Source organism: Diospyros lotus, chromosome 1 (genome assembly GCF_014633365.1).
Source record: "Diospyros lotus cultivar Yz01 chromosome 1, ASM1463336v1, whole genome shotgun sequence".
NCBI lineage: Eukaryota > Viridiplantae > Streptophyta > Magnoliopsida > Ericales > Ebenaceae > Diospyros > Diospyros lotus.
In genome coordinates, this window is record NC_068338.1 from 33,366,239 (window position 1) to 33,430,743 (window position 64,505).

General features: G+C 33.8%; 2 protein-coding genes across 2 annotated transcripts; both read left to right on the forward strand.

Annotated features, from left to right (window-relative positions):
- The first annotated feature begins 29,036 nt into the window (after positions 1-29,036).
- On the forward strand, positions 29,037-31,438 carry LOC127798394 (phenylalanine N-monooxygenase CYP79D16-like). Its single transcript, XM_052331930.1, has 2 exons — positions 29,037-30,136; positions 30,564-31,438. The coding sequence occupies exons 1-2, from the start codon at positions 29,120-29,122 to the stop codon at positions 31,194-31,196; spliced, it is 1,650 nt and encodes a 549-aa protein (XP_052187890.1). The 5' UTR covers positions 29,037-29,119; the 3' UTR covers positions 31,197-31,438.
- Positions 31,439-49,764: 18,326 nt separating this feature from the next.
- Positions 49,765-51,847, forward strand: LOC127812871 (tryptophan N-monooxygenase CYP79A68-like). Its single transcript, XM_052353400.1, has 2 exons — positions 49,765-50,828; positions 51,179-51,847. The coding sequence occupies exons 1-2, from the start codon at positions 49,842-49,844 to the stop codon at positions 51,809-51,811; spliced, it is 1,620 nt and encodes a 539-aa protein (XP_052209360.1). The 5' UTR covers positions 49,765-49,841; the 3' UTR covers positions 51,812-51,847.
- The last annotated feature ends 12,658 nt before the right edge of the window (positions 51,848-64,505 follow it).

Below are 64,505 nucleotides of genomic sequence, written 5' to 3' on the forward strand. Positions count from 1 at the left end.
TAAATAAATAATAAAAAATTAAATTTAAATTAAATATAAAATCGCTAAATAATTAAAAAATAAATTAAAAATTAAAAAATTTAGCCAGTCATTACAAATGAAAAAAATAAATTAAAAAATAAAATTTATTAATTATGTATTAAACAAAGATTAAATAAATATTAAAATGTATTAAATGCATATTTTATGTATTTTATTTACAAACCAAAAATATGTATATTGATATGATATTGTAAAATTTATAATGACAAATATGTATTAAACTAATTTTTAATAAAGTAAAACTTAAATATTTAAGAGATAAATTAATTACAACATTTAAGTGGTATACTAGTTGAGTTAAAATTTACAATATTTATTCTTTTAAGTATTAATTTATGAATTTAAAAGATTTAAAATTTGAAATAAAATTAAAATGGTTGGCAGCTAAGTATAGTATATAGTTAATATGTGCAATATATATCATAAGGAAGCTTGCAGATTGGATGGTTGTGAACACGCGCACGCGCGTGGGCGACCAGGGATCGAAACTGAGGAAGGGAAGAAAAAAGTGTGGGCGACCTGCGCTAATTATAATTTTGTGGAATGTTTTCCGTCGCTAAAATAATATTTAATTTTTCAAATAAATTTTATTTTTTATTTTTTAATCAGCGACAAAAATTTTCGTCTCTGAAATTTAGCGATGCTATTTTTAGCGACACGAAGCTGCCCATAAATTCCATTTTCTTGTAGTGTATTAACTGAAAAAAATCATCCATACCATACAATACATCTATAGAGTAATACACATTATTCATAAATATTAGGAATACATCATAAAATCTATCATCCATACTAATAACACATCCATAAATGATAAAAATACATCATAAAATGTATCATCCATACTACTAAGGAATCCTTTTAATGATCCAAAGGATCCAGGGGCAACGATGATGAAGACGACGGCGAGGGTGGCAACCTACCTTCAATGGCTAACATGCGATCATGAATAGGTTCCATAACTGCCTTAACAGCTTCTTGAATCTACTTTGCCAATGAGCTCGATGATGGTGGTGGTGGCAATAGAACGTAGTAGAAACTAGGAATGACATATGCTTTTGACCCCATCCCATAGACATGACTCTTTTTCTTGCTGCCTGCAACCTCCAACCATAATGATCTCTCGTTAATAGCTTCCTATCATGATTTCTCGTGTTGCCATGTCTAGAAATCAGCTTGCAAGCATCATAAATACATGAAATAAGTTGTATTATCAAAATGCCAATTAACTATAATAAAATAATATAAAAAGGCACAAGTAATGTATACTTACAAAAGTATCCTCGGATCTCCTATCAACGAATCATGAACTGTCTTTCTTTTTGTGTGTCACGAGGAACAAGTCAACCTATGTGGGTGAACGACCAAATTGCCTCGACTGCAAAAAGAAAAAAATGTGTTCATGCAAAAATTATTGTTTCTTAAAAAGTAATTAAGTAAAATAAAAATAATAAAAATATCAAATATTACCAGTCTTGTCTTATGCTCCGACATGGGAATGGAATCACAAGTATGCATACTGCCCCCGATATTGGAGGCCCAATTTTTCTTTATTTTTTCAGACTTGTCATTGAATTTTACAAAATTCCAATACTCCAATTGTCGAACGCCGAGTAGTCGGACATCTTGCCCAGTCAAAATCACAATATGCTTTCAACTTCAATGCATTTTGGGAAGAGAACATCATGCCTTGTCATCGTATGCCTTTTAGATACTCCAAAATTCGCAGGGCAGTTTCATAATGAGGCTTTCGAGGTGACTACATGAAATGGACAGTTTCATATGTAATGTCTGGTTGTGTAATAGTTGGGTATATCAATCAACCAACCAATCTTCTATACTTGACCGGATCATCCAATGAATCGCCATTATCTGGAAGCAGTTTAAGATTTTGTTTGATAAGAAAGTTTGCAGGACGTTATCTTAGAAATCCAACATCACTTAGAATATCCAATAGGTATTTTCTTTGGAGTTTGCTTTTCCATGAAATAAGGTAATTTTCAAGGAAAACAAAGTAGCCAGTTGTCAAATGCCGAGTAGTCGAACATCTTGCCCAGTCAAAATCACAATATGCTTTCAATTTCAATGCATTTTGGGAAGAGAACATCATGCCTTGTCCCGGTATGCCCTTTAGATACTTCAAGATTCGCAAGGCAGTTTCATAATGAGGCTTTCAAGGTGACTGCATGAAATGGACAGAATATGTAATGTCTGGTTGTGTAATAGTTGAGGTATATCAATCGACCAACTAATCTTCTATACTTGACCGAATCATCCAATGGATCGCCATCATCTGGAAGCAGTTTAAGATTTTGTTCGATAGGAAAGTTTGCAAAACGTTCTCTTAGAAATCCAACATCACTTAGAATATCCAACAAGTATTTTCTTTGGGAGATGAAAATACCTCATTTTGATTCCCAAAAAATATTTTAAATCACCAAGGTCTTTGATATAAAACTTGGTATTTAAAAAACTTTTGAGCTCATTAATTGCTGTCAAATCATTCCCAGTTATTAGTAGGGTTGGCAATGATTCGGTTTGGTTTCAGTTTTTGCTAAAACCATAATCAAACCAAACTTAAAATACTAAAACCAAAACCAAACCATTAACCCATTGATTTTAAAAATTAAAAATCATAACCAAACCATTCGATTTCAGTTCGGTTTCGATTTTAACCATGATTTTTTTAGTTTGATCCATACCAACAAATAAAGACAAACTCTTGTAAATAGCATTCATAAAAACTTGTTGATCTGCATGCACTACATTATGCCTTTCATAGTTGTGGCAACTAACAATAACATTATGCAAACATATATATATATATATAACTATTAGATGAAAATCCTAACATTAACTCCATGCTTTTGGTTTCAAATTGATAGTGCCTCCTAAATTGCAATAATTTAATTTATTTATACATGTAAGTGACAAACACAAACACACCCACAATATATATTAATATTTGATCAAAAAAATCGATGCAAGCGCAGAAGGAGGAAACAAAAAGTTCGACCTTCTAATTCATTGCAGTAAGGGAAAAAAGAACCAAAACATATGAGTAAAGAAAGAAATAGCAAACTGATTAGTGGTTAATTTTGTAAAAATTTTGTTATAATTATACCCTTCTTTCGATCTTAAATATGGTTTAAATTAGATATTAATATATATTTTATGGTTATATGTAAATTTAAATTGAAAGATGAATGAAATAAAGTTCTAAAGTAAATAATAATAATATATAAAATTATATATAATACATATATATCATTATATGCATGCATGTAATATATATATAATATAATCTAATATATATATGTGCCATGTGTAATACATATATATAATATATAATTTATTAATAATATTAAATTATTTTTATTTTTTTTTAGGCATGAAGACTTAAAGTCCATGAAGACTTAAAGTCCATGAAGAATTCAAGTCCATGAAGAAATCAAACCCATGGAGAAATCAAGCCCATGAAGAATTCAAGTCCATGAAGAAATCAAGCACATGAAAAATTAAAGTCCATGAAGAATTTAAGCCCATGAAGAATTAAGGCCCAATTTGAGCAACCCATGGAAGATATTATTTGGAGAAGGCCCAAGGATTATTTTTAATCCTAATGAAGATTAAAAACCAATTTATAGAAATCTATTTTTATTTTTTATGTGAGAACTTTATTAGGTGTGTTTTTTAGCTAAAATCCATTTAACTATTAGGTGGATATTATAGCTAAAATCCATTTAACTTTATGAATGCTTTATTAGGTATGTATTTTAGCTAAAATCCATTTAATATTAGGTGTGTATTATAGCTAAAATCCATTTAACTTTAAGTGTGTGAGTGCCCATTAGATATAATTATGTCTAATTGAATAATTGAAATTGTGTGGTTTGTATTGCATCTTGTGGCCTAAAAATAGCTCACTTGATTGCATTTGTAAGTGTGATTATTATTTTTGAATAAAAGTTTAGTTGTTTCCTTATAATTCTCTCTTTGAGAATTGTTCTTGTTCTTTCTCATTTTCTTTAGTACTTTCTCTTATAATCTTACTTTTTTTCTTTCTTCTTTTAAATTCTTATGTCATTTATTATTACTTTATTATTCACCGCCTAAATGGCCGGTTAATTTGTGCCTTTAAATTTCTGCAATTTTAATTCTTGTCATTTAATTATTCACCGCCTAAATGGTCGGTTAGTTTATGCCTTTAAATTTTTACAATTTTCATTCTTATCATTTAATTGTTCACCGCCTAAATGGATGGTTAGTTTATGCCTTTAAATTCTTGCAATTTTAATTCTTGTATTTTAATTATCTACCGCCTAAATGGCCGGTTAGTTTCTTCTATTTTAATTCCTGTCATTTAAATTCTGTTATTTAAATTATGTCATTTAAACTGTTGTCAATTAATTTAATAGAGATGAGTAGCTAAATCTAATCTTGGGTTAAGGCAAGGACAGTGTCTAACGCCAATGATTCCCAAAGAAAGCTACGCTTTAAATGAGTAACATTGGTTTAAACTTCAATATGAGTGTGTTTTGATTATTGAAAAATCACTAGGTTTGGATTGGAGCGTAAGCCTAACTTAGAGCTTTCATGTCACGCATGAGAGTTACTAGAACTGGAAACGCTATCATACCCAAACCCGGATGATTAATTTAGTTATTTTGTGTATTAATTGTAATTGAATTTATGGTAGTTTCTTAAATTAGAATCCCGCATATCATGTATGGGGATTGCTTAAACTAGAGCTATCATTATCTTTAATTGCATTTAATAACAAATCCTCATATCTGAAATTAAATTAATGTTGCTAATCTTTTATGCTAATATTTGGGAATCAACGGGTTGGCACTGAAATTGTCTTAACTCAAGTACTTTCCAATTTCATATTCTCACGTTTAGTATTTATTTCAACTTCTGTCTTGCTTTATTTTCTAGTATTTGTTATCTAAAAAAATCATAAAAAATCATGTTATCAATCCATCTAAATGCGTGTGCGTGTGTGTGACATTCTTTTTTTTCTTTTGCCATAAATAAATCTCTCAGTGGACGACCTGGACTTATCCAGAAAGTATAAATTTAAATTTGAACTACAACTGCACTCGTACACTGACGAGTATAAACCTCTCGCCTAAATAAATAAATAAAATATAAAATTTTTATTGTGTTTTGTTTTGTGTTTTAATTGCAGGGTGAGAGTGCAGTCAAATTTTGGTGCCGTTGCCGGGGAGATTAAGGCAAAAACAAAAAGAAAAAAAATAAAAATAATAAAAAAAAAAAGAATAAGCATCTCTTGATAAAATCGGTAACTCTATTTCTCTTTTACTTTATTTTTGTTTGTGCATTGTATATGAGACTGAGATCAGGTAGAATTTTGAAACATTATTTTCATATCATTCTGAGTCTTTACCTGCAATTGGATTGTCAACTTTACACTCATGTCTCAAAATTACTACAATCTGTCTGCACAAGATACTTATCATGATGAAAATTATCATTTTGAATCTGATTTGTCTAGACCTCTTAAGGATTATCTATACCCTCTTAGGCAAACTACTTTTGATTTGCAACCAGACACTGCCCATTTGTTACCCACTTACCATGAAATTGAGGTTTGGTGTGCTGTGTGTGAGACTTCAGCTCATTTAACGGATGACTGCCCTATAATACTTGCTTTTAAGGAGGTATTGTATAGTCAATCCAGTTACACACACACACACAATTATGAGGGAATGTATTACCAGAACCATGAGGAAAACTACCATTCGGACTTTGATGCATATCACCTTAATTCACACTTTCATCCAAATTTCTCATGGGAAAATGATTTTGTAGCCCAACCACATGAGCACTTCCTTTCCCAGCCTCAATCATTTCAAATGAATGAAGGGTCTACATTCGATGCATATCAACCCCCTCATGGGAGTTCATTAGAAGATACCTTCAATCTATTTATGCAAGGCCAAATGGAAATTTTTACACAAATGTCCAAATGTCAAGAACATACCATTAGAGTTACAGAGGACATTAGGAACCAATTGACACAGCTAACACAGACTTTGAGCATGTCAGAGCCTGTCCATCCCAACTCACTCCAAATCCCATTAATAAAACCTATCATCAAAAGTGAAAGTCAGGAGCAGGACATAGGAGTGACTGTCTTAAGGAATGGAGAAATAATTGAGAAACTTGATGCCCCTAGGACAGTACACCATTTGGTGCAAGAAGAGAGAGTGGTTGATCACAGTGAGGTAGATGTCAATGAAGCCTTGGAGGAAGAAAAAGACCAAAATGATGTAAGAAAAGAAGAAACCTGGGAGGAAGAAGAGGATAAAATTCGAGAGCCAAAATGTGAAAAAATCATAAGTTTATCCACATTTACCCCTCAATTTCTATCTTTTAGGTTAGTCGATATTATTGAGGATCAAATTAAACCAAACACGTGTGAGATGTTTGTACAAATTAATGTGCCATACGCGGATATAATAAAACCAACACCTCCGGACGATATATTTTCAAAATATATATGTGCATTCATGAGAAAAATCAATTTATATAATTTTGAAAATAACTTTAAAAGTGGTGTAGTGAATGGGAGATATTATACGATTAGGTGGGCAACCACTCATTTGATCCTTAATTGGAAGAAAAGAAAAAAAAAATTCTAAAAAAATAATAAATAAATAAAAATATAATAAAATAATTTTATATATATATATATATACATATAAGTTGTTCCTTTTCTTCATTACTTAACTAGTGTTTCTCTATGTGCAGTCTAAATAAAATTTCTCCATACGAGTTTATGTATTGAAGACCGCCAGGTATGCCTATCTTCTATCCTTTTATTGCCAATTGAGGACAATACGCAATTTAAGTTGGGGGGTAAGGTGTCTACAAAATTTTTCCTAAAAAAAAAAAAATTAAAACAAAATTAATTAAAAAAAAAAATTGAATTGAGAGAGACAGAATTGACGCTGGTGGTAGCCATCTTTTCTTGGGCAGTGCAATCACACTGCCCTATAAAGAAAGAAGGCACACTGCCAAATGTTGAAAAATGAGACGCTAAACGACGTCAAGTCTGACGGTGCAATTATGGCATGCCTCGAGTCGAGTGTAGAATAGTGATGCCTATTGCTCTATAAGAGACTCCATATCTGTATGAGGCAAGTCACCCCTCTTGAGCTCAATCTTCTCTCCTTTGTGTTATTCTCCGATCAGGTACTCTCATCCCTTTTGTAAAGTTTATAGTTCTTTACTTTCTTCTTAGTATAATTTTTTTTTTTTTTAAAAAAAAAAATGGATCTTTATCTCTCAAAAATTCACAAGTACTATCCATCTCTCCCGCAGAATGATTTGAAAAAAATTTATGTTGCTAGGTGTGAAAGACTTAGGTTGTTGATGCTTAATAACATCCCTGAAGATATTCGTTGGCTGATCGAAGCAAAAGTTCGATTAGCTGGTGAAACTTCACCTAGTTTTAAGCATTTTCCAGGCTTAGGGAAGAGTAGTTTTGCGAAGAAAAGAAGAGCGAAAAGAGTGAATGGTTGTTACAAATGTGCTCGATGGACCTGTAACACACGATGCAAATCTGTGGGGTTTACGTCCATAAATCGAGAAGATAAAATTAGTTTCATAAAGGATGGACTGAGTAAGGAGTCTTTGGATGATATCCGATTGACTCTTGAGACGCATCCATGTGGAATAGTGCAAAGAGAACTTCTTGCTTTATGGACCCAGTTCAGAAGTGACCACCAACGCTATAGTCTTGGGAATCTGACTAAAAACGACCCTGTTTGCCAATCTATAAGAAAATTGGATGGGAAGCTTATCCCCGCTTCATAGAAAGTGTTTAAGTCGTTTCTGGACGTAAAACCAGAGGAAGATGTGAGCCACAATCACAACTACTTATACATACGCATGATTTTTGTTTGTATTTATTTCTTGTTGAATTGTTGTATAGCTACTTTTGATCGCCAAACTTCTTTTCAGGACATACAAAAGGAACAAACATGGAAGGCCAGTTAGTTCATCGAATCAATACCATATGCGTACTTTGTGGCTCTCAACTTGGGAGCGATATTTGTTACGCACTTACAGCGAACGAACTTGGTAAAAAATTAGGAGAGAAAAAAATTAATTTGGTATATGGAGGGGGAAGTCGTGGATTGAATGGTTATGTTTCACAAGCTGTACATCTTGGAAATTCATCTGTGGTAGGTATAATGCCAATCCCTTTAGCTGAACCACATATTTCCGGGATTACACGCGGTCAACTTATAGAAACGACTTCTATGTCTGAGCGCATGGCTTGTAAGATTTATCAGTCAGATGCCTTCATTGCTTTACCAGGAGGTTTTGGAACACTTGAAGAAATCTTTTGTATAATCTCCTGAGCCAAGAGTAATCTCCATACCAAACTCATTGGACTTTTAAATGTTAACCATTTTTTCGATGGGTTACTCTCTTTTCTTGATCAGGCTGTGGACCAACAGTTCATTTCTCGTTCAGCAAGAAAGATTCTCATTTCTGCATCCACCATTGATAAGCTGCTAGAGAAATTACATGCTTATGTTCCACAGTACGATCCTCATGAGCCTCGGATAGACTGGTCTAAGGCAATTAGTAACAAGCGCCAAAGGGGTCCGATTAATTTAGATTTATCACTGTGAGAAATGCTCTTTATTAAGATGGCTGAGTAAGGAGTACTTTTTGTACTCTTGAGACGCATCTAGTTATTGTACAACTCGCAGAATTTTTCTTGATTGTGTTCTTTAAAAAAAAAAAAAAAAAAAAACAAAACAAAACAAAACAAAACAAAATTGTGGAATGTTGTTAGCAAAGTCTTTGATAAGGTGGCTGAGTAAGGAGTACTTTTTGTACTCTTGAGACGCATTTTGCTTATCTTATGACATGCATGAAATTTTTATTTTGGTGTGAAAATATAAATATATATATATATGGTGTGCTCATTTGTTGTTTAAGTTTTAGCAGTTCACAGCAAATCTATGGACTTGTGGAGTTACAGGTATTCTTAACAACCCTAATTTATTACTGCAATTCAAGTTGGGGGGTGTAAGATTTAGTTATGAATTATTTGGTTCATATTTAACTGTGAGTTTGCTATTGCTAGTTTGTTGTCTTGTGTGAATTGATTATCTTTATCTGCTCTTATTAAAAAAAAAAATTGTGTTTTAAATAATGCTATTCCTAAAGTTTTGAAGTTATGCACTGATAGCCGGTTAAGTTTGCAATACGAAACATGGATGCATTGATTTCTTATTTGAAAACGTATGTGCATTAGAATAAGTAATTTGCATTCATCGGGGATTCAAAATTTAGAAATTGGTTATCGGTCATAAAGTCAAAGGTAACAGTAATTAGCTGATTAGTACATTGTATGATCCCTCAACAGAAGTGGAGACTATTACCCAAGCAAGTGTTTGAGCCTAATAACCGTTAATTCTGAGTGAAATAACACTTACTCTAAATATGCTCTCTTGTTTATCTTATCTTTTCAATGGCTTCAAAATATCAATTCGCTTTGAATGTCTAGTATGATAGCGGATGAATTTGACTGGTTTCAAACTATGAATTAGATGACTGAGAAGCATGATAGGGGGATCAATTTCTTTCATTTTGAGCCTATTTTTTTTTTCTCTTTAAATCAACCTCTTGTTAGCCCATTTGAGCCATTTGTAGTACAATTTCTTTCGTTACCCTCGTTTGGTGTGATTTTGGGAATTAGTCTGTTTATCTATTTTCATATTTAAAGAGAAAAAAAACGAAAAAAAAAAGAAGAAAAAAAAGTGAAAAAAAGGGGGAAAATTCTCTTAGCTATTCAGCATAACTGTTTCAAAAGAAATGGTAAAAAAAAAAAAAAAAATCCCGACACACCCTTTGCACACTCTACCTTTTCTTTGACAACCCGTATTAACCTTATAGCCCCATTACAACCCATTCTGGTCCCTTTTTGATGCTATAAATCATGTGATCTCAGAATTCGAGTTTGGAGTAGGGAATCATGTTTAAATTCAGAAGTTACTCATCTAGAGCATTATTCCAATCATGAAGCTATGTCAATTTCCTTGTTCTTTCATGAAAATACGTTCCTTGTATTTGGGATGGCACCGAGTTTTGAACTTGTTCTGCATTTACTCTTATAACGGTGCACCCCCTTGTGTGAACACCTGCGGAATCCTTTTTATTGGAGAGAAAATCCATAGTAAGATTTGAAGTCAAAACTTCGAGGGAGTAAGTCTATGTGTTGGTTATCCTAATTTCTATTCCTGAGATTGTATGACCTTTAACCAAAAATCTGATTTAGAATGCTAAATTATTTATTTAATTTTATGCATTTCGGTTTCGAATTTGAAATTTTTACATTCATACAGTTATTGTGAATAAAGTTTGGCAGGTGTATAATCTGCTTGCTAAGGGACTAGCAATGTTTAAGTTGGGGGGTATGATTAGTGGTTAATTTTGTAAAAATTTTGTTATAATTATACCATTCTTTCGATCTTAAATATGGTTTAAATTAGATATTAATATATATTTTATGGTTATATGTAAATTTAAATTGAAAGATGAATGAAATGAAGTTCTAAAGTAAATAATAATAATATATAAAATTATATATAATACATATATATCATTATATGCATGCATGTAATATATGTATAATATAATCTAATATATATATGTGCCATGTGTAATACATATATATAATATATAATTTATTAATAATATTAAATTATTTTTATTTTTTTTTAGGCATGAAGACTTAAAGTCCATGAAGACTTAAAGTCCATGAAGAATTCAAGTCCATGAAGAAATCAAACCCATGGAGAAATCAAGCCCATGAAGAATTCAAGTCCATGAAGAAATCAAGCACATGAAAAATTAAAGTCCATGAATAATTTAACCCCATGAAGAATTAAGGCCCAATTTGAGCAACCCATGGAAGATATTATTTGGAGAAGGCCCAAGGATTATTTTTAATCCTAATGAAGATTAAAAACCAATTTATAGAAATCTATTTTTATTTTTTATGTGAGAGCTTTATTAGGTGTGTTTTTTAGCTAAAATCCATTTAACTATTAGGTGGATATTATAGCTAAAATCCATTTAACTTTATGAATGCTTTATTAGGTATGTATTTTAGCTAAAATCCATTTAATATTAGGTGTGTATTATAGCTAAAATCCATTTAACTTTAAGTGTGTGAGTGCCCATTAGATATAATTATGTCTAATTGAATAATTGAAATTGTGTGGTTTGTATTGCATCTTGTGGCCTAAAAATAGCTCCCTTGATTGCATTTGTAAGTGTGATTATTATTTTTGAATAAAAGTTTAGTTGTTTCCTTATAATTCTCTCTTTGAGAATTGTTCTTGTTCTTTCTCATTTTCTTTAGTACTTTCTCTTATAATCTTACTTTTTTTCTTTCTTCTTTTAAATTCTTATGTCATTTATTATTACTTTATTATTCACCGCCTAAATGGCCGGTTAATTTGTGCCTTTAAATTTCTGCAATTTTAATTCTTGTCATTTAATTATTCACCGCCTAAATGGTCGGTTAGTTTATGCCTTTAAATTTTTGCAATTTTCATTCTTATCATTTAATTGTTCACCGCCTAAATGGACGGTTAGTTTATGCCTTTAAATTCTTGCAATTTTAATTCTTGTATTTTAATTATCTACCGCCTAAATGGCCGGTTAGTTTCTTCTATTTTAATTCCTGTCATTTAAATTCTGTTATTTAAATTATGTCATTTAAATTGTTGTCAATTAATTTAATAGAGATGAGTAGCTAAATCTAATCTTGGGTTAAGGCAAGGACAGTGTCTAACGCCAATGATTCCCAAAGAAAGCTACGCTTTAAATGAGTAACATTGGTTTAAACTTCAATATGAGTGTGTTTTGATTATTGAAAAATCACTAGGTTTGGATTGGAGCGTAAGCCTAACTTAGAGCTTTCATGTCACGCATGAGAGTTACTAGAACTGGAAACGCTATCATACCCAAACCCGGATGATTAATTTAGTTGTTTTGTGTATTAATTGTAATTGAATTTATGGTAGTTTCTTAAATTAGAATCCCGCATATCATGTATGGGGATTGCTTAAACTAGAGCTATCATTATCTTTAATTGCATTTAATAACAAATCCTCATATCTGAAATTAAATTAATGTTGCTAATCTTTTATGCTAATATTTGGGAATCAACGGGTTGGCACTGAAATTGTCTTAACTCAAGTACTTTCCAATTTCATATTCTCACGTTTAGTATTTATTTCAACTTCTGTCTTGCTTTATTTTCTAGTATTTGTTATCTAAAAAAATCATAAAAAATCATGTTATCAATCCATCTAAATGCGTGTGCGTGTGTGTGACATTCTTTTTTTTCTTTTGCCATAAATAAATCTCTCAGTGGACGACCTGGACTTATCCAGAAAGTATAAATTTAAATTTGAACTACAACTGCACTCGTACACTGACGAGTATAAACCTCTCGCCTAAATAAATAAATAAAATATAAAATTTTTATTGTGTTTTGTTTTGTGTTTTAATTGCAGGGTGAGAGTGCAGTCACAAACACAAACACATTCTTAAACATTACAAATTTACATAAAAATATTGGATGGAAGTTAGATTTAGATTTAGGCATTTGCGCATCAATCAACCCAAAATAATAAATCAACTCAGAAACCCTAATTTTTGAGTTGCCGAGAGAGAAAGGGAAGGAGACCTTGCTATCGGCGTACAGAGATAAATTGCATAAGGCAATTCAAGTGTGATACTCCGAAAACAAAGGTCCACGACTCCTGACTCGTCTAGTCGACATTGCTTCTGTTTCGATAATTGCTCTTAAAACTGTATTTGTATTACAGAGAGGGCGAGGGAGGACGAGCAACAGAACGGATCGAGAGAGAAGTGGAGAGAGAGAAGGGTTTGCTGTTGTTTGCAAGAGGGGGAGGAGCGAGACCAAGAGAGAGGCAGAGAGTAAGGGCGAGTACGAGCGAGAGGGGCCGAGAACAAGGACGAGCAAGAGCAATAGAGGTAGAGAACGAGGGCGAGTGCGAGAAAGAGGGGCCGAGCCCTAGCGAGAGCAAGAGAGAGCCAGCGAGGGCGAGCGAGAGGGAAAGAGAGAGCAAGACTGCAAGAGAGAGGCAGAGAGTGAGAGCGAGGGCGAGCATGAGCGAACGAGCAAAAGAGAGGAGGCAGAGAGTGAGAGGAAGCGAGGGTGAGAAAGAGCGAGAGCGAGGTCGAGAGAGGAAAGTGAAGAGAAGGGTTTGCAAGTGGGCTGGGGTGGGGTTGGTTTGGGGCTGGGTTTCGCAGCCGCCCCTCTAATATATAATATTATATATATATATATATATTCGGTTCGGTTTGTTTTGGTTTGGTTCGGTTACCCACATAACGGTTCGGTTTCGGTTCGGGTTTTGGTTTGGTTTTAGTGAAAACCATAACCAAACCATACCAATTAAAATAGTGTTCGATTTTTTCCCAAACCAAACTATTACCCAGTCAAACGGTTTTTAACCGCGTTGACCGGTTCGATTTCAGTTCGGTTCCCCACGGTTTTGGTTGCAATTGCCATCCCTAGTTATTAGTATGTCATCAACTTAAATGAGAAGCATAGTTAACGATCCTCCTTTACTTTTAGTAAAAAAAATGAGTAATCTGCTTTGGATTGGACATAACTAGTGGATTGGATGGCATAGGAGAATTTACGAGAGGCTTGCTTCAACCCATAAAATGACTTGTTGAGGCAATAAACCAAATTCTTCTCCTGTCATCGAAGACTAGGTGGGGGGAGCATATAGATTTCTTCCATGAGATCACCATGAATGAAGGCATTATGGATATCAAGTTGATGAAGGGACCATGAGTGAGCGACAACAAGAGTAAGCAAACAGCGAAAAATGAAGAGTTTAGCAGTGGGAGAAAAATTGTCATGATAATCAATGCCTTCAAGTTGAGTATAGCTCTTAGCAACTAAACGAGTTTTGTAACACTCGATACTCTCGTGGAATTTCCGTTTAATTCTGTAAATCCACCTACATCTAATAGGTACCTTGCCATGGGAAAAATGAGAAAGTGTCCATGTGTCATTGTCTTCTAGAGTCTGAAGTTCCTCATCCATGGCTTGGCACTATTCATGAAATTTTGAGGCCTCTGCATAACTGTTAGGTTCCAAAGTAGAAGACAAATTTGCAATAAAGGATTGACAAAAATGATAGTGTCCCTAATATGACAAGTAATTGGAAAGAAGATACCGTGTACCAGGACTAGAGACCAAGGAATATGTGGGAGGCGAAGTAATTGTAGGACAAACATAATCGTGGATCTTAGTCGGTGGGACTTGAGTGCGACTAGAACGTCGTAGAGGTGCTGGAGAGGCAGCAATTTCATTAGGTGGGGTAGCTTCAGTGCTATCTGTAATGGTTGGTTCCGGCTCAGGGCTATCAGAAATGGCTAGTTCAAGTTCATTTGTCATTTTGTGAGGGTTGGTGTGTATCGAGACTGGTACTGGCTCAATATCAAGGCTTAAGTGAGTTGCTTGAGTGATAAGTGCTGGGTTAATATCTGTGTTGTCTATGTCATCAGGGCTAGGATGTTCCTTTTGGTAAGGGAAAATATTTTCATGAAATGTGACATCCCGACTTGTAAAAATTTGTTTTGAATTAAGGTTGTATAATTTGTATGCTTTTTGCCCAAAACAATACCCTATGAAAACACGTGTTGGCCCCGAACATCAAATTTGTGTTGTGGGTGAAGATTGGTGGCATAGGTTAAGCACCCAAAAGTACGTAAATGTGTATAGGAGGGACTGTGACCAAATAATTTCTCATAAGGCGTGAGGCCTCATAACAGTGGAGTAAGAATGTGGTTAATGAGATAGACAGATGCTAGAATGCACTCATCTTAAAAAATCAATGACATATGCAATTGAAAATGCAGAGTCTGCATAGTTTGAAGAATATGTCTATGTTTACGTTCTACTACCCCATTTTGTTAGGTGGCAAAAACACATGAACGTTGAAAAATAATACCATTGTCACTGAAAAAAGCATGCATAGAAACAAATTCACTCTCATTATCAATTCTAATGTTTTAACTTTATGGTGAAATTGTGTTTCAACATAGGCAATAAAAGACTTAAGTAATGTTTGTGTGTTAGATTTATTGCGCCTCAAATAGATCCAAGTGCAGTACATAAAATTATCAACAATAGTGAGGAAATAACAAGCCCCAGAATGGGATCGTACTTTATGGGGTACCCAAATATCAGTGTATAAGGTCAAAAACATGCTTAGTATTAATGTGACTTAATCCAAAAGACAATCGAGTTTGTTTTGTTAAAGGACAAATGTCACAAGGTTTATTTGAAAAATAAGAAAGTTTTGAAAAATTCTTAGTTAACAACCATAGGCGTGAAGGTGAAGGATGATCAAGTCGATGGTGTCATATGACAGAGAATGCCTTTTGCTTCGAGTCCACCAAATAATAGACTCCATTGTGTTGCCGCCCCTACCCAATCATCGTCCTCATCTCCGGGTCTTGTAAAATACAAAGTTCAGGATAAAATGTTAGTGAACGTCCCAATGATCGAGTAATTCGACTAACATAAATCAAATTGATAAAAAAAAAAAAAAAAAGATATCCTAAGAACATTGTAAAGAAATAATTTGGATCCAAAACGATAAGTCCCAACAGAATTAATAGGGACTCGAGCCCCATTAGGTAACGCCACTGGTGGTAGAGATAGATTAGTAGTAGCATTAGTTAACGGGAAACTAGACACGTGGTTAGTGGAACCATTACCTATAACCCACTGAAGCGAAGGAATTCCATCTGCAATATTAGCCTTAGAATCAAGGCCAAATTTTTGGCTCATCATGGACAAAACCTGCTGAAACTAATCTGCAGTAAGGTTGGGTATGTTAGCGTAATTAGTATTAGGGTAGTTTAGTCTTTTCCTCTTTTATCTATCTATTGTATATATACTTTAATGTCTGTAACATCTCAAAATTTGAAAGAAAAAAAAATAAATTATTTTATTTTGAAGGGATGAACAATTAAATATTTAATTTGAGAATGTTTATGGTATTTTGGGGGGTGTAAAAGGATAGTTGGGAATTGGATAGTTGACTAAAATAAAATAAAATGTTATGTTAATTACAAGAGTGGTGGCAGCTTAGTGGTTGAGTGCCCAAGTGTAGGGAGGAGGTAAAGGGATCAAGGCAGGCTTGATGGGTGCAATGCAATAAATCCCTTTTTCAAGGTAGCCACCAGAATGTTAGCTTAAGATTAATAGTTGCAAATAACATAATGAAGGGTCATGCAGGTCAGCTGGTTACTCGTGCGCACAGGGAAGCTGGGATCAAATCCAAGGGGCAGAATGCGCTGGGATATTTTTCAGCAAAAGGGGTGCCCAAAACGGCGCCATTTTTGGGGAGGCCAGCTGCTGGCCTTGCGTTGCCCAGCCGCGCCACGTGGCACGCGCTGGTGCTTCCCTCGCCACTCATCCGTTTTACCCTTAATTCAGCTTCATTTTCTTGCCAATTTTCAGCCACGTTACAGCCACAAATCAGAGCATTTATTAGCCAATTCAGTGGGTAAAACCGTGGATTTGAGGCAGAAATCAAGGGGCAAACGAGGCTATAAATAGGATAAGTTTAGAGGAGAGCTCGGCAGTAAGTTGTGAAGAGAAGTAGAGGCACTTGGAGGGAGAAATCGGTCGTGAGGTAATTAGTTTAATTGTGTTAAATTTATTTAATTTAATTAGTTAATTAGTTAGTTAAATTAAATTAGTAGTTAAGTTGAAGTTTATTTTAATTAATTAGTTTAGTAAGTTAATTAGTTAAGATAATTAGTTGGATTGGTAAATTAGTTAAACTAATGAATTTAGACGGTCTATAATTGTGGTAAGAGTGTTGCGGGTACGCTACCAGTCTATACAACGAAATAGAGTTGGTCACCGAGCAGTAAACAAATTAAGGTAAGGGTTTAAATATCCTCTGTATGTAAATTTCTTTTGTCATGACTTGCATAAGATGTTGAGGAAGTGCCTAGGTATGGGGCAGTGGGTTTCGAACCATAAGAGTCCTAGGACGGGGTCATAGATGAAACCATTAGGCGCCACCTAGAGCCTGAGATAGGTACAGTGGATAGGCTTGCATGCACGTTACACTTCATTATTATCTATAATATCATGCTCATTAATTTACTGCATTACATATTGCCTTTACTGGGTCCCCGGACTCATCCCCTTCACTCCCACTAACCCAACAGATGGCTCGGGGTCTAAGAAAGGGAAAATGGTAGTGGTGGAAAAGTCGCCGGTTAACAGTAATTGCGGGCAATGAGAATGTAGGTCATGTACGTGTCGTTTATGTAAATTATATATGCTCTGTACTTGACTATGGAATACGACTATGATTTAAATAAAATTTGCTTTGGAACAAGTTAAGGTTCCCGCTATGAGTAGTTCAGAGAATGTTATATGCTTAACTATTAAAGTATTTTATTGAGCATGTTGATAATCAATTTGATTTGTATTTTAAAGGCCTAGTCGGGTAAATTTTCGTTGCCTATGTTCTTGAACCCGAATACTCGACAATTGGAGGCGACGAAGCCTGGACCCTACCTAGGGCGCCCATATTATTTTAATTCTTTATGATGATGGGGCATAGTCGTCCTTCGAGATAGGCCAAGGTTGTAACCACGAGTTACGATGACACCTGGTAGTGGAGCCGGGGTGTCATAATGTCCTATTTCTAAACCCTAACGTTAGTGTGTGGATTGTTGTAATCTTGTCTTCTTCCTCCTTATTCTTCTTCTTTGTTTTGCTCTTCTACATTGAATGTGGTTTGGCTTAGATTCTTCACATGGTATCCGAGCATTAGATCTGCAATTGTTCTTCATCTTCTACAATTGTTCTTCATCCTTAGCTATTTTTCAAGTTGCCCAACCCCCACGACCACCAATCGACGCCACTGCCATCATCATCAGACCACCACTGCCGGACGCGACCATCACCGTCATCGTCGTTGTCCGATTGTCGTCGCCGCCCCTGTTCGATCGCCATCGCCGAAGTCGTCTATTGTCACCTTCTCGTTGTCATCGCTTCTACTTGACAGCCATAGCCAACGCATCGTCGCCGCCTCTGTTCAAACGCTGCCATCGCCTCTTCGCCAGTTGCGTATCTTCCCCAGCGTCGTCTGCCGCTGTTAAATCGGCCTCCCAGCCGTTCGTTGCAGCTTCTTCCTCGCTTCCCCTGTCCGCCATTAACGAGCCCTCCCCAAGCTGCTGCCCAGATCTGACAGATCCGATCATCCAACAGATTTGGTATTTTGCTTGATCCTTGAGATTTTGTTATCTGATTTTTATATTGGCAGTATTTGGGATTATTTGAAATTTTGGTGTATTGTGTGGATTATTGGTTGGCAATAGTTGTTTCTCATTGACGCTAGAATGGCAACTGACATAGATGATTCCCTTCAATCCATTAGTGTAAAATTAAATGGAAAGAATTTTTCATATTAGAGTACTGTGATGAAAAATTTTCTTAAGGGTAAAAAATTATAGGGCTATGTCAGTGGAACAATTGTGCAACCTACAAGTACTGTCAATAATTATGTGACAGAGTTAGATGTTTGGGAGTCCAATGATGCAAAAATTCTTACTTGGATTCACAATTCTGTTGAGCATTCTATTGGTACACAGTTGGTGAAATATGAAATAGTTAAGGAGATTTGGGATCACTTGCAAAAGTTATTCACTAAGTCTAATTTTGCTAAGAGGTATCAATTGGAGAATGATATACGAACATTACAACAGAAGAATATGAGTATCTTGGAGTTTTATAATGTTATGACTTTGATTTGGGATGAATTGGCACTTACAAAATTGATAGGATTGAAAGAATGTAAAGATTATATTACTTATAGAGAAGAGCAGCGATTAGTTCAATTTTTATGGCACTTCGTAGTGATTTTGAGGGACTTAGAGACTCCATTTTGCATCGCACCCCACTTCCCTCAGTTGATTCAGTGGTTAGTGAACTTGTGGCTGAGGAAACACGTTTGAAATCTCTAGCATGAGAGATATTTCTTCCTTCATCTAGCACCTCAATATTGGCTGTACCTTTTCAATCACCTATGCAGAATCAGAATAAAGGTTATATGCGAGTTGCTAGTGATGAGTGTAGCTTTTGCAAACAAAAGGGACATTGGAAGTTTCAATATTCTAAATTGTTGAAGAAACAACAACATTCACAGAGCCAACAACAATCACAACAACGATTCTATCGTCCCAATGCTAACACAGTAGATGTCGTGCCACCTCCTGACTCTTCTGTACTTGGAGCACCACCCATCTTTGGTCCTTTATTAACTGGTCTAACAGAGCAGTTTCAGAAGTTCTTAGCCACACAACCACATGCTATGTCTGCCAATTTGTTATCCCAATCTCCCTAAGGTATTTCTTCCTCATGGATCTTTAACTCAGGTGCTTCTAAGCACATGTCACCTCATATAACATCTTTTGATTCCTTGTGTCCCTCTAACTCATCTATGTCTGTTATGACTGCCAATGGCACCCCATTACCCTTGGCAGGCGTTGGGTCTGTTAATACATTAACATAATTTATCGCTTTCATATGTCTATTGTATTCTAGCTCTTTCCTTGAATCTTATATATATCGGTCAATTATGTGATTTTGGTTACTTGGTTCAGTATTCTTCTACTGCTTGTTGTGTACAGGATCCTCAATCTCAGAAGGTGGTTGGGATAGGCCGTAGACGAGGAGGGCTATATGTTTTAGACAATTTGAGACCACCACATGTTGCAGCCTTTGGTGTTGACTTGTCATCATTCTCTTTGAATTCCTCTTCTTCTAGTTTTTATTTGTGGCATTCTCGCCTTGGACATGTTTCTGCTAGTCGTTTAAATTTTTTAGCTTCTAAAGGTCATTTGGGAGATTTGAAAACTCATGACATTTCTGGTTGCAAATTAGCTAAATTTTCTGCTTTACCTTTTGCTCGCAGTATCTCTTGTTCAGTTACACCATTTGATCTTATTCATTCTGATGTATGGGGACCTGCTCCAATTGCTACAAAATGAGGGTCTAGATATTATGTCTCTTTTATTGATGATTATAGTCGTTATTGTTGGGTTTATCTTATGAAACGTCGTAGTGATTTTCTTCCTATTTATCGTTCGTTTAGAGCACTTGTTAAAACTCAACATTCTTCTGTAATAAAATGCTTTCGGTGTGACTTGGGTGGAGAGTATACTTCTATTGATTTTTCTACATTGCTTGCTTCAGATGGGACAATTCACTAAACTTCTTGTACTGACACGTCACAACAAAATGGTGTTGCTGAACGAAAACATGGGCACATTGTAGAAACTGCCCGTTCTCTTCTCTTGTCTGCCAACGTTCCTAGTGAATTTTGGGGAGAAGCGGTTCTCACTGTTGTTTCTTTAATTAATAAGATTCCATCTTCTCACACTTCGGGTTTGTCTCCCTTTGAAACATTGTTTGGCCATCCTCATGATTATTCCTTATTGAAAGTTTGTCTCTGTGTGTCTTTTTAGGTTATGGGGAGGGCCAAAAGGGTTATCGTTGTTTTGATTCCCTTAATAAAAAATTATATGTTTCTCGTCATGTTGTGTTTCTTTAGCATATCCCATTCTTCTCAATTTCTGATAATACTCATGACGTGACAAAGTCTGATCTTATTTGTATTGACCCATTTTCTGATGATTTTGATAGCTCTATTTCCCATACCCCATGTATTGTTTGTCCTCCATGCACTTCAGGTACACATACACCGGCTCAGGTTGCTCCCACTGCTTCTATGGCCTCTCAAGCACCGTCTGAGATTGTTAATCCTGCTCTTGCCCCTTCTGCTACTCCTTTACCACCTCCTCCTCGATATCCTCAACGTCTTCGTAAGTCCACTTAGTTACCTGATTTTGCTTATTCTTGTTATTTGGATTCTTTTCGTTGTTTCTTAACTTCTATTCACCAACTTTCTGAACCTTCCTCCTATAAAGAAGCTATATTAGATCCTCTTTGGCAACAGGCTATGACTGATGAACTTTCTACTCTACATAAGACAGACACTTGGGACTTGGTTCCGTTGCCTCCAGGTAAACATACTATTGGTTCTCATTGGGTTTACAAGATCAAAACCAAATTTGATGGTTCGATTGAACGTTACAAGGCTAGATTGGTTGCTAAGGGGTTTACTCAACAGTATGGTCTTGATTATGAGGAGACCTTTGCTCCTGTTGTCAAGATGACCACAGTTCGTACACTTATTGTAGTTGTATTTATTCATCAATGGAGTTTATTTCAATTGGATGTTAAAAATGCATTTTTGAATGGGAATCTTCAAGAAGACGTTTATATGGTTCCTCCACCTGGCGTTTCTCATCATCCTGGATATGTTTGCAAACTAAAGAAAGCTCTTTATGGCCTCAAATAGGCACCTCATGCTTGGTTTGAGAGGTTTTCCACTGTTGTTGTTTCTCTTGGATTTACACCCAATCATCACGATTCTGCTTTATTCTTTCGATGCACTTTGGCCGATCGCATTCTACTTCTATTATATGTTGATGACATAATTATTACTGGTGATGATGGTGACGGGATTGTTGATTTGAAATATAAATTGACTTCTCGCTTTGAAATGAAGGACTCGGGCCCTTTATCTTATTTTTTTGGGGATCGAAGTTGCTTCTTCTCCTAGAGGTTATCTTCTCTCTTAGTCGAAGTATGCTACTGATGTTATTGCGCATGCTCATCTTACTGATACAAAAATTGCTGCCATTCCTCTTAAGGCCAATGCTCGCTACTCACCTTCTGATAGTGAACTCTTGACAGATCCCACTTTGTATCGCACTATTGTTGGATGTCTTGTTTATCTCACCATTACACGTCCTGATATTGCTTATGTTGTTCACATTGTTAGTCAATATGTTTCCACTCCTACTATAGTTCATTGGGCAGTTGTTGTTCGTATTGTGCACTATCTTCGTGATACTTGCTTTTAGAGTCTTTTGTTCCCCTCGACATCCTCTTTCGAGCTCCGTGCATACTCTAATGCTAATTGGGCTAATAACCCCACTTATCGCAAGTCCACTACTGGCTTTTGTATATTTTTGGGTGATTCTCTTATCTCTTGGAAAAGTAAGAAACAGATCGTTGTTTCTCGTTCTTCTACTGAAGCAGAGTATCACGCTATGGCATCCACTACTACTGAGATTGTGTGATTACATTGGTTACTTGCAGATATGGGTATTCCTCTTTCCTCTCCAACCCCTATGTTTGTGATAATAAAAGCGTTATTCAAATCTCTCACAACTCTGTATTTCATGAGCGCACGAAACATATTGAGATTGATTGTCATATTATTCGCAATCATCTTCAGCATGGTGCTATCTCCTTACCCTTTGTATCTTCATCATTGTAGCTTGCTGATTTCTTTACGAAGTCTCATCCAGTTCATCGTTTTCATTTCTTGCTTGACAAACTCTCGCTGCTTCTTGTTGTAGCATCGTGAGTTTGAGGAGGGATGTTAGCGTAATTAGTAGTAGGGTAGTTTAGTCTTTTCCTCTTTTATCTATTTGTTGTATATATACTTTAATGTCCTATTTCTAAACCCTAACGTTAGTGTGTGGATTGTTGTAATCTTGTCTTCTTCCTCCTTATTCTTCTTCTTAGTTTTGCTCTTCTACAGTGAATGTGGTTTGGCTTAGATGAAGATTCTACTATTCTTGAGGAAAAGTTTGCTGGCCCAATTTTTATGTTGTTGATCGAGGATGTTCTGCCTCCCTTCTTTTCATGCCCGCTAAAACCAACAAGGAATTTTCCATGAAGACAGTGTCTCGGCGAATAACGATGACGCTTCTACCATGTAATAATGGTGTGATAATCACCATCATAGTGTGAGCAATGTGATGGTTTCTTTTCAGCCGATCGACCTTTCCCCCGGCTATTGTTGTTCCCACAGGTTGTTCGAACAACCATGGCTGTAGGCTGAATGATGCTAGCCCAAACAGCCATGCCTCTCTGTTTATCTTCTTGTATCAACATGGAATAAACAGATAGAATCGAAGGCAGCGGTTGAATCAATAAAATCTATCCATGACTTGCAAAATAAGAATCATCTAATCCCATTAACATCGATCTGTAGTACTGATTGAGACTGTCGAACCTCGATGATTGTAAAAATATATTTCGGATTTGCAACAAGGGTGCGACCCCAAAGTCGTCTCTCAAAGGAACCTCAATACAAATCTGTCATGACAAGAACTGAACGAGGGGGTTTTTTTTTTATGAAAAAGAAAGTATGAAGATTGAGTAAAAATATAAAAACGAAACTGTCTATGGATCCAAACGCAACCAGTTACAAATCTTTCCCTTAAACCAGGTTTTCATCATCCCTTCTTATAGATTAGATCTAGCCGAGTTTCAACACCCAAAATTTGCATAAATAAATCTCCAACAACCGTCTAGAGATCAAATCAAAGCTAATATAAAAATCAAAGAAAACCTCCTTCAATCAATCTACCAATTTTAATCTTTATTCACACAGATTCCAGAACCTAGTATCCATAACCATCCATACCAAGTTATTTGTTTCTGCTTCTTTCCTTCGTGTGTTGTATCAATCGACTATAACATTAAAACCGCAATATAGAAAAGAGAAATCCATCCCGTATATGTTCATACAACCGTCTTGAACATGCACTAGAATAAGCGGAAAAGAAGTAGAGAAAACTTAAAACAAATATAATTGAAATTCAAACCAGATTTCGTAGAAGCTTTCGGGATTCAAACCATGGAATAAGTTCGGATTTGCAACTGATTACAAGTGTTTAGCCCTCCATGGAGAAGAAAACAAAAACAGAGAAAAAACGGTTACTGTTCATGAGACAAAAAAATATATATATCCCCGCCTAATGGCCTCCTAAGGTGCTTAAATAGAGCTTAAGGAGGAAACCCTAGGTTACCGTAACTTCACAGACGATTTCGAATAGGATAACGTGCGTTCTGGGCTTCGGCCTCTTCATAAAAAATGTAGATCAGGAAGAGTAGATAAATTTGGAATTTTTAATCACTTGATTTGGATATCGGACACCCAAGTTATGGCCTTTTAAAGAATCAGTGTTCAGTGTAGCTTTCCTAATTTAACCCAGCTATCTGGTCCCAACTTTGAAGCGATGTTGGGAGGCCCAAACGAACTCGGATTTGGACAAACCATACCATTCCAGAAAGCCTAAGAAGTTCTCTACAATATCTCTGAAGACATCATTCACGTTTTGAGATTATAACTTGGCCAAAAATTTGAAAGAAGCACAGAAGGTCAAATCTGTCAACACACTTTTGCCTCTTTGTCTCCAATCTCCTTGTTTCCCTTCTTGCCATCAAAATTCCTTATGATCTAGGAAGCCCTAATCTGTCCAAAATAAAATAAAATAGTGTGAAACTCAATTTCTATAAAATAAAATAAAATAAAATCAAGATAAATAAAATGACACAACTAACGTGCAAAAAGACTAAATATGAGGGCTAAATAATATGAAAATATGCACTCTATCAAGTACTTTTGTTCTCTGAGTTTGTTCATGGTTGGACTTCATGGCACTGCAAGAACACGGTGTAATAGTTTGGTAAGAATCCATCTCATCCCACAAACTGTTAAGTTTGGTAAAGTACACATTGATGGGTTGTTGGTTTTGCATAAGGCGTGCAAGATCATGTTAAAAATTAGTTTATCACATTGAATCTTTCTATATAAAAATTAGTTTTTAAAATAAATATTTTATAGTGAAATAAGTAGAACATCAATTGAAATAGTGGATAGAATTGGGTTACTTGCAATAGCAATCTCTCTATAACGTGTGTTTGCACACACACAGACTCATACCATTGAAAGCCTTTAAACCCAGTAACAACCAGGAATTGTGATAAATAGTTCCTTGTACTATAAATGGTTCAATTTAACGGTTTTTTTTTTTTTTTTTTTGGTGAAATCTTAACCATTTTGTGATTCCAAATATGTTGTTAAATCGTGTAAAATTACTCATTTAAACATCTCTCCAGTAATTAATATGCACAAGCTTTAACGTGATAATTTTTTGATATCTCCTCAACTCCCTTTTTCTCTCCAACAATGTCTCCTCAACTCCTTTTTTGTCTCTAGTTGCATCTCCTTTGGTGTCTCTTCTCTCTCTGCGACATCCCCTTAACACACACATTTTCTCTCTCTAGCAACATTTCATTAGCTCCTTCTTTCTATCTAGCAAAGTTACAAAACTCTTATTTAGGCAATTGGAATAGCTAGAGAATAAAATACAAATTTGAAAAGGAAGAGAAAAAAAAAAAAAGGAGAAAACCAAAGTTAGAGCTCTTTGGGCTCAACACACAACTAATTGAGAAGAATCATATTTTTCCTCATCCTCAGAATTAAGCAACAACAAACAAAGAAAGAGACAATTGAAGAGACGTAACAGGATAGAGAAAGGGAGATCAAAAATGCTGTCGAATCTATGGTGATGCAGTCAAAAAAATAAATAAAGCATTGGAAATATAGCCAAATAGAGAGAAAAGAGACTATAGACTTTGAAAAGAGAGAGAAATGAGAGTTGAGAAAATACTAAAAAAATTGTCACGTCAGCATATATACATATCACTCGTTGAATAACTATTTAAATGAGCAATTTTATATGGTTTAAAAATATATTTAAAATTATAAAAAATTTAAAATTTTATGTAAAAGAAAGTAAAAATTCAAAGACAAAAATATAATTTTGAGCAATACAAAATCACCTACGTTCCTATCCTATGAAAAAATTTGAGGAGATCCATGTTTTAAATGTCCTCCACATTTTAACGAAATTCGAAATAGTGGTACCACATATTTTTTGGGGATACACGTTTTAGTGAACAAAAAGGTTCACCCTTTGTCCTAGCATTTTGGTTTTCCCCCACGTCGCCATCACGCTCCTCGTTACGTCACTTTATGACAACGATTTAAATTTATACATTATTATTATTATTATTATTATTATTATTATTTGTACTTATTTTTAATAATAAAATAATTTTATTAATTAAGAATAAATATATCACATTTTAAAATATTTTATTAACTAATATAATTATTGTGGTGTTAAAAATAAAATATAATAATTATATTTATTATATCTAAAAATAATAATCAACATTATTTTATAAATAACTAACATACAATATATAGATAAACATATTTTATTTTTTTAACAATATTCATTTACTACACCTTATTTTTAGTTACAAAATAATCTTATACTAGATAATAAATTCATCGTGATTTATAATATTTTTATCAATCAATAAAAATATTTAAAATAGAAAAAAATTATTTAAAAATAAAATATAAGTGTGCGTACATATTGTTTGCTGTATTGATGTTTAATAGAGAGTAATTTTATCCAATTCAGAAGCATATTTAAAATCATAAAAAAAAATTATAATTTCACAAAAAAAAAAGAAAAAAAAAAGGTCTTGCCGAACCAAAATCGTCAACCTTTCACATGCTATGAAACAATTTAAGGAGCAAACCCGCAACTTTAATGTCCTCCACACGTTATTGAAAATTAATTTATTAAAAAATAAAGAAAATAGAAATAGGTGGGCCCAGTCAAAGTGGTACCTTAGAGTTTTTGGTATTCACGTTTTAGTGAACCAAAAGGCTTGCGGCCACTCCATTGATCGGCTGGGGTTTATCGTGATTTATAATATTTTTTATCAATCAGTACTAAAATGTCTAACGCAGAAAAAATAAAATAAAATGTATGCTTAATTATAAATAATTAATGTTTTTAATTAGTTGTTGTCAACAGCATTAATGAAGGAAGGTTCATTGAACAACGTGAGAAGGTTTGCGTGGTAATGCAATTCTGTTGTTGTCTTTTGCACAGGAAGTAAGTAAAAGCCGAATAAATGAAATCTGTTTTGAATAAATTTTTGATATCATCTGCTCACCCACTCGATCGGCTGAGGTTTATCCATAGGTCGCCGTCCAAAGTGCGAATGGCTTCCCGTCGGTGAAGAAAATTGGCCGCCCAATTTTAGTGGACTCCATTTCACTCATATTTGTTAATTAAAATATAAATTAAAAAAATAAGATATATAAAATATTTTAGATAAAAGTATTTTTATTTTTTTTATTAAATTTATCTGATAATCTTAAAAAAAAAAAGTCACGCAACTTCTTATCTTAAATTGTTCAAATAAATTTATCTTTTCCCTCTAGATAAATTTATATATCTTACACTTTACAGATAAAAAAAAATGGCATATATGTTTCTCAATGCATTCGAAATAATTTAAGAAACAATCTCATAAAAATCTTAAAATACTTCATCACCTTATTTTGATTGTTCCATATTTTTTAAACTGTTCAGATAAATTTATCTTGAATCTTACAGATAAAAAAATGACATATATATCTCTCAATACATTCCAAACAATTTAGATAGCGTTTGTTAAAATGAACAAGATAAAGGAATATCAAAATAAGGTCAGAATAATTTTTGAACCAAGATATGGAATGGTCAAGATAAGGTTGAAAAACATTCCAACATTTTTATCAAATTATTTGTTAAATTCTTTGAAACGTATTAGAGGACATAGACATTATTTTTTTTATATGTATGGACCAAGATATGTTTATCTTGAGGGGTGGAGAGATATGCATATATTGAAAAATCAAGATAAGAGGTAATAAGATGATTTTCCCAAGAATGGTCAGATAAATTTAACAAACATGTTAGAAAGGATAAAAGTTCGGGATACATGTCATATCTTAATTTTTCCACCTCATATCTGATTAACAAACCCCCTTTTATCTTGATTGTTTGGAATACTTTCCCACCTTATCTTGATTGTTTCATATCTTTGTCTGAAAAGTATGTCAACTTTATATTAATGCAACCTTGTCTTATTCATTTTAACAAATATTACTCAAAGGTTTAACTAATAACATAGTATTTGTTAACCAATATATAGGTCGAAAAAAGTGCGATATGAAAAGTATTTCAAATAAAAATGATTTCTGTTGTATTTGTTAAATTTTTATAGCAACACTTGAAAAAAAAATGATGTGACTTTTTATTTGAGATTATTCAAATAAATTTATCTTTTTTTCTTTAAGATAAATTTATCTTGTACCTTATAAGGAAAAATGACTCATATGCTTCAATACATTTCAAAAAATTTAACAAATAGTGTGTTAAAATTTTAAAAATGTTTTTTATCCTTATCTTGATCATTTTATATATTGATTTGAAAAATATTTAAATTTTACCTTGATATAAGATTATTTTACACATTTTAACAAACAGTACTTCAAAGAGTTGAGTGGTGCGATAAGAAAATACAAGACAATGAATGAATGGAGTTAATAATTAATACAGGGGTTTAACTAATTAAAAAGTTGAGGTGGCCGTTGTGTTGGCTTAATTTATTCCTAGCAAAGATGATTAAAGGATTATAAAGGCATGATGATATAGCGACAGAGGTTGTGTTCCTTTGGGAAAAGATCAGGTTTTAGACACACAGGATAAGGATAAAGAAGGAGGTTTCGGCTTTCAAGATTTTGTAAAAGAGCATGTACGTATATATATCTTTGATTAGTTAATTGGCAGAAAATTATAAAGTAGGAAAAGTCTCAGCAACTATATATGGAGTGGCCGGTAAATGTTATCTCACCAAATGTCACCAGCCACTCGATCTACCCCACCAATGTTCAAAACCAACATAACAGATTTTATTGTGTAATGTGTGGTTAAGATGAGATTTCCTGGTAACAGATTTTCTATTTGGCTTCTCTCTCCTTTTTCTTTTTTTTCTTTTTTTTTTTTGCTAATAGGTAGTCGGTCTAAGAAGTCCTTGAACAACTTCTATATAAGGCGAGCTAGCCATACACTAAGATGCTATAGGGCAATATCGCATTTGGGTGATATCTAATTAGTAAAACAACTCGAAGTTGCCATCTTTCTGGAAATGGAAATGGCCGGCGGCGGCCGCGGCATTGGCATTTCAACAACTCTACATCATCTTTTCTTTGCTCAACTCTACTCTACTCGTCAATATCGCATTTCCTCAACTCTACTCGTCATGACCTTTTCTTTGCTCATCATCTTTCACAAGTACAAAAACAAGAGAAAAAATACCCTCTCCCTTCCACCTGGCCCAAAACCATGGCCATTAGTCGGAAGCCTCCCAGAAATGCTCATAAACAAGCCCACATTCCGGTGGATACACAGACTAATGGAGGAAATGAACTCCGAAATCATCTGCATTAGTCTTGGCAATGTTTCTGTCATTCCCGTTACTTCTCCTGAAATTGCTTGCGAGTTCTTGAAGAAATTCGATTCTGTCTTCTCCTCCAGACCGATTTGTTTATCGGCAAAAGTCATAAGCCAAGGATATCTCAGTGCAGTTCTTGCACCAATGGGACATCAGTGGAAGAAGATGAGGAGAGTCCTCGCTTCTGAGGTTCTTTCCCCAGCGAGATTTCGATGGCTTCATAAAATAAGAGTAGAAGAAGCCGATCACCTTGTTCGCTTTGTGTACAATCAAAGCTACAAAAGTTCCATATCGAGTGGTCTTGTGGATATAAGAGCCACTGCAAAGCATTATTGTGCCAATGCGATAAGAAGGATGATATTTGGGAAGAGATTTTTCAGAGAGGGAAGGGAAGACGGCGGTCCAAGCGTTGAGGATGAAGAGCACGTTGATGCTCTATTCACCATCCTTGAGTATCTCTATTCATTCTGCATCTCAGATTATATTCCATGGTTACGAGGCAATCTAGACTTGGACGATCAGGAGAAAATCATCAAAAAAGCTGTCATTACATGTCGAAAATACCAAGACCCAATAATTGAAGAAAGGGTTGGAGAATGGAAAAGGGGTGCGAGAGCAGAGAAAAAGGATTGGCTGGATGTGCTCATTACCCTCGTAAATGAGGATGGTATCCCATTACTCTCAATAGATGAAATCAAAGCCCAAATTACAGTAAGTACATACATACATACATATATATATATATATATACTTCTCTCCATCCTAACTCCAAACAAGAAAAACAAAATAATGATAACCAAAATATAAAATTAAAAAAAAAAATTCAGAAGGAGACGCTAGAAGAGATGGAGCTGAGAAGATATTAAAAAACTGTCACATCAAAAATACATGCATGTTTCTTGTTAGTCATGTGTTTAAATGAGTGATTTTACATGATTTAGAAATCTATTTAAAACTACAAAAAATTTAAGATTCTATAAAAAAAAATGTAAAAGTTTAAGGAAAAAAATATATTTCTGGCCAATATAAAATGCATGTATTAAGAAAAAAATTAGAAATTAAATGAATATTTACATTAAGTAGAATTGATTCTTGATGTCAAATTCCGTCAAACTAACATATGACTTTATGTTTGCAGGAGCTGATGCTGGCAACAGTAGATAACCCATCAAATGCCATAGAATGGGCGCTTGCTGAGATGCTGAATCAACCAGAAATATTAAAAAAAGCCCTTGAGGAACTGGATACTGTGGTCGGCAAAGAAAGACTCGTCCAAGAATCCGATCTCCCACAACTCAACTATGTCAAAGCTTGCATCAAAGAAGCCTTCCGCCTCCACCCGGTTGCACCCTTTAACGTACCCCATGTCTCCGTCGCAGACACAACCGTCGCCGGCTACTTCATCCCCAAGGGTAGTCATGTGTTGCTCAGTCGCCCCGGACTCGGCCGAAACCCTAGGGTTTGGGAGGAGCCACTCAAGTTCCAACCAGAGCGCCACCTAAAGGCCGATGGCTCCGAGGTGGGGCTCAATGACTCGGATCTACGCATGTTGTCGTTCAGCATTGGACGGCGTGGATGTGCCGGCGTCACTCTAGGATCTGCCATAACTACAATGCTAATGGCCAGGCTTCTTCAAGGCTTCACTTGGAAATTGCCGCCCAAGGTTTCAAAGATTGAGCTAAAGGAGTCGGCCAATACTCTCTTTCTTGCTAAGCCTTTGCTTGTTCTTGCAGAGCCGCGATTAGCAGAAAACTTGTACTTTTCACTTTGACTTATAGCTAGCGAGATAGCAAGAGTAAGTGTAGAGTTTGCTTTAATTATGGCCAGTAGATGTCAATTGTTATAGGATTTCCTTTTAGAAAAATGCACATAAATGTATCTAGATGTGCAGATTCTGGAGAATAAATTTGTAATGTGTGCGAACCAAGAGGGCTTTGTGTAGACGTACGTCAGTATATTTTATTATACTGGCTAGAAAAATAAAGGTTCTTAACTTCGAAAGGTAGCGGAAAATAATAATATATATATATATATATATACAGACACACACTTATAAAGAGTTAATTTTATCATAAGCCTCTTGCAATTTGAATAATGAAAAAGTAAAAGAAAGGATATCCTTGGAGAGAACATAACACTTTAATAGTCAAGTTCTGAGTGGCAAAATCTCAGTGGTCCTGTCAACGACAAATGGTCTTTTGCCATTGGTGGCCCCAATACCAAGTCCCATGTCCCATGGACGACAGGTCACCTAATATGCTGAACGACAGGTCACCAAGTCCCATGTCCAAGCCCTGGAGGCACATTTGGAATATCGTTGGGATCAAAACGTAAGTCCTCACCCGGGGCACCGTTGTAGGAGGGTTAAATTATGAAATTCATGGCCAAAGTTTAAATAGAGGCCTTACAACTGGCTATATAATAGTTTATAGTTCAAGATCGTTTTACGAATAATTTGTGCTCGCCCTCAACCACTGAACTATGCTGTGGGGGCCATATTTGGAATATCTTGCAAACATATAGAGCTTGCTTTAGGAATGCTGATGTAATGTGTTAATAATTAGGTATTATTTATTTATTTATTTAAATTTAAAATAATTTTGAAAATTTTATATTTTGAGTTAGACAGATAAAATTTATTTAAATATTTATCAAAATAAATCCGTATTATTTATTTAGATAATGAACATAAATTTAGTCCTGATTATTTATTTAGTTTTTTTTTATTTATAAACCACTTGGCTAATTTTCATTTTTTTTTTTTTAAATCATAGAGCATTTAGCTGATTTCTCAAAAAACTTATAACCCACCAAAAATTTAGGTTATTTCTTTTTACCTTGATCACATGACCCTGAAAATATCCTTATAATTAATGAGATCATTTGAATTCAAATCCAAATCCTTTCTAAAAAGTTGTACCCAACCATCCAAAAATATGCGGGCTGGACATATATATTTCCACTTTTAAGGGCGGCCCAAAGTTAAATTCCTCTTTTTGACCAAGACTATTTTTTGTATGTCATTCCTATTTCAGAAGTGCACCTTCACGTGTTTGGGTTGGGTTGTTAATAGTTATCAGGTCAATCTCGAAAGGGGTACCATGTATGTGAATTGCATGGGTACTAGGTATGTAAATTGCATGATCCGACACTAGCTAGCTCATTGCCAACCCTTTGTCTCAACTCGCATTATGGTCAAATTGAGTACTCTTGATTTAATTCAGTAGATGTTGTTGAGCAAATATAGAGACATTGTAGACACTCAATTGGTTGAAAAATTCATTGTATTAAGTTAATATCTAAATTAATTGCAAATGAGAGTTATTGTTGTCAAGATATAATAATGAATTTAGTTGTCTAGAAATGTCATCGTCAAGTCACTTGAGTCTGCAAAGAAGAAAACGGTCAGAATGCGCAAGAGATTTTTTGCGCAAATATTTCGATACTTAAGTCAGATACTAAAAATGATAAAAGTTGTAGAGCAGGATTTTCACCAGTATTAGAGATGTACATTTTTTGAAATGAGTGACTAATTATTTATAGAGGAATATAGAGTAATACAAAGTATCTCAAAATTAGGATTCTAGTAGATAATGTTTATCTTAATTATTCCTAGTCTAGCTAAAATTAAGATTGTTTTAGATAACATCTATCTTTTATTGATAATATTTATCTTATCCTCTTTGGGGATAAAATTCTTAGTGAATGATTGTCTGTGATTTTCTTGAAAGGATTTTCAACTATCCGATTTATCAAGTTTACATGTTGTGTGGGATCTCCCGCATATTTGGGAGATTACTTTGGCTCTGGTGTAGCCATTGCACACCTCATGGCTGTAACATGTCTCGTGGCCCGTGATTGTCACTCTCCTTGTTATCAGTCGTCTCATATTTCTCGACCCGGGTAAACATGACAGATTAATAATAAACAACTAAAGTGTTGGCAAAAAAAAAACAAATAAAACAAACTCTAAAGCTACGAGCATAAGGGTTTTAGTCTCGTAAACTAACAAAAATGAAGTTTCTTCTACGGCTGTTTGTGGAGTGATTTGGAAGACTCATAGTACGTATCAAAGTTCATCTACCCCTAATCCCTTTGTTGAATCTAGTCTAATTTTAAAATGTGAGCACTCAAAAAAATATTCATTATTTTATTACTACCCATTCCTTTACTATTGTTATTGTTACGAGATTTATTTATTGTAGGCATAAGAGTATGGGCAGACCCTTTTTACCATAATTTTATATCAAATTTGCACCAACTGTCTAGTTAAGTGGTGAATTGGTTAATTTGGTCCGTGCTCTAAGCACAATTTATACATAATTTTATATCAAAATCCTTTACTTTTCTATATCCGTGCTCTAAATAATATTTCATACATAACCAAAAATCATACACACGTAACGTGCAAGCTCTTAGGAGGGCTGGGGGTTGAAATGGTCCTTTTTAGGAGTGGCCCTAGTTTTTAAGGTGTGTGAATATAGGGTTTCAGTTGACTTTTGTGAATGTATAGATAGATAGATAGATAGATAGATCGATAGGGGTAGAAACAATTAGGTATAAACAAAACAGCAAGATGTGACCAAAAAAAAAAAAAGAAATAAAATAAGTAAAAAAAAAAACAAATGTATACTTAGCTAAAAAAATAAAAATAAAAACTAAGAAATAAGATGTAAGTTTTGAAGGTGTGCTATTTACCTCGAGATATATGTATCATATCAAGTAACATTGAGAACTATTAATGACTCGCTCAATTGACAAATGATGATGGCTTTTGGGACCGACCACCACATGTCATCTCTACAGCTAGACCTCGAGAATAGAACCTCAGACTTAATGATGTCGGACATCAGTGATAGAACTTGTAAGATAACGGAGTGGCGGGGCTAGGGTCCCCGGGGTAGCATTCAACGTTCAAATTAGTAGAGTAAATGCATGTCGTAATAAATGTAAGAGCTAGGGAGCATTTTATACCTGATGAGGATCTCGATCAAGATGGAATGGGTCTCGCGATCCAATCCAGATCTTTCGAACTCCACACCGGATTGTTGATTTACCACATGTCAGTCTCTCGGGCAATTCACGTGGCCAGCGAGGCCACTAACACGTAGGGGTATTATTGTAATTTTAGATAATGCCACGTCAACAAATAATATGAAAGTGTTAGAGTGACGTTCTCACACATTACGTGGTAATTGATTTACTAAATATACAATATTAATTATTAAATGCTAGAATTTTTTATACTTATATCTATTTAGTAAATCTATTCGGCCTCAATATACATTTTTTCTAATTAACATACTAACATCTTATACTTTAAAAAAAAAAAAGCGTTATATTTTTATAAAAATAAAAAGGTGTATGTATTTTCTTTTTTTTTCCCTTAAACATTATGTTTTGATTATGTGTTAATATATATATTGTTGGGTTTTGTGTTTCCTAATGAGATCCAAGACAATGACGATGGTTCAGGTTAGCTTCATAGACTTCGGTCTGGAATTGAAGCAATGATTCAACCCACTTATTGGCAGCCCATTTATAGAAGTCTGGCCATAAGCCCTTAACCCTCCATTTGAAGGAGAAATGGGCCTTGACCCATTTGCTCAAGGGAGGGAGGAAGCTCATGAAGCCCAAACTCATTTCCTTTCTTACCCTAAGCCCACAATATAAAAGGGATTTTTTTCCCTTTTGTGCCCTAGGTGTGGTGGCCGATTGTGTGCTCTCTCTTGCTCCCTCTCTCGGCCGAATCTCCTTTCTTTGATGGCGATCCTCTTGGGTTTTCTTTCCTTCTCTGTCAGATGCTTCTTTCCTTTGCTATGTGCCGCATTTTCCTTGTGCGTGGTGGCTGTTCGTCAATGGCGTTTGCAACGCCTATTTAGTCCAAGTTGCTGTCTTCTCTTTAAGGTAAGTTTTTCAGCCATTGTTGAACCCATATCTTTGTGATTTCTCGCTATTCCTTGGGGGATCCTACTGTGTGTGGAAGCTTGTGTGGCTTGGGTGAGGGGTGTCAATCGACCGAGAGATTTCGGGGTTTGAGGGCTTCGATTCTTGGGGATTTTGGGCTCCTTTGTGGCTTGGTGTCCCTATTCGTTGGCGTTACCTAAGTGGTGATTGAACGAACCTAGATCTGAGCCTTGTAGCAGTCTTCGTGACTGCCATTGTTGCTAAATAGAGAGTTTAATTTTCTACTTTGATTTGTTATTACATTCGGTTGTTTTGGTTTGATTTCGATTGAGTTCTAACCCTTTATTTTGTAGAGCTTTTTTCACAACATATATATATATATATATAACTACATGTAATTATATTTATACATTAACTTTTTTTATGCTTCATCAACCCTACCTGACAGTGGGGTGAGGGTTGAGTTTTCTATTTGTATATAAAAGTGTTCTTTAATTAAAATATGAACTTTCAATTTCTCATGACAGTCTAGTTAGTCCTCTGTACCTGTTTGTAAGTTTGGGTATCGTAAGATTTGATTATATGTAAGCACTTGCATTTATTTGTTAAACCAAGGCTCGAGTTTCGACCCACATTATTATTTGTCTTACTCGATTGCCCAAGAAGGTTGGATTGCAGTCGTAAAAAAAAAAATGAGAATTAAGAAGATGTGAAAGAAAAAAAAGGGGAGAGTTGAAGAGATAGTCAGAAAACTAACACGTCAATGTGCATATATAACCCTTGCTGGACTGATGCTTAATAGAGTAATTTTATACGGTTTAGAAACACATTTAAAATTATAAAAAAAATTATAATTTCATAAGATAAAAACATAAAAATTCTAAATAAAAAATAAACGGATTGGCGATGCAAAATCATCAACCTTTCACGTGCTATGAAACAATTTAAGGAGCAGACCCACAACTTTAATGTCCTCCACATAAAAAAAATTAAAAAAAAAAAAAAAAGATGATTATAGAACTTTAATGTCCTCCACACGTTATTGAAAATTAATTTATCAAAAATTAAAGAAAATAGAAATAGGTGGGCCCAGTCAAAGTGGTACCTTAGAATTCTTGTTATTTACGTTTCAGTGAACAAAAAGGTTTGCCACTCAAAAAATGTGGGCACTGTCCTATGCTCCAGTAACGGATCGCTTGCTTCGGTATCCTTTTCTACAAGTACTTTGGTTTTGCTCCACGTCGCCATCACACTCCTCTACGTGTCACTCTATTACACAGCGTCATGACAAAACGATTTAGATTTATACATTATTATTATTATTATTGACGCCCAAGTCAAAAACAGTTAAAATATTGGAGACCAGATTTATAAACACAAAATTACCCCCATCAATCCCTATAAAAATTGTACTTAATGATAATATATATATATATATATATAGTATTAGACACAAAAACACTTTTCTTAATATAATTTTTTATAATGAACCCATCATATGATATTTTATAATATTTCATGCATCAATCAGTAAAATGTTTAAAAAAAACTATTTAAACATCAAAGACTTACCAAAGATTGAAACAAAAAAATTTTTTGTCATTGGTATTAAATTTGAACCCGAATAAAATACAACACCAAAGATTGAATCAAACCTCAAAAGACTGAACTAAAGTGTCACAATGTCAGTGCAGAGAGGCGAGCGACCCAGTCACCCAGCGAAAACAAGAGTTAGAGAGCTAGATCAAGTAGCCATAGATGCAACCTCCCCAACTACCAATCGAGAGGCGAGGATGAGCCGCTAGCAAACAAGTGAGAGGCGAGAGTGAGATAACGAGCGAGAGCAAAAAAGCGAGCAAGCAAGAAGCAAGGACGAGGGTGAGGTAGCTAGCGAAGGCGAGGCAGTGAGCGAGAGCGAGATTGAGGGTGAAAGCGAGTGCGAGAGAGCCAAAGAAGAGAAGAGTTTGCATAAGGCAAAGATTGGGGGTAAGTTTGGAAAAATTTTATTAGCCCCCAAAATTAAAAAAAATTATGAGTCCTAAGCAACCACCTCTCGGGCCTCACTATAGATTAAACTTCAGGCTAAGGTTTATCCAAAGGTCGCCATCCAAATTAAAGGCGAATGGCATGGCTTCCTGTCCATGAAGAGTGAATAAAATTGATGGTCCAATTTATGTTGTTCCTATTTCATGGTTTTAAACATATTAGTAATTAATCATATAAAATTATTTATTTAAAATTTGTATAACAAAGTGATAGGTCATGGTGATTTTTCTCGACATCTTCTTAATTTCGTCTCTCTCTCCAATGACATCTCCTCAACCCTCTCTATGATTGTATATTCTTTGGCGTCTCTTCTCTCTCTTTTACATCCCTTCAACTGTCACTCCCTCTCTCGCGTGCTAGGACACAATTTAAGGAGCTGGCCCACAATTTAAATGTCCTCCACAAGTTTATTGAAAATTAATCTATTAAACAGAAAGGAATTAAATATAGGTGGGCCCAGTCGAAGTGGTACCACATAATTAATCGTGAACCTTTCACGTTTTAGCGAACAAAAAGGTTTGCCAATCCAAAAATAGGGGCCCCGTCCTATGTTCCGAAAACGGATTGCTCTGCTATCCTTTCCTACAAGTGCTTCGGTTTTTGCTCCACGTCACCCTCACGGTCCTCTATATTCCACTCTGCAGATTTCAACAACAATTTTTATTTTATTTTTATTATATTATAAATAATTTATTATCCATTATAATTTTATCTAAAAAATTATATATTCGAATAACACTTCCTATTCTTCTCTCTATTTGACTTTATATTTTATTTATTTATTAATATACTTCAATTTTATTTATTTTATCTTACATATAATTTTCACTACTATAAAAATTTATTATTTATTTTATAATTTAATAATAAATATTATGATATTAAATATTAATAATATTTAATACATGTTTAAATCAATTTACTAATATTTTTAAAAATAATTATTTAACAAAATTATTTGAAATAATTCTATAATAATAAATTTAAAATTTTAATATGTTAAAATTAAAATTTCAACAATGATCATATTCCAACGATTGTATTTCAACGGTCATATTTCAATGATCATGAAAAATAGGCATCAATACTAAACACAATAACAATTGGATTAAAAGCAAATCAAACAAGCAAGGCCAAAAAAAAACAAGGGATAAAAGGAAAAAATACATAAATTTCAAATTAGATATTCATGAAGTTTACTTAATCCTAACTTTATATATTAATAAATAGAAAAGATATATATATTAATCCCAACTCCATTTACAAATATGGGAACTTTGCATTTTGCTTTGTCTCAATAATTTTGAGTTTGAGAGCTTTGTAATATTTAGCTTGAAGGTTATCCATATTGCTAATATGAATTCCAATAATTCTTTTTTAATAAAGTTGTTTGCACTCTTCCCTTTTTTTTTTTTTTTTTCTATTTCTATCATATCTCTTTCCAATCTTAACATCACATTCGTTTATTAAATTAATTACATTTCAGATTGCATTCTCTTTTCAGTCATTTCTGTCAATGTGTTTTCGCCCATGGCTTAGCAATTTGTTTACTATATTTATGAGCACAATCTTCACTCAAATTTATATATAATATAAATATCTAATTAAGCTCTAGAAGTAACTCTGAAATTGTATTGAATTTCAATTTTAAACTTTTTAAAAATAAAAATTAACCACTCTAGCAAAATTTGAACTCATATCCCCTGAATAATAATTAAATTTTTAAATAATTTAACCACTACATAAAGGATTATTTTATTTTAAAAAATTAAAAATAATTATAATGGTTAAATGTTACCTAATGAAGTTTCATTTAATTTTTGTGTTTTTTTTTTTTTGTTTTTGCCCGTACATAGTAGCACAGCTTACCTCTCTACTTGTGGGATATATAGCCACGCCTAAATGTGCAGTGAGACAACAATATTCTTTAACATCATTTTTGTTAACATATTGGTTTAATTTGTAACATTTTTAATGTTATGGTTATGTCATGTGATGGTTAAGCCGGCCCTAATTTAAGAGATTATTTGACAATTTTCAAAAAATTACACCCCATACCCCAAAAACTTAAAATGTAGTAACAGTACTTAATCCTTACCATTAAACAATCTAGAAAAATTACACCCCAAAAAAGGTTGATTAGACATGACAATCGCATACCATTCATGGGAATCGCAAACCCTAATGACTAATGTCACCACCAAATGTTTGATTTTCTTAATTTTTCTATAATTAAATCAAGATGACGTGGTGCAATGCGACAAGAAATGTGTGAGAAAAATTAATGAATAAGATGATTAATTTTTATGATGAGGTGTTACTATAATTTATCAAACTAGAAGGACGGTTCCTTAAATTTAACCCTAACTGAAGGATGGATTGTGCAGTTTATTACCCACATGTTTTTATAAGAATTATTTTGAAGACAAAATATTTAATTTTGCATTTGACTGAAAAATTAAAAGAAAAAGTAAAATATTTATATGCTTATAAAGAGTTTTGTCATAAGGCTCTTGCAATTTGAATGAAAAAGTAAAAGAAAGGGTTCCACACTGACACTAATTAAAATTTCGCCAAACTTATCTATGTTTTGATTATAATGTTGTTGTAGTAGCACTTGAATTATTTAAATTATTATTTATAGAACTTGAACTTTCGTCATATAATTTTATTTATTTATTTATTTGTTGTTTTTCTTCAATTGTTATTGTTTGTGAATTTAAGTTGTTTATATTAATTATATTATTGCTGTTTAATCTGTTTTTAGTTTGTGTTTGTATATTGCATTTGCTGCTACAATTTGGTTTATTTTAGTATGATTACGAATAAAATTTAATGATTATGATTATTCTTCCGTTACAAATATAATTAATTATATGATGATGCGATGCAATACAGGTATGATTATTTTAAAAATTACAACGATTAAATTTACATATCTCCAAGCCTTTTTGGCATACTGGGTTGGCTGACTAAGGCCGTCTCGTCTCCAATCGGTCATCATTTTCCTCGTCAAGCTAAATTATTAACTAGGGGGACAATCACTATCTACTCTAACGCAGCTCCCCATCTTATATATTGCTTGCCATCTAAATAGCGAACGATAAAATCCTCATTTTTTTTTTGCTAGCCCAATGTTTACAGCATCTCCCGCCATCTCTTCTCACAACAATCACCACTAGAAGAGAGACATCGCTGTCGTCACAAGCGAAGCATGAATCTCCGTCGAAAAAGATGAAGTAGCATCATTGTAACGTTTCATTTTCTTAGAACGCGCATTAGCTCGAGATTTCAGGAATATTTCTTTTTTTCAACATCATACACACAATATAAGTCTCTCGATATACATATCCTCGTCATAATCATTTTCCGACAATCCCGATTATACATTCTTAGCATATCAAAATTTAAAAATTAATAGACTAAGACAAGTATTATCAATCATATCAGCGAAAGCAAGATCGAAACCTCAATGATAAATAACCGACAAATTCCTTTTACAGTTAAATAACCAAATCGATGTTTCACATGAAAATATCAAAATATTATATAACCTCTGAATATCGTAACCATAGACAAAGACCTACGAAAACTAAACATAACAGCTACATCTCGACGACATCCTTTCCCTTGGCACCACTACTTTCACTTGGAACGTTTGAATATTCCAGAGACATAGTCCAAATTAAATGTTGAATCATCTAAGTGAGAGTTAAAAAATATTTTCATGAACATGTGCAAAATCATGTATAAAACCGACAAATCATGAAATGTTCCAGCCTAAGAAAATCTCATACATAGCACTTAGCCCTAACTAGAGAAAATGCAATCTCTCTAAAGGCGACACGACTACATCGACACATTGGCAAACACGATCCTGCTTAAGAGGGATAATCTCGACATATAAACCCGGGAATCACCCCATTATCATTGTTAGGCATTACGCTCATACTCAAAAGCATTCCAAAACCTAACGTAACCCTGACCCCAAGAGTATCACATCAACACTATCCCCGGAATCAACTACATATCGGTATTAATGCTATTGCTCAAAGGAACCTGAGATGGTGTCCACTCTCAACCCCGCCACTTAAGCCAACAACCGAAGTGGTGTCCACTCTCAGCCCCGCCACTTGAGTATAGTATGGTGAAGTCTGTCTCAGCCCCGTCCCAAGTGGGTCACATAACATTAATCCTCGCCACGCATCCCGAGTGATGTCACTCAAGGGCCACGTCACAGGTTAACAACCCACGTCCCACATGGGCAACACATAACATGACAATGCCGAAAATCATATCATGCACGTAATATCCCATATCTGTGTGAGGTCACCACGTAATTTGGATGAGTTTAAAATATCAAAAAATGGGTTTGATAGTAAAATAAATCGCCGAATCAGCTGCCGGGAGTACCCTGGAACCTGGGTGTCTAAGGAAAATAATACGACATTGACAAGCGTTCCGAGATAGGATTTATGGTATTAAAAGAAATCAAAATCCAGACGATTTTCGGTACAGCTAAGATTCAGGCTAAGAAACCGAATGATGGTAAGAAATTCTCGAAAAGTCAACGGGACCCCGAGTAGGGTTATATTAAATATAAGAAACAACCCTTAAAAGGCTTCAAGCATAAACATAAGGATTTTCAGTTAACATATGATCCTACGTATAATCAGGCCCAAGTGTAATTTATTAATTTTGGTCGAAGGAGGTCAAAATGATGATTTTTCTGAATTTTTGGGGGTGGAATGAAAAGTTTAGATCTTATGGGGCTTAGTGGAATAGTTGGATAATTCAAGGGCTTCAGGATAAGGGTTAAAATGCAAAAGAAAGTTTCAAATGGGTCAAACTGTAATTTTCGAAAACCTGCATAGGCATGGCCGATTTGGCCGCAAATTTGGCCAGAAAATCCAGAGAAATGGCAACCCAATCTCGTCAAGGCATGGCCAAGGATGGTCCAAGAGGCATGTGGAAAAAGCTATGGCAGGAGATTGATGACTGCACTCCCACCCTGCCATTAAAACACAAAACAAAACACAATAAAAATTTTATATATATTTTTTTGTTTAGGTGAGAGGTTTATACTCGTCAGTGTACGAGTGCAGTTGTAGTCCAAATTTAAATTTATATTTTCTGAATGAGTCCAGGTCGTCCACTGAGAGATTTATTTATGGCAAAATAAAAAGAATGTCACACAAGCACACACGCATTTGGATAAATTGGCAACAAGGTTTTTTATGGTTTTTTAAACAACAGATACTAGGAAATAAATTAAGGCAGTAATTGAAATAAATACTTTAAGTGAGAATATAAAATTGGATAGTACTTGAGTTAAGACAATTTCAGTGCCAACCCGTTGATTCTCAAATTTTAGCATAAAATATTAGCAACATTAATTTAATTTCAGATATGAGGGTTTGTTATTAAATGCAATTAGAGATGATGATAGTTCTAGATTAAGCAATCCCCATACATGATATGCGAGATTCTAATTTAAGCAACCACCATAAATTTAATTGTAATTAATACACAAAACAACTAAATTAATCATCCGGGTTTGGGTATGATAGCGTTTCCAGTTCTAGTAACTCTCATACATGGCATGAAAGCTCTAAGTTAAGCTTACGCTCCAATCCAAACCTAGTGATTTCTCAATAATTAAGATACACTCATACTGAAATTTAAATTAATATTACTTATTTAAAGTGCAGCTTTCTTTGGGAATCATTGGCGTTGGACACTGTCCTTGCCTTAACCCAAGATTAGATTTAGCTACTCATTTCCATTTAAAAGTTAATTGACATGAATTTAAACGACGTAATTTAAATAACAGAATTTAAATGACAAGAAATTTTAAAAGCATAAACTAACCGGCCATTTAAGAGGTGGATAATTAAATAACAAGAATTAAAATTGCAGAAATTTTAAAGGCATAAACTAACCGTCCATTTAGGCGGTGAATAATTAAATGACAAGAATTAAAATTGCAGAAATTTAAAGGGACAAATTAACCGGCCATTTAGGCGGTGAATAATAAAGTAATAATAAATGACATAAGAATTTAAAAGAAGAAATGAAGGAAATAAGATCACAAGAGAGAATACTAAAGAAAAGGGGAAAGAACAAGAACAATTCTCAAAGAGAGAATTATAAGGAAACAACTAAATTTTGATTCAAGAATAATAATCACACTTACAAATGCAATCAAGTGATCTATTTATAGGTCACAAGATGCAATACAAACCACACAATTTCAATTATTCAACTAGACATAATTATATCTAATGGGCACTCACACACTTAAAGTTAAATAGATTTTAGCTATAATACACACCTAATATTAAATAGATTTTAGCTAAAATACATACCTAATAAAGCATTCATAAAGTTAAATGGATTTTAGTTATAATATCCACCTAATAGTTAAATGGATTTTAGCTAAAAAACACACCTAATAAAGCTCTCACATAAAAAATAAAAATAGATTTCTATAAATTGGTTTTTAATCTTCATTAGGATTAAAAATAATCCATGGGCCTTCTCCAAATAATATCTTTCATGGGTTGCTCAAATTGGGCCTTAATTCTTCATGGGCTTGAATGCTTCATGGACTTTAATTTTTCATGGGCTTGAATTCTTCATGGGCTTGATTTCTCCATGGATTTGATTTCTTCATGGACTTGAATTCTTCATGGACTTTAAGTCTTCATGGACTTTAAGTCTTCATGCCTAAAAAAAAATAAAAATAATTTAATATTATTAATAAATTATATATTATATATATGTATTACACATGGCACATATATATATATATTATATTATATTATATATATATATTACATGCATGCATATAATGATGTATATGTATTATATATAATTTTATATATTATTATTATTATTATTAAATTTTACTTTAAAATTTCATTTCATTCATTTTTCAATTTAAACTTGCATATAACCATAAAATATATATTAATATCTAATTTAAACTATTTTTAAGATCAAAAGAAGGGTATAATTATAACAAAATTTTTATAAAATTAACCACTAATCAATTGGCCACGTGGGGGTTGGTTTTAGCTTATAAATAGTAAGGGATTTTGGCTGATTTTAAAGCATCAAATTGCTCGAGCTTGAGGGTGAATCGAAGGAAGCCAATAAGGGGCTTTTGATCCTTGAGTCAAGAGGAGAATTTTTGAAAATTTTCGTAGGTTTTCAAGGTGGTTCGAGGGTGTTTCAAAGACTGGTCAGAAATGTGAAGCGGTCCGCCACGCCGCACTTGTAACTGCCCGATCCGGGGCTTTTCCGGTGTTCTTTCGACATGAGATGTTAGATATGAGACCTAAAAACCAATTCTAGTGACACAAAGTGACTCGATTTTATAGTTCTTTAAATATTATTTAAATGGCAAGTTTATGTTTTATTTAAATTGCAATATGGTTTAAATTATAAAACATACATGCATTAGTATAATAAAGAGTGGATACTATTCTTAAGCGTTAAGAATACGAGTTACGGATAATCCACAGTTCGTTATACTATAAACATGTTCCTGGCCGTAGAATTCCTAATCTGGATAATAGCAACTCGTAAAGGTCAGCACATCGTCTTCTTCCTTATTCAGTATGAGATACTGAAAGATAAGGTTTGTGAGTCTCGTACCATTCTATATGAGATATAGAAAGAAGATGAGTGGGTGTTCGTTACAAGAACGAGTTCACTGAACGAGACTGTTAACATTAAATCACATGGGTTATTTTTCACGGGTCAATGATTTAATGTTAGCTGCGATTTGTGCAACTAGTCCTTAGACTTGAGATGACATGGATATCTGTGTATTGGTGGATTAGGATATCAACGATATTATGTGGTTATTCTAATCAAGGATAATTATACATATCTATGTGCCTGATTCAGTGATACATGAGGTATGTGTGCATCAGATATGGAATCTATCACCTCGAGATTTATGAGGAAGATATCTTATGCGATCCAGTAATCACTTGACGATAAATCTTTGGTCGAGGTAATATGACGATGGAATTTGTTCCATACGGATTGTGTCATAATTAGTCAAAATTGATTTTAGATTTGGTCATATGACGAGATTAAGAGATTCGACCTACTGACCATGATCTCATATCTTATCAAGATATAGGATGATAGAGGGACCGTATTGCATGGTAACGTAGTAAAAGGTTCACAATACCCGTTTCACAATAAATTGGGTAATCATGACATATTGTTAGATGTCACTCGTGATTTATAAGAATTAATTGTTGATTATTCTTGTTACCAATTTATTTGTGTACCCAGAAAATCCCATAAAAAAAATCACTTTCAAAAAGAAAATAGATAAATTAGTAATTTTATAATTACTAATAATAGTGTATTTATTTATAGGATAAATAAGAATAATTAAATAATTATATTGTGAATATAATTGTTTAATCATTAATTGGGTTGGGCCTTTTGCTAGCACATTAGGCTTGGCCCAATAGCACTATTGGATTCAAGCTAACTTAAATTATTTGGGTTTGAACCAATTACATTAAATGGAATGGGCTTGAGAAGCCCAACCCATTTAATATATATATATATAAGCTCTCCATCTCTTCATTTACTTTACTTGATATCTTCTTGAATCACTTGAAGGTTAAGAGAGTTTTGAAGAAGTGTTCTTGAATCCAAAGAGGTAAGTTATAAATTTTTGTAAAAAATTTCTTTGCTTATCGTTCTCTTTGAAATTCTTGGATAGAAGTGATTTCAGGTGGACCGACTCGGCATTCTACACTTGGAGGATTAAACGACAGGAAATCTAACGGTGAAATCGGATTTCATCAAAAGAGGTAACCTTTCGTTTTTGTTTCTAATTAGTTAACCATAATTTCTGAAAAACAAGATATCTGCAAACTAAATTTTTAATTTCCACTACGCATATGATAAGATTTATATAATCCCAACAGGAGGTTGGTGCCATCTTGATCAAACAAAAGAAGACTTTTAAGTGATGTAAGAAAATCTAGCATCAGAGTCTCGTCGACGACTGAAAAATCAAAGAAGACGACTAACGCGTGACTGTCACGCACCAGCCAAGTCCTCCAAACCACACACATGCGCGTAGGGGCACGTGACAAGTCCATTTATTTTAGAATTTTTTTTTATTATTTTCAAAAAATTATTTTATGTATTATTATGTAAAAATATTTGAGAAAATATTCAAATTGAGCATAATTGTTAACCTAAGTTGTTGTTAATTGTTTTTTCTAACATCACTCAACCCTCTAAAATGCTAGGAAGTGATTGAAGATATGAATATGATCATGCATGGGCTCATGAGTGAATATGTTATTGACATTGTTAAATGTGCATGATGTTTATGATGTGTACATTCCTATAAAGGAACATGTATGTTATATTTTATGTGAGCATCCATGAGCATGGCATGGCATTATGATTTGTGCCCTATTATTATTATTTTGATGCGGAGGCTATGTTCCGCAAATGGGGAAAGAAAATGATATCCTAAAGAGCGTCTAACGCGGATGAGGTGGCCATAAACTCGGTAGGCGATGCTCGAGCCAATGAGTGGCAAATTGACTTTGTATATATATGTATACATCCATGCATATGAATAAATAGCTTTGAGAGCTAATGTGAATTAAGGGCTTGAGAGCCGATGTGAAGTATGAAGTTTTAAATATTCATGAGAAATGAATCGATGCATAAAATGCATAATGGTAATGGCATGGGAATTATTTTATTGATGGGAACTAAATGGGAAATGCTACCCATACTTTTAGAGTAGGGTTTATTTCACTTTGAGTTATCCATGCCTTAACCCTATTGCTTCATTTGTTGTAGCATATGGTTGCTTATAGAATGACTTTATTAATGAGAATTGAATAATGGGTTTAAATTGTATTGGAGAGTCGGGTATACTCTAGTTGTATCCATTCCTTCATTCATATTTCCAATATTATATATATATATATATATATGTTTACTTGTTGAGCCTTATGGCTCACTTTGAAATATGGGTTGATAAACCAAAATGAAGTATTTTTTTTTAGATGTTATTATCCAGTTTAGAAGGCATGAACCCAATGGGTATTTAGATGTTGGGTAATGGTCTTTCTTTGGCTCTAAGTTATTCATGCCTTCATGTATCATGTTATGGATACTTCCTTTGCTATATACTTGCTGAGCTTTGTGGCTCACGTTATTTCTTTTGTCATTCCAAGTAATGGAAAATAGTTATTTGTGAGGCGAGTTCTAGTTAAATGTGTACAGAGATGTCCCGGGGTCAAAGATTCATGCGTGTATGTTGAGGGCAAGAATTTGAGGGTTTATTTTATTTCTAAAACCTTGTTGCCCTTTATTTACAAAATGTATGGGCAGTAAGCCCAAGATGTTGATGTAATGAGTGTTATGTAATTTATTTTGACTTCTATTATTGGTGAGTAAATTCGAAAAAGAAATTTCTTGTAAATTTGAATATCTGTGTCCATTTTGAATGGACCTTCTCTCAAACTTCCTGTGCTAGCGGAAAAATTCGGAGCAGGTCCTGACATGTTACTTCAGACATCAATCTCAGACAGGTTCATCGACTTGGGAGTAGATAGTGATGATGTTGTTAGACTTGCATGTTGAGAAATTTTGAATTTTTTATTTGATGAAATTGAGAAAAAATTTAGTGCATGTCGTAACTCATACCAACAATATAGAAATGTGAAAAGTAGAGTATTTTTGTAGGCTCTTGTACATCTCTACTACTTGAGAAATATAATAAGTTAAAAATAATGTTAATAACAATGACTATCAATATGATATTAATAATTACCAACAAAAAGATAACGATAGTAGTTACCTTATCTTATTTTATTGTTCCACTTTGATTTCTGCCATCTATTTGGCTATAGTATCCTTGAAATTTGCTCACATAAAGTTGATTTGTAAGCTAACGATGCATCACCAAATTGGGAGTTCAATCAGATACAAACTCTTTATATTTGTGAAAATAAGCATGAACTATTTTCCAATACCTTCGTTTCGTTTCATCATTACTATGTGTAGCATATGTACTAATACGTACAAGCATCAAATCCTCTTGCTTTCAAAAAAAAATTGTTCATACCTTTCTTTGAGTGTTGACTTTGGATAAATTATGTGTAGCATATGTACTATGTGTTGGCTACGGCGACGACGACGAGCAAGTTGTTCGACGATGGGCACAAATTTGGAGTTTGTGATTTTTGGAAATATTTTATTTATTTGTGTATTGGGTGAGTGATATTATGTATTTGGCTATTAATTTATATATTTGATTATTTTATGTATTTGATTATTAATTTTGTATATTTAATTATTGATTACATATTTAATTATGTGTACTTGACACATCAGCTATCACATCATTCGTCACGTTAGTTAGGGCACATGCTTGCTGGATCGAGAATAAAATTAAAACAAAAGTGAAAGTTCGATGATCAAATTGAAACAAATATAAAAATAGAATAAAATTAAAAATTAATCTTAAATTCAAGATATATTAGTTTATTTGAACAAAAAAAAAAAAGTGTTTAAAAGGGTATGGTTCGCACTCCTCGAGTATAAAGTAAAGTTGTTTTACAAAATAATTAATGGTTCATAAAAACAATGAATATTTATTGTACTTGTTTTTAATGATAGAATAATTTTATTAATTGATGATAGATATATTGTATTTTAAAATATTTTATTAACTAATAATTATATTTATTATATCTAAAAATAATAATTAATATTATTTTATAAATGGCTAAAATAAAATATATAGATAAATATATCTTATTTTTAGACAATATTTATTTATCACACCTTACTTTTAGTTACAAAATGATCTTATAATTGATAATGAATTCATGGTGTTTTATAATATTTTATCAATCAGTAAAATGTTTAACACAGAAAAAAAAACTAATTAAAAATAAAATGTATGCTTATAAATAATGTTTTTAATTACTTATTGCGAAGGGCATTGAAAGGAAGGTTCATTCACCAACGTGAAAAATGGGATATGTATCAAACTTAAAAAAGCAAGTTTGCATGGTAATAAATTTCTGTTGTTGTCTTTAATTTATATCATCTGCTCACCCACTCCATCGATCGGCTGGCGTTTATCCACACGTAGCTATCCAAATCAAGGACGAATGGCTTCCTGTTGGTGCAGAGTGAAGAAAAATGATGGTACAATTTATGTTGTTCCTACTGGATAAGTGGGCTTGATTCGACTGTGATTTCCAGAAGTTAATACGTGCTGTTACTCTAGTAAATCCGGCGCTCCACAACTTGTATATAAAGGAAGCCTGCGCAATTCTGGAAACGCAGGGTGCTAAGTGCAAAGTGCTAAGTGCAAAGGCTACCCGCTGGCAAGAGCAATATATAGCAGATAAATTTTGTTGTCCATCTTTCCCAAATTGAAATGGCCGGCAGCCTCGCAGCAGGCAATGGTAACGGCGTTTCAACTACTCCCTTCTTCATTTGCTCGACTTTTCTCTTCATGGCCTTGGCTTTTCTGATCTTTCACAAACACAAAGCCAAGAGAAACAAGAGATCAAACGAGGCCGCCTCGCTTCCACCGGGGCCAAAACCATGGCCAATCGTTGGATGTCTCCCGGAGATGCTCACAAAAAAGCCCACCTTTCGGTGGGTACACAAATTAATGGAGGAACTGGACTCTGAAATAATCTGTGTCCGCCTAGGAAATGTTCATGTCATTCCCGTCACTTCTCCTGAACTCGCTTGTGAATTCTTGAAAAAGCATGATTCTGTTTTCTCTTCCAGGCCGATTTGCTTATCGGCAGAGTTGACAGGCAAATATCTTACAACGGCTCTTACGCCATTGGGAGATCAATGGAAGAAGATGAGAAGAGTCCTTGCCTCCGAAGTTCTTTCACCGGCGAGATTTCGATGGCTCCATAATATGAGAGTCGAAGAAGCCGATCACCTTGTCCGCTTTGTGTACAATCAAACTCGCAAAAGTTCCATGATCGGTGGTATTGTGGACATCAGAGTCGCAACGCAACATTTCTGTGGAAATGTGATAAGAAAGATGATTTTTGGGAAGAGATTTTTCGGTGAGGGAAAGGAAGATGGCGGGCCCGGAGTGGAGGAAGAAGAGCATATCGATTCTATATTCACCATTCTTGACTATCTCTATTCGTTTTGCATCTCGGATTATATTCCATGGTTGCGAGGCAAACTGGACTTGGACGGCCATGAGAAGATCATGAGAAAGGCCGTTAGCACATGCAGGAAATACCAAGATCCAGTGATTGAAGAGAGGTTCAGAGAATGGCAAAAGGGTACAAAGGAAGAGAAAGAAGACTTGCTTGATGTGCTTCTTACCCTAAAAAATGCACATGGTAGCCCATTACTTTCCCTTGAAGAAATCAAAGCTCAGATTGTGGTAAGCATCTCTCCCCAAATTGAGAAGTTGTACTCGCCAAAGAGAGGAAAGAACACACAGAAAAGGAAGAAATTGACAACAAAAATATAATTCTTAAACAGGATAAGATGAAGGTGTTAAAAAGAACATGGATATTATATATAGTAGAAATGGGTAAAAGTATAAAGTTCCCCTATTTGGTGAAATTAAGGTTATGATTGTTACTTATATAAAAGGAATTAATTCCTTAATATATACTCATATTTATTGCCTAGATGATTAATATTTACAATACATTTGCAATAAACAAGACTATTTATAATAACCTGTGCTGATTCTCGATCTATATATATGTTAATCCATGTTGGCAGGAGCTGATGATAGAAACAGTGGACAACCCATCAAACGCCGTGGAATGGGCACTTGCTGAGATGTTAAACCAACCGGAAACAATCAAACGAGCCATTGAGGAATTGGACAGAGTGGTCGGAAAAAAAAGGCTTGTCCAAGAATCAGATCTCCCGCATCTCAACTATGTCAGAGCTTGCATCAAAGAATCCTTCCGCCTCCACCCCTTGGCACCCTTTAATGTCCCACATGTCTCTGTTGCCGACACAACCGTAGCTGGCTACTTCATCCCAAAGGGGAGCCATGTGCTGCTCAGTCGCCCAGGACTAGGCCGGAACCCTAAGGTCTGGGAGGAGCCGCTCGAGTTTCGGCCGGAGCGCCACATGACAGAAGACGGCTCTGAGGTGGGGCTCAATGACCCGGACTTACGCATTCTGTCATTTAGCATTGGACGGCGTGGATGTGTTGGTGTCACCCTAGGATCCGTCATAACTACAATGTTGATGGCTAGGCTTCTTCAAGGTTTCACTTTCAAATTGCCACCCAACATTTCAAAGATCGACTTGAAAGAGTCCGCTGATAATATGTCCCGGGCTAGTCCTTTGCTCGCTCTTGCAGAGCCCCGGTTGCCTGAGAACTTGTACCTTTCAGTCTGAAAGATACATCCATATATATAGCAGCTAGCAGGATGCAAGTCCATCTTTCATTCTGAAAGATGCATCCATATATATAGCAGCTAGCGAGATGCAAGTCCATGTGGGACCTTTTATTGTCAAAGTTAAATAAATAAATCAAATTAAACATATATAAATAAACGTGGGATCTTTCGTTGAATTCTACGTTACAGATCGTGTAGTTTTGATAAGATAATATTGCTCTCGATCTGTGGTAAGATGGGTATTAATTGTTGCATTACCTTTTGAGTATGGGGGTATAATAAGTTAATGTACGTGTAAAAAATAAAAAGCAAGAATACAGTTTAATTAATTAACACACAAAAATTATGGTGTAGAAATTAAAAAAGTACGTACACTACTCTTCAAATTATAAACCCTCAACAGATCAACTAAGAGCACCATCAATATATGAAAGAAAGCCGGAACAAGCTATATATGATCCCTCTTAGAAATAATTTAAGAACTTTTTTTAATTTTACATTTACACCCATATTATTCTATGACTTTTTCTTTTTAACCATTAATTACAATTAATTAGAGTTTTGCACAAAACGCGCAATCTACATCAAACTTAATTGACATGCAACAACTGAAATTTGAACATTAAAATAAATTTGCAATTACAAAATAGAGCTTAGTTAACTGCAAGAATTATAAAAAAAAAAAAAATGAGGTACAAAAAATTAATACTAAAGAATAATCTTTTAATCCAACCACCTTTTAATTTTTCTTTCAAGATTGTTTGAATTTTATTCGGGTTCAAAGTAAACTATCCATCCAATTCATTAGTATACATTTTAATCAATTTCAAACTCAAATAACTTTTAATCCACTTGTTAATTTTTATCAAACTTGGATCCAATGAATTCATCACACCCTCCTCTACAAAACCCAATATTGGGTTTAATGTAATTCACTTTAATTTCGTCCAATTTTACACTCAAAGTCAGCTCCTTTTAACTTGGTAAAATTGGTATATTTTACAATTTTCATCAAATTAATTTAGGTCTATTCCTTTATAAATTTACGTTTTTGATTTCCCTTCGAAGCCTCATAATTTGGCAAATTACTACCAAATCCCCTTTCAGGTTTAGTTTAATATAATTTGAAATTTATTTTTAAATATCTAAAAAGTTCAAAAAAAATTTAAGTATTACATCAATGACGTGGTCGTTTTGATTACGTAAGGCAGTTAACGTTAAACAAATCGACCTAAATGCGCATTTAATATTTTAATATACAAAATTAAAACATGATTGCATGGCCCACCAGACACCAGAAATATATTATTCAATTGATTAGCAAGTGACTGCAGTGCATTGAAACGTCAACCACCCTTCCCCCCCAACTATCCCATCCTATCCACAGATTAATAGTACGTACTATATAATAGAGGTTCATGTAGAATAAAGGTTCATGAACAAAAAGTTTATATAAAATCGTACGAGTCATACCATATACAGTGGAACCAGGATGGATTCACACTGTGAATGATCGATCATGCGAGATTCATGAATTAATTCCCAAAATTAAAAGATCGATAATAAGATTCATGCATCTACAGTCAGGTCATTGAGAGAGAGTACTATGATTCATGAACATTCTTTAAATTTTGTACCCACCATATTGTTGTGTCCTTCTAGCAAAGCGTTACAAATGACTAACTCCACTCACAAAAAAAAAAGGAAAATAAAAATGTTATTCGCCAAGAACAAAGACATCACTGATCACTTCAAACAGAGATGGAAAATAGATTCGGTTTCGTCTCTAAATATAAAATTTGACCGATTTTAAGATAATTGAATTAAAAATAAAAAAAATCAGACAAAAAAGATCTCGTCTCTAATTATAGACGAAACAAAATTTTTATTTTTATTTATTAGCGACGAATCTTTAGAGTAGACCAAAATCAATTTTCGATTGTGTCTCTAAATTTTTAGAGACAAGATTTCATAAGTTAAGAGGATAATTTTTTTCGTCTTTAAATTTTTTTTTTTTCTTTTGTAGTGAGCAAAAACGATAATTATGATTTATTTCAATCAAGTAATTTAAAATTTTCAAGTGAGAACGGATATTATTGTTTTAAGCGATTATAAGTGTTATATGTAAGTTTAAGGTTTAAGGTTTTAAATTCATCTTAACTGATGTTAAAGAATTAATTATAAGGGAGGATATATACTTTTATATATTTAATATGTCATGACAATGAGCATATTTATAAGAGAAAGAGTCATCCCCATGACAGGGAGACCACCATCTTTCATAAATGGGATTTTTTGCGAGAAATTTTAATTATTTTTTAAGATTATTTTTTATTTTTAATATTAATTTTTTGTTTAGTGTTAGTTATTAATTATTGCTAGATAAGGAAATATTAGTCTTGGTGAACAAGAAAACTAATCTATAAATAAGATACTTAACTTGTTATTCAAAATGTGCAAATTATTTGTAAGAAACCAATGATAGATAGAAATTGGGTATAATTGAGACTTGGATTTAGAGAAAAAATATTAAACTTTATAATTATAAACTTTACTACATAATGATATTTTTTCTCTGTCATTTTGACAGTCATGATTTTTCTCTTTTAGGGGTTTTTATGTAAAAATCTTTTGTGTTTGAGTGTGATTGTATCTTTTGTTTTCTCGTCTTATTTTTCAACAAGTGGTATCAAAGTTTTGGTTATCAATAGCCTAGTACGTAAAAGATATGTCAAACATGATAAAGTTTAATTTTGAAAAGTTCGATGGAAAGATCAATTTTGACTTATGGCAAATACAAGTCAAGAATATCTTGATCCAATATAGGTTACACAAGGTGTTGAAGAGCAAACCAACTCTTGAAGACTTTGAAAAATCTGGTAAAGTGATCTATTAGAAGTGCAAATAATTAGGTCATGTGAAAAGGGATTGTCGCACTGATGGAGCAAGTCTAGCAAAGGACTCCAAAGATTGTGACGCTAGAAGTTCATCTCTCAATTTTTGTGGGAGATGAAGATTTCCTCTAAAGAGATGAACACATCCTCATGGCATGCCGCTAGACTACTAAAGTTACCATGAAAAAGGATGTGATACTTCTAGTGAGTCCACAAGTTTACACACGGGCATTGGCTTGACGGTGATGCAAGGTGTGTGGTGGAAAAGATGTCGATGGCTGAAGAGCTCCCAAGGAAACCAAGCACGGGGATTGCACCATAGTTTTTTAGTAAGGTATTTTTAGACATTATGCTGTGAAAATCTTAGGGCGGTACGTGCCTCAGTGGTTGTACGTTTTATGGTGGGATATGGTGTTTTTGGTGATTGAGATCATGGTGATTATCGGTAATAGAAATTTATAGTTGTCGTCAAAGAATGGGCGAATGTTTTTGTAGAAATTCTCGTTAAGGTGGTGGTTTGTTGAGATTATTAACGAGAAATTCGAATTATTCTTGAAGATTATTTATTATTCCTAATATTAATTTCTAGTTAGTTGTTAATTGTTGTTAGGTGTGTAATCATATTAATATTATTCCTAATATTAATTTCTAGTTAGGTGTGTAATCATATTTATTAGTTAGTTGTTAATTGTTGTTAGGCAATGAAACATTAATCTTAGTAAACAAGAAAACTAGTCTATAAATAAGATGCTTGATGTGTTATTCAACGTGTGCAAATCACTTGTGAGAGATAAGAATTTAGTGTAATTGGGACTTGAATTTAGAAAAAAAATATTGACTTTTGTAATTGTAAACTTTACTACAGGATGATATTTTTTCTCTCTCGTCCTGATAGCCATAGTTTTTCCCTTTTAAAGTTTTTCACGTAAAAATTTCTTGTGTTCGAGTGTAATTAGATATTTTATTTTCTCATTTTATTTTTCAACATATGATAGAAGTAGCGCTCTAAGAAATATTTCACTTCATGTGAACATAGTTTGGTACATATGTGATCATAATTCGTCACATTCTGTTGATGATGGGTTCCAAACCCACATCGCCAGCGTTCTTCTTCTCTTCACCCATTGCGATGGGAAAGGTTCTACTGAAACCCATTAGCAATTGAAGCGATTAGATTTTAGTTGTTACATATATATATATATATAATTTCATAAAAATATTAAAGAGAACATTACATTCACAGTCTTTTATATGATACAACACTAGAAAATAGCAAAAGGGTACGAGTGGGGAGAGAGAGAGAGGACTGGCTTGATCAAGAATGCATATTGTATCTCTCTTTCTCTATATTGGGAAATTAGGGTTAATTCCTTGAAGAAAAAAAAAACATATTAGGAGTGTTATAAAAAATATGATCATTGATAAAAATAGGTGAAAATCTAAAATTTACAGACTCAGTCAACCTTATTTAATGGAATTAAGAATTATGATTATTACTTATATTATTATATTTAATATGGGGCTTATATAATTTACAAATTAAACAAATATATATATGTAACATTGATTCACATTAAGAGAGCGCAAACCCAAGGCTAGCTATAAATAGTTTGCTAGTATAACTTCTTATATGCTCAACTTTTTACACTTAATAAATTAATTATCGTAATTTAATTTATTATAATAAGGAAAAAAAATTAAGAATAAATAAAGAGTCAAATGTAACCAAAAAAAAAAAAATTAAAACAACGAAAGAATACGAGAAAAGAACACATCAATATAACACGGCTTAGCAATTTGTTTACTATATTTATGAGCACAATCTTCACTCAAATTTATATATAATATAAATATCTAATTAAGCTCTAGAAGTAACTCTGAAATTGTATTGAATTTCAATTTTAAACTTTTTAAAAATAAAAATTAACCACTCTAGCAAAATTTGAACTCATATCCCCTGAATAATAATTAAATTTTTAAATAATTTAACCACTACATAAAGGATTATTTTATTTAAAAAAATTAAAAATAATTATAATGGTTAAATGTCACCTAATGAAGTTTCATTTAATTTTTGTTTTTTTTTTGTTTTTGCCCGTACATAGTAGCACAGCTTACCTCTCTACTTGTGGGATATATAGCCACGCCTAAATGTGCAGTGAGACAACAATATTCTTTAACATCATTTTTGTTAACATATTGGTTTAATTTGTAACATTTTTAATGTTATGGTTATGTCATGTGATGGTTAAGCCGGCCCTAATTTAAGAGATTATTTGACAATTTTCAAAAAATTACACCCCATACCCCAAAAACTTAAAATGTAGTAACAGTACTTAATCCTTACCATTAAACAATCTAGAAAAATTACACCCCAAAAAAGGTTGATTAGACATGACAATCGCATACCATTCATGGGAATCGCAAACCCTAATGACTAATGTCACCACCAAATGTTTGATTTTCTTAATTTTTCTATAATTAAATCAAGATGACGTGGTGCAATGCGACAAGAAATGTGTGAGAAAAATTAATGAATAAGATGATTAATTTTTATGATGAGGTGTTACTATAATCTATCAAACTAGAAGGACGGTTCCTTAAATTTAACCCTAACTGAAGGATGGATTGTGCAGTTTATTACCCACATGTTTTTATAAGAATTATTTTGAAGACAAAATATTTAATTTTGCATTTGACTGAAAAATTAAAAGAAAAAGTAAAATATTTATATGCTTATAAAGAGTTTTGTCATAAGGCTCTTGCAATTTGAATGAAAAAGTAAAAGAAAGGGTTCCACACTAATTAAAATTTCGCCAAACCACTAATTTTATCTATGTTTTGATTATAATATTGTTGCAGTAGCACTTGAATTATTTAAATTACTATTTATAAAACTTGAACTTTCGTGATATAATTTTATTTATTTGTTGTTTTTCTTCAATTGTTATTATTTGTGGATTTAAGTTGTTTGTATTAATTATATTATTGCTGTTTAATCTGTTTTTAGTTTGTGTTTGTATATTGTATTTTCTGCTACAATTTGATTTATTTTAGTATGATTACGGGTAAAATTTAATGATTACGATTATTCTTCAGTTACAAATATAATTACTTATATGATGCGATGCAATATGGGTACGATTATTTTAAAAATTATAATGATTAAATTTGCATATCTCCAAGCCTTTTGGTATATTGGGTTGGCTGACTAAGGTTATCTCCAACCGATCATCATTTCCCTCTCCAAGCTAAATTTTTAACGAGGGGGATAATTGCGACATACTCCAATACAGCTCGCCATCCTATATATTACTCGCCATCTAAACAGCAAACGATAAAATCCTCATCTTTTTTGAGTTGTCCAATATTCACAACATCTCTCGCCATCCCTTCCCACAATGATCACCATTAGAGGAGAGACATCATTGTTGTCACGAGCGAAGCATGAATCTCCGTCAAAAAAAATGAAGAGACATCATCGTCGTTGTCGTCGAAGCACGTTGTAGTCGATTTGCTATTAGCTAGAGGCATCACCATTTCCCACAACCGAAAAAGACCTTCTACAAGTCACCACCACCCACAATCAGAGAAGACGAAAGCATTGGCATCACCTAGGGATGGAGAAGATGAAAAGACACGGTATGCATTTGATTTTTGCAATTGTACTTTCCAATTTCAATTGTGGTCGTTGGATAAATCTGATCACTCACAGCTAAGATTGAATGAAAATAAGATTTTTGGTCAATCACAACAGCGATTGGATTATGGCTAAATTTCAATTGCATTTTCTAATTTTAGTATTGCTTGTATTTTTTTATTTGTGTTTTTTCTGATTTGTGGTTTTTTAATCATATTTGGGCTATTGGCGTATTATGTTTGTGTTTAATTTGAATTGATTTAAGTATTAATTTAGTATATTTGGATTATTTGTGTAATATTTTTGTGTTTAATTGAATTGATTTTTATAGTAGTAAAAATTATAAGATAAAATAAATTAAAATTTATTAATAAATAAATAAAATAGAAAAGTAAATAGAGAGTGGAATAGGGAGTTTGGTTAAAATAAATATAATTTTTAAAGTAAAATAAAAATAAAAAAAATTATTTATACCCTCAAGACATAGGTTAAGTGGGTGGGTCACGATCATAGATTCAATTGTTTACTCTACATAGTGAGATAAAATTTCTACCTACGACTTACTTCCTTTGTCGAAATTGAGGACACAAGCGACAGAAGAGCAATAATTTTAAAAAAATATATTTATAATTTAATAAAAAGTAGAATAAGAAATAGCGCGGAGACTGGATATAAGGTAATCATAAGTTGTATATATGTATTGACTATTCATGCATCTCGTTCTTCTCCTTTTAATCTGATTCTATTATGGGGTCGCACGTATTTGACACGACAATTGTTATTTATTTGTTATGTGTTGACCTCACACAGATATATATGGGGTATTACATGCATGATATGATTTTCAGCATTGGCATGTTATGTGTTGCCCATGTGGAACGTGGGTTGTTAACTTGTGACGTGACTCTTGAGTGACAGCACTCGGGAAGCGTGCCGATGATTAATGCTATGTGACCCACTTGGGACGGGACTGAAACGGACTTCACCATACGGTACTCAAGTGGTGGGGCTGAGAGTGGACACCACCCCAAGTTCCTTTGAGCAATAGCATTAATACTGAGGTGTCGTTGATTTCGGGGATAGTGCTGATGTGATACTCTTGGGGCTAGGGTTACGTTAGGTTGTGAAATGCTTTTGAGTATGAGCGTAATGCCTAACAATGATAATGGGGTGATTGCCATGTTCATATGTCGAGGTTATCCTTCTTTAGTAGGATTGTGTTTGTCAATGGGTCGATATGGTCGTGTCGCCTTTAGAGAGATTGCATTTTCCCCAGTTAGGGCTAAGTGCTATGTATGAGATTCTCTTAGGCTGGGGCATGTCAGGATTTGTCGATTTTATGCATGATTTTACATATATTCACGAAAATATTTTTGAACTCTCACTTAGATAATTCAAAATCTAATTTGGACTATGTCCTTGGAATATTCAAACGTTCCAGGTGAAAGCAGTGATGCCAAGGGAAAGGATGTCGTCGAGATGTAGCTGTTATGTTTAGTTTTTGTAGGTCTTTGTCTATAATTACACTGTTCAGAGGTTATCTAATATTTTGATATTTTCATGTGAAACATCAATTTGGTTATTTAACTGTAAAAGGAATTTGTCGGTTATATATCATTGAGCTTTCGATCTTACTTCCGTTGATGTGATTGATAATACTTGTCTTGGTCTATTACTTTTTAAATTTTGATATGCTAAGAAGGTATAATCGGGATTATCAGAAAATAATTATGATGAGGATATGTATATCGAGAGACTTATGTTGTGTGTATGATGTTGAAAAAAAAAATATTCCCGAAATCTCGAGGTAATGCACGCTTAGGTAAAGTGGGGCGTTACAATACATAACATAAAATCAACATTTCAATGTATGCAATTTAATGTTTGTGTAAATAATCGTTTGGACAAACCATCGCACGAAACCAACTGCTCACGATAAATCAAAAGTGATCAAAAGTAATAAGAATTGGATTGAACAACTCACAGCAAACCATTCACATACCACAAAACAAGTTTTTTCTTGTAGAACCATTCACCTTGGGTTAAATTCAAGATTTCTCGAAATACGTGCTGACCTCGATTCTCGTGCCAAGCGTACTATAGCTCAATCTCGAGCCTCAACGATACCCTAGACATCATATGCATTCAAGAAAAATCAATATCTATTTTCTCATAATTTTTCTCTAATTTTTTCTTATTTTTCTCTCAATAATTTCAAGTAAATACCTCTTCAATCATGTTTTCAATTTTTTCTCCACAAAAATTCATAAAACAATATTTATAAGCCTCTGGAATTTTCTAAAAAAATTTCAGATTTTTCTCCTATTTTCTCCAATTTCCATAATTACTTTTCCTTGAGAAAAATTATTTCTCCTTGATTTCCTTCGAATTTCCTCCATGAAAATCATCAAAATTCATAAAATAAATTCCTTACCCTTATGAAATTTTCTCAGAATTTTCTAAAAATCCCTCATATTTATTTTCCATTTACCTTTCCTTTCAAAAATCCAAAATAATTATCTCCTAAAAATAATTCCAAGATAAAAATTCATCAAAATAAACTATTCATTTCTATTGAATTTATGGATATTTTTTATAATTTTATTTCATTTAATTATATTTTTTATTAAATTTTCTAAATTTTCAACATTTAAAAAATATAGAAATTACCTCCAATCATCCTCTCCGGTTACGGCAACTGGCGACCTGCTCCGATGGCTGATCCAACGGCACAACCTTGAAGCCCTCCTCAAGACGATCACAATAGCACCCTCATATGGCCGAAAAACTTGTCGGAAATAGCCCAAATAGTCAATTTACAGTCCGATTCCAATAAAACTTCGTGTTTTTCGGTGAGCTTTGAAACACCTTCAAACCTTAGTGAAACTTCACAAAATTCTCCAGAAATGATCCTCAATACATAGAGAATAAAAGCCCCTTATCCCCTACCTCTGATTCGCTACCAAACGTGAGAAATCTGAAGTAAAATCTTTGATGCATTCGGTCACATTCGAACATCTATTTATACCCATTTTCGAAACCCAATCGAGCCATACCTAGTCAAATCGACGCCTATATCATCCTTACAACCATTTAACGGCCCCAAATCATGATGATTCGATATGAATCGTCCTTCCCCAAAAATCTGACGACTACGGCCATATGCCTCGCCATTTTCTGTCAAATCACGGCCATGCTTGGCCAATCTTGACCCATGCCCAATCTTAATCAAACCCCCACGAGGTGGGGCCCATTTTCATACCCCTATACAACCTTAACGGCATCACCCAAAGGCTAGCCGGTGATGGCAGTGGCCAGCGGCGACCATGGCTGAGCTTTCTTCTTCTTTTTCTGTTATTTACACTTTGGCCCCTTAAAACTTCTTCTTACATTTTGGCTCTCATTCTCAAGCCCCTGAATTATCCAACTATTCCACTAAGCCCCATAAGATCTAAACCCTTCATTCCACCCCTGAGAACTCAGAAAAACCATCGTTTCGACCTCCTTCCGCCAAAATTAATAAATTACACTTAGGCCCGAATATAAGTAAGATCGTGTTTTTACCGAAAATCCTTTTGTTTCTTTCTGAAACCACTTAAGGGTTACTCCTTATGCTAAATATGAGCCTACTTAGGGTCTCGTCGACTTCCCGGAAGTCCCTTATGATCATTCGACTTCTCAGACTGAATCATAATTGTACCAAAAATTGTCTCGATTTTAATTTCTTTTAATACCATAAATCTTATCTCGGAATGTTTGTCAATGTCGTATTATTTTCCTTAGACACCTAGGTTCCAGGGTACTCCCTGTAACTGATTCGGCGATTTATTTTACTATCAAACCTAATTTTCGGTATTTTAAACTCATCAAAATTACATTGTGACCTCACACAGATATGGGGTATTACAATCATCATCGTCGTCAAAGCACATTACAGCCGATTTACTATTAGCTAGAGGCATCGCCGTCATCCACAGCCAGAAAAGACTTTCCACGAGTCGCCATCACCCACAATTAGAGAAGACGAAGCATTGCCATCACCTAGGGACGGAGAAGACAAAAAGACACGGTATGCTTTTAATTCTTGCAATTGCAATTTCTAATTTCAATTGTGGTTGTTGGATAAATTCGATTAGTCATAGTTAAGATTGGATGAAAATAGGGTTTTTGATCGTTCACAATGGTGATTGGATTATGGTTAGATTTCAATTGCATTTTTTAATTTAGTAATGTTTGTATTTTTTTTATTTGTGTTTTTTTTATGTGTGTTTTTTAAATCATATTTGGGCTATTGTCCTATTACGTTTATGTTTAATTTGAATTGATTTAAGTATTAATTTAGTATATTTGGATTATTGGTGTAATATTTCTATGTTTAATTGAATTGATTTTTATAGTAGTAAAAATTATAAGGTAAAATAAATTAAAATTGAAGTTTATTAATAAATAAATAAAATAGAGAAATAAATAGAGAGTGGAATAAAGAGTTTGGTTAGAGTAAATATAATTTTTAAAATAAAATAAAAATAAAGAAAAAATTATTTATGCCTGCAGAATAAATATCAAGTGGTTGAATCACAATAAATTGGGATTTACACCAGTAAGTCGTGAGTTGTGGGTCGTGAATTCAATTTTTTATTTTGTGTAATGAGATAAAATTTTTATTTATAATTTATTTTTTTACTAAAATTAAGAACATGAGATCATGAATTGTAAGGACAATAATTTTAAAAAGAAATTATTTATAATTTAATAAAAAGTAGAATAAAAAATGTGGTGGAGAGTGGACATAAGGTAATCGTAACTCGCATGTATTGACTATTCACGCATCTCGTTCTCCTCCTTTTAATCTGATTCTATTATGGGGTCGCGTGCATTTGACACGACAGTTGCCATCTGCCGCTTCCCACCCACTCTAAAAATACAATAGAAGACCACCGTCGTCCTCAAGGAGCGAGGAAACAAAAGATTACGAAGTAAAGGCATTTTGACAAACGCATGGGGTGCACCGTGCACCCTCACTGACACTGACCATCCTCTTTGACCTTTCAACGGTATCACACACGCCTAACCACATATGACCCAGGTCGGGCTTCTGTGTAAGTACAACATATTAATTGGTTTGGGACTTTGTTTAGCAATGAGTTTGAATGAATTTTGCATTTAACGTGAAACACAATGGCACTAAAGACCAGAGCTATTCAGTCAGTCGTTGGGCTTTCCTCTAGGACAGCGGACTTGCTTCCACCGCCCTTCAAGGCAAGACCAATAAAAAAGGGATAATGCCATTAAGGCCGCGAAGTTAGGGACGAGTTCTCGGACCAAACCACTAAAATGGCCCCTTTGTCCCCCTTTTTTTTACATTGTTACGAACAAGTGGGTCACACATTTGCCGACTTCTATCTTTTGAATCATGGCTTAAAGAGGTTGTTTCGGTATTTTCGAATTGCTTTTCATTTAAAAAATGATAAAAGACAGTTTAGAATAATTTTTGGGTTATTTCTATAATTTGAGAAATGTTTTGGAGTCATTTTACAAATTACAAAAAATAACCAAAAACGTGTTTCCAACCATTGAAGTTCCTCTTTTTAATCTTCTTTTTTTTTTTCAATTCTTTGTTTTTAAATTCCAAAGTTTCCTCTCTCGATCATCAAGGTCTACTACTCTGGTGCTCTCTCATCATTGTATTTAGTTATCGTTGCTGTTCCGATGCTCATGAAGTTCCCTCTCTCAATTGCCATTGGTTGCTGCTCCATTACTTTTGATTGTCGTTCTCTAGCTTTGAGTTGTCATTGTTTCTTGTTGCTTCCTCCCTTTCAATTGTCGTTATTTCTTGTTGCTCCCTCGCTTTCGATCGACGTTCTTTGGTTCGATTGTTGTCAATCATTCCCTCTATCAATCACTGACAATTGTTTTCTCTCTTGATCGTCGTTAATCATCCTCTCTCAAGTATGCTTCTATAATTATCCCTTCAAATAGTTTTTTATATGAGTTTCTTGTCTTAATTATAACACAGGTACCTAAAAATAGACTACTTAAAAAGGACCAAGGCGAGGAAATAAGTGTGTGAGTGATATTTCTTACTTGTTTTTTTTTTTTTTTTATCTTTAGCATATAACGTCTTTTCTTTTTCTGCTCTATCTATTGGGTTGGAGATA

Bases quoted from the DNA above. Each gene is read 5' to 3' on its own strand.
- LOC127812871 (XM_052353400.1), top strand. From the start codon at position 49,842: ATGGCCGGCAGCCTCGCAGCAGGCAATGGTAACGGCGTTTCAACTACT. The intron at 50,829-51,178 runs GTAAGCATCTCT...CCATGTTGGCAG, and splicing joins AAATCAAAGCTCAGATTGTG to GAGCTGATGATAGAAACAGT.
- LOC127798394 (XM_052331930.1), top strand. From the start codon at position 29,120: ATGGAAATGGCCGGCGGCGGCCGCGGCATTGGCATTTCAACAACTCTA. The intron at 30,137-30,563 runs GTAAGTACATAC...TTATGTTTGCAG, and splicing joins AAATCAAAGCCCAAATTACA to GAGCTGATGCTGGCAACAGT.